At 38.8% G+C, this 72,089-nt stretch overlaps 1 pseudogene; it reads right to left on the reverse strand.

Annotated features, from left to right (window-relative positions):
• Positions 1-4,172: 4,172 nt before the first annotated feature.
• Positions 4,173-55,941, reverse strand: LOC134486693 (ATP synthase-coupling factor 6, mitochondrial-like; annotated as a pseudogene).
• Positions 55,942-72,089: the final 16,148 nt, after the last annotated feature.

Raw genomic sequence — 72,089 nt, forward strand, 5'->3', positions numbered from 1 at the left:
ACAGTTACTAACAAGCGTCTCAAATGGGATGGTGAGAAAACAACAGAATCTTGAGAATAGAGGTCCACTGAAGAGGGCAAATAGCATTTAGTCACACAGCTAAGTCAGGAGGCTTTCTTGGGACAAAAAGGCCTTGTGTCTGTGAAACAGAAAAGTGAGCAGAGAGGCACCCTATCTGTTATCGGCTGTCTCTCTGGACTTAGATTTTCCCTTAAGGAGTACCTTCCTTTAGTGCCAGCTCAGTGGCTTTATCGCTCAAGAGACCCATCCTCTAAATGGCACTAGGCTTCTAGTAAGAACTAATAACAAAAGGATGGAGAGATGGTTAGAACCTGAATGTTAGATACTAAGCAGCTGACAAAAGAATTGTAACCAGTTCACCTGGGGCTTCTTGTCTCTTATATCTAATAAAGAGATTGTTAATACTATAGTACCAACCTTTAATAAAAAAAAAAACTATAGCTCTCTCCATGTCTCAGAATATCAGGACTGCAGTAGTAGTCCTTCACCAAACTGTCTCAGTGGGCTAAGGGCCCATGGAAAAGAAAATATTAATCCTGACCTTGGCCACAGCCAAAGCCTGAATTCTAAATTCTGACTGGCAAAACACAACAAAGTTCTTTACAGTTTGTTGTAGATTTTTTGAAACTATTTTAGGGGCTTCTCTGTCCCCCAACCTGGGACATTTCAACCACAGGGGCAGGAACTGGCTGCTGTGGGGATAGGATCAAAGGCATTCTCCATGCTAATGATGACCAGTGAGAAAAGTAATTTAATGCTGGAGACTGACTCCTCTCTTGGAATAGGGCCAGCAGATAAGGCAGGCTCCCTAAAGAACTTTTGTTAATGAGCACTCTCTTTCTGTGAGCAAGAGTTGAAGGTCTGGCCACTAAAAGCAGAAATTTCTTTCTTGTTCTTGTCTTCTTTAGAGTCCTCCCCCACCTCACTCTCAGCCTTTTTAGATCATTCTTCCTGTAGCATTTCTAACACAGCCTGTCCCTTTTTTATAGCCTGTTGACAGCATTTCTGATCTTTTAGGCAGCTACGCACTAAGTGCCATATCGGCTGAAACTCCGCCTTTAAGATTCCTTGCTCCCAAGCAAAATTTAAATCCTTTTCTAGCTTATCTCAGCTGTCCACCATGAGATTCCCAGAGATCGTGAACCAAGGTGTAGTAATTCACTAAGAAATCTCTCTGTAGTGTTTCTTTTTACCTTAAGCCTTTTCCTTTTAAACAGCTCCTGAAGAGCCAGAAAAATTGGGTGAGACTTGAGAAGTCCCCATGCTCACTGCAGCAGCTCTGCAGCTAATTTCGCTCCCCTCTACTGTGTGTTGGGAGCACAAGCACAGATAAAACACTATGTTTTTTTTAAAAAATTAACGTTGGCTATCAACCAACACACCGCCACTAGAGCGGGGTCTATAAAATTAAGTTTTTTACTCACTATACTTGTTTCATACCTGAGGCCTAATCTGGGGAACTTTTTTATTTACGTGCGGTTTTGTCCTCAAGGTTTTTGTTAATGTCTGTTTACACAACTGTTAACAGCAGCTAGGCTGCTCAAGGGGAGTAAAGGGAGGGGCCTCTCTCCTTGGGGAGGAGGCTCAAGAGAGAAAGACAAAACTCCCTGGCAGAAAATTTCTCTCAAGCAAATTATTTTTAACTTTTAACTTAAGCACCAAGAGGACCAAGTAAAACTCTTTGACGAACAAAGCAAACAGTTTCATGATTTCAAACACAGTCGTCAGTCCAAGATTTTAAACACAGTCGTCAGTCTAAATTCAAAAACAAAACAAAAGCCAAAAAGACACTCGACAATACCACAGAAAACAAACCAGACAAACGAGACCAAGACAAAGCATCCTATAACCAATTTTCACAGATGTCTGGTACCTTCAGTACCTGGCCCAAACTGCAGCTTAACGTTAGCTGCTTTTGGGATGAGATGGACCATCTGATTCCACCTCCCAACAGGATTTCAGAGTGTCCTCTTGTCCTAACATCCGTCCAATGGTCTACCATCAAAGACAAAGGGGTTATCACAGTCTGCCCCATGGCAAAGAAAAAGAACACCAAACACAGAAACAGAACACAGACAGCAGAGACTAAGGAGCACTCTGTCTCCTTTGTTGCAGAAAACCACAGTCAGGTCCTCCTGACTGCCCACAGCCGGGCTCTTTCAACTGTTCTCCGCCCGTGGAACGTCTTCCAGGGGCTGCAGCCTGTGGGCCACGGGGAGTCCCCCACTTCCGCAGCCAGAGGGTCCTCATGAACCACAAAGGCAGCTGCACTGAGTGGGGATACACATCCACTCTCCTAGCACAGGGCAGGAATACACATCCACCCTCTTAGCACAAGGTAGGAACACACATCTGCCCTCTTAGCACAGGGCAGGAATACACATCCACCCTCTTAGCACAGACACAGAGTGAGACTCCACGTCCACTCTCTAAGTACCAGAGTGAGACTTCACCGGTACCAAGACACACACATATACACACACGGCGGAACCAAAACAGAGACAGACACAGACTGACAATTGCGGTGCCGCTCACACAGAAACACTCAGACAAACATCCAACTCACCTCCAAGGCATCTTCAGAGTCTGGGGTGGTCGGCAGATCCCGGACGAGCCCCCATTTATGAAAGATCCCATGCAGAGAGACCCTTACTCAAGTCTTGGGAAATCACAGACCCCAGACACAGAGAGACCATTTTGGATGTAATAAGCAAAGGCAAGGTTTATTACGGAGACCTATTACAGAGATCTCCGGGCTGACACATATCCCACGCAGGAGACAGAGGTGTCAGCCCCGAAACTCAAAAGTCAGAGGGCTATATAGAGAAGGCTAGGGGGTTTTGGCGTGGTTACATACAATTGGCTCATACAAACATAGCAGTGAGAACAAAGCAGAAAGAGTACGTGTTAGAAGTCAGGGGCTTATCAGGGTCTGGAGGATGGCCCTGAGTGAGCTGGGGGGAGATGTCTTCCTGCCAGACGTCCCATGAATCAGTCCCATTAACTCAGGCTGGTTCTTGCATTCCTTTTCTTTATGGCTTGCCAGTCCTGCCTGGACAGTGTTTCCTGTGCTCCTTTATCTTTATGGCCTGCTAGTCCGGGCTGCAGGGCTTAGCCCTGGGTCTGTGGCCTTTTGGGGTTTATTCTTTTAATTTTATATTTCTAAACCTAGAATTCGTATAATTCTCTTTTCAGAATCATTGGGTCAATTAAATATACTATCATATCATCTCCTAATGGTTATATATTGACTTCCTCCTTTCCAATTTGTGTCAGTTTGACCTCAATTTGCTGTCTGATTGCTCTGACTGGACTTTGAGTACTATATTGAATAAGTAGGGAGAAAGTGTTCAGTCTTGTCTATTCCCTGATTATAGTGGGATTGCTTCAAGTTTCTCTCCATTTACCTTGATATTAGCTACTGTTTTGCTGTATATCGCTTTTATTATGTTTTGATTTGGATGTTGAATTCCTAATCTTTCCAGGACTTTTATCATGAAGTGGTGTTGAATTTTGTCAAATGCTTTCTCAGAATCGAATGAAATAATTATCTTTCTTTTTTTCTTTGATTTCATTTACATAGTGGATTATGTTTATGGATTTCTGTATATTAAACCATCCCTGCATCCCTGGGATGAAGCCAGCTTGATCATGATGGATGATTGTTTTGAATTGTTTTTGGGTTTGGTTTGCAAGAATTTTATTGAATATTTTTGCATCGATATTCATAACGGAAACTGGTTTGCAATTCTTGCTCTTTGATGGGTCTTTGGGTGTTTTAGTTATAAGCATAATTGTGGCTTCAGAAAATAAATTGTGTAGTGTTTCTTCTATTTCTTCTATTCTGTGGTATAGTTTGGACGGTATTGGTATAAGGTCTTCGATGGAGTTATGATAGAATGCTGCACTGAACCCATCTTATCCTGAGTATTTTTCAGTTGAGAGACTTTTAGTAACTTCTTTTATTTCTTTAGAAGTTATGGGAATGTTTAGATGGTTTATTTGATCCTGATTTAATTTGATATCAGGTACCTGTCTAGAATATTTTCCACTTGATCCAGATTTTCCAGTTTTGTTGATTATTGGCTTTTTTAGTAGGATCTGATGATTTTGTAAATTTTCTCAGATTCTGCTGTTATGTCTCCCTTTTCATTTCTTAACTGTAAAGTGAATGTTTATTTGAATATTTTAGGTTAGTTTTACTACTAATTTATTAGAAATTGCCACATGGTATATGTTCCTCAAGACTGGGGTTTGTCAATGACTTCAAATTTGGGATACTCAAAGATGAAGGTAGGAAACTTATCTATCTCTCCTTTACCAACATTTGTTTAAGGTTAAAAAGCTCTCTGTCCAGATATTGGTGATACTCTGGGCCAGTATCAACAGGTCCTCCAGATGTCTGTTGCTTTGTTTTGACCTCTTTAATCTTGTCCATGAAGTTTCTGTACAGGATCAAGTTCCTTATTAAACACCACAGCTGTAACACCAATGTTCCTCCTCAATTGCACAGAGACTACTGAACAAAGGACAGAGGAGAGCCTGAAGATCCTCGAAACGATCTTGGTTTAGTCTGTTCTACTTGTACTGAGTCCCAAGTTGTTAGAGTCACCACTGCCACTACTGTTCAACTCCTCCCTTTCATTTTGTTAATCTGAATACATTCTCTGTGCCCTCTGGTTAGTCTGGTTAAGGGTTAATCTGTCATGTTGATTTTCTCAAACAACCAGCTCCTAGTTTTGTTGTTAATTTGTTTAGTTCTTTTTTGTTTTCACTTGGTTGATTTCAGCCCTGAGTTTAATTATTTCCTAAATCAGTGTATTTGATTCTTTTTTTTCTAGAGCTTTTATGGGTGCTGTCAAGTTGTTAATGTATGCTCCCTCTAGTTTCTTTTTGGAAGCACTCAGAGTTATTAGTTTTCCTCTTAGCATTACTTTCATTGTATCCCATAATTTTGGGAATCTTGTACCTACATTTTCATTATATTCTAAAAAGTTCTTAATTTCATTTCTCTTTTTTTATTTCTTCCTTGACAAAGCTATCATTGAGTAGAACATTGTTCAACTTCCATGTGTATATGGGCTTTCTGTGCTTTTGTTGTTATTGAAGAGACAGCCTTTGTCTGTAGTAAGATGATATGATACATGGGATCATTTACATCTTCTTGTGTTTGTTTATGCCTGTTTTGTGACTGATTTTATGGTCAATTATGGAGAAGGTACCATGAGGTGCTGAGAAGAAGCTATATTCTTTTGTTTTAGGACGAAGTGTGCTAAACATATATGTTAAATCCATTTGGCGGAAAATTTGTTAGTTTCTCTATGTCTCTCTTTACTTTTTGCTTCCATGATCTGTCCATTGATGAGAGGAGGGGTATTGAAATCTTCTACTATTATTGTGTGGTGTGCAATGTGTGCTTTGTGCTTTAGTAAGGTTCATTTTATGAATGTAGGTGTCCTTGCATTTGGAACAGAGGGACTCAGATTTGAGAGTACTTCTCAGTAAATTTTTCCTTTGATGAATATGAAATTCTTCCTCTTCTTTTTGAAAACTTTTAATGGAAAGTCGATTTTGTTTGATATTAGAATGGCTACCCCAACTTGTTTCTTAGGACCATTTGCTGAGAAAATTGTTCTCTAGTCTTTTACTCTGGGGTAGTGGCTGTCTTTGTCACTGAGGTGTGTTTTCCTTATGCAGCAAAACGCTGGGTCCTCTTTAAGTATCCAGTCTATTAGTCTATTTCTCTCTATTGGGAAATTGAGTCCTTTGATGTTAAGAGCTAGTAAGGAAAAATAATTGTTGTTTCCTGTTATTTTTGTTGTTTGAGGTGTAACTATGTTTGTGTCTCACTTTCTTTAGGCTTGATGCAAGAAAATAAATTTCTTTCTTGTCCCCGGTTGAAATTTCTCTCCTTCGGTTAGAGCTTTCTCTCTATTATTTTTTGTAGGGCTGAATTTCTGGAAAGTTATTGTGTAACCTTGTTTTTTTTATGGAATATCTTGGTTTCTCCATGAATGTTGATTGAGAGGTTTGCTGGATACTGTAGCCTGGTCTGGCATTTGAGTTCTCTTAGAGTCTATATGACTTCTGCCCAGGATCAGTCTCTGGTGAGAAGTCTGGTTAATTATGATAAGTCTGCCTATATATGTTACTTAACCTTTTTCCTTTACTGCTTTTAATATTCTTTGTTTTGTGCATTTGGTGTTTGGACTATTATGTGACAGGAGGAATTTCTTTTATGGTCCAATCTATTTGGAGTTCTATAGGCTTCTTTTATGTTTGTGGGCTATCTCTTTCTTTAAGTTAGGGAATTTTCCATGTATAATTTTGTTGAAGATATTTAGCAGACTTTTAATTTGGTAGTCTTGACTCTCTTCTATACTTCTTATTCTTGTTTGATCTTCTCATTGTGTCCTTGATTTTCTGGATGATTTTAGTTAGGAGCTTTTTGCAATTTACTGGTTTTTTTTTTTGGCAGTTGTGTCCATGTTTTCTATGGTATCTTCTGCCCTCAGAATCTCTCTTCTATCTCTTATATTATGTGTGATTCTTGCATCTATGACTCCTTATCTCTTTCTTAGGATTTCTATCTCCAGGGTTCTCTTCCTTTGTATTTGTTTATCGTTTATATATCTGTTTTTAAATCTTGGGTTGTTTTGTTAAATTCCTTTACCTGTTTGGTTGTGTTTTCCTGTAATTCTTTAAGGGATGTTTGTGTTTCTTCTTTAAGGGCATCTAAGTGTTTACCTCTGTTTTCCTTTATTTCTTTAAGGGACTTTTTTATGTCCTTCTTAAAGTCCTCTATCATCATTATGAGGTGTGATGTTAAATCTTAACCATGTTTTTCCAGTGTTTTTGGATATTCAGTATTTGCTTTGGAGGGAGAACAGAGCTCTAGTGGTATGAAATAGTCTTGGTTTCTTTTCTTAGCTTCCTACACTTGCCTTTCACCACCAGGTTGTCTCTGGTGTTAGGTTGTGTTGTTCTCTCTGTTAGTGTCTTGATCTTCTTGTAAGCCTGCGTGTCAGCACTCCTGTAGACCTGTTTATTAATAGCCAGATCTGTGTTCTGAGAGCTGTGTGACCACTCAGTTCTGGATGCAGGCAAAAACAAGAAGAGTCCTGTCCCAGACTTCTCCTTGATTTGTGTGTCTTGAGGACTGTAGGGGAGTCACTCAGAGAAGAAGAGTTTGTCTTCCCTCTGCTCTCAGGTCTATCAGCCTCTGGTTTCGTCCCATGAAGAGCATTTTAGTGAAAAATAGCAATTTGAAAAAGGAAAAAAAACATATAATATGTTTGGTTCAAGTGAAATTGACTTGACTTCTATTCAATGAGATAAATGTATTAAGAGAGTGATAATTTTTGGGCCAGACCTCACCAAGCTAAACTTTGTTCCATGCATGATGGAACACACCTTTAATACCAGGAGACTGAGGCAAGCAGATCTCTTGATTCCTAGGCCTGCCTTCTTTACACCATGTTCAAGTAGAGAAACACTGAAATTCTGGCCTGTGGTACATGTTTTCATCCCAGCAATCAGGAGAGAGAGACATGCAGATCTCTGCGATCAAGGTTAATTACAGAGCAAGTTCTAGGATAGCAAATTTTAGGAAGTGAAATAAATGAAAAACATAAAGCTGCTAATAATGCAGTAAGAAAAGAGGGTCATGTTCTAGTTGCAGAAAGCATCATAATTCTATAGATTCAGCCATGTGGATCTGGATTTAGAGTCAACAATATAAGGGATTCCTGTGCAATTGATGTCAGCTTGAACTAAGAAATTAACTGTGATTAGGAAGACATCATCATCCCTGTGAGAAAATCTGGAAAGTATTTTCTGAGATCACAATGAAGCTGTGCTCCAGAGACAGCCAAGCTTTTACCTCATGATGACAGTGGAGTTGGTAATTTATAAGATTCATCCTGGTGGTGGTGGCTTTGAAGGTATAAAGAGAAAATGGAGAGTAGCTGAGACTTGGCACTGTGAGATTCCAGGGAGTATCATTGGTAAAGATACAGTCTCAGTTTCAGTTGATTGCCAAAAACTGAAGGGAACGTGCAAATGAGTTAAAGAGGGTTTCCATGAAGAAAGCCTGTGAGAGGTTATTGATAAATTATAGTTGCTGTGGAAAACTACAGTGAATTGGAGATGCCAGTACCATGAGATGATGAACAGCAACAACAGCAGCAAGGGGAAGTCAATCAGAGAATAGATATGTGCATCACAGACTTACAACTTGAAGCTGTAACATTTAATGTGCCTTGGAGACCCCATAATATTTGAGAAGGGAAGCAATGGTATATCTGTTGAGGAAAGCTGCTAACCAGGAATGGAAGCTCACAAAAATAATTGTTGTGCAGTCAACAAAAAATGTCCAAATTTCTAATTTTGAACATGGTTTTGACATCAGACATGGGGATGCAGAGTTTAGAGTTTATCCAGAGAGGCTTTTTCCCAGTATTTATTCACTATGAGATTATTTGATGTACATAGCATACATCATCTAATTTTTGATTTTTACTTTAAAGGCAACTAAACTTATGTAATTGAATGAATCTCAGAAAAGACTTTGATCTTTTGACTTTTAATATTGATGAGACTGATAAATACTCTGGGGACTCTTGTAGTTAGACTAAATATAATTTACATTATGCTATGTTTAGGTATGACCTCCATATACTCATATAATTAAAGAAGCCTATGTGGACTAGGGCAAAAAATGTGTTTGTTTGGCCCAGAAAGTGGCAGTCTTTGGAGTTGTGACCCTGTTGGAGGAAGTGTGTCATTATTGGCTTGGGTTTGAGAGCTTCATCTTAGCTCCCTGAGGATGACAGTCTTGTTCTTTTTGGCTATAGAACAAGATGTTGCACTTTTTTCTTCTCTTGTGCCATGGCTACCTGGGCATTCCTATTCTCCTGTCTTAATGATAATGGACTGATTCTCTGAATCTGTAAGCTGGCACCCTTAAAAAATGTCCCAACAAAAGTTAGCTTAGTCATGTTGTTTGCTCTCAGAAGTAAAATCCTAAGACAGCCCTCAGGCTTGAATACTTGTTTCTGAGTTGGTTGATCTATTCTGGAAGGTTGTGAAATCTGTAGTAGATCTTGTATTGAGAAAGGGGTTATAATGTATATTAGTTATGGTAATTTAGGGTCACAGAACTTGTAGAATGAACCTTTCTCTCCATGTAAAGCTAATGTATTGGAACGGCTTACAATCTAGAGTCCAACTAATCCCACAATGGCTATAGAAAGTACAAAAATGTAATAGTTTCTTAGTTGCACAAAGTTGGATGTTTCAGGTGGTCTTAAGTAATGGCGCCAAAGTGGCCACAGTACCGAGAATCAGGAGTAGGCCTGGTTAATTTTAAGAAAAGGCAGAGACTCTGATCATTTGTGCTAAGAGAATGCCAATGCTTTACTGACCTTCACAGTACATATAACCCAAATTCACTGGGTGGAAAATCTCAGGAAGCACAGTGGAAAAATGAGTTTACATTCTCAGCAGGAAAACAGAAACTGAAACCAAGAACTGACATCAAAGATGTTAAAGCCCAGGTGTTACAGCCCAGGCCCAAACAGAAAGTTCAGGATGTTCCTTTCTAAAGAGAAAGGGCTTTCAAATGCATCAGAAAGGCTCAGCAGTGGGTAAACACTGAGGGTCCCCAAGAGGGTCCAACACTTCAGTATATGATGGAATCCAGAAAAATTGGGATCCAGTGTCAGTGAAGAAATCAAAGAACTTACAAGGTGGAGGAAACAGGCAAATAACAAAACCTTCATTGTTTGATCTCATTATATAGCCTTCCATTAATAGTTATGTCCTAGATTGAAAGATAATCTTTCTACTTCAAGATTTGAATCAAAATCCTGTAGTCTTTCCACCTAAAATGTCTAGACTAGAAGCAGATTCAACCACTTGAAACCAAGCAGAAAATTTCTCACAGATGTACCTTCCATTACCGGATTATAGTTTAGTTCATGTATAGTCAAGTTGACAATCATGAATAGCCATCAAAGAGCAGATGCACACTGTGTTCTGACTTAGTTTCTTGACTGTTGATGCAATATGACAAGTTGATCTCTTTCCAGCTTCTGTGATGGGATTATCCCCTTGGATTTCTAGGAAGGATAAGCACTTCTTCCTCTAAATTGTCTATATCAAGTATTTGTTCACAGCAATAAAATGAACAGCTGGTTCACTTGGATAGTTGACAATACTGCAGGTTTGATGCTAACATTGTATGCATTGGAAAGACAAAAGAGACAATTAGAAGGGAGGGGATAAGTTCAGGATATTTATCAACTCATGCAATAGGCAGACAGTCTTGGGGCACTCTACCTCTGCCTCTTCTACAGAGTTCACCATGAGACAAAAAGGAACAGCTGGGTCCTTCCACATCACAGAATGACAAATTTGGCTTCTCACATCTGCCTTTTACAGTGAAAAGCATCTTATCCTATCCAGTGCTCAAAAGAAGGATATGGTGAACATTATGATATTTATTTAACCATTAATATCAGCACAGTTACACTAATAGTAATTACCAGTAACCTAGTACATAGGTGCTGATTGTTCAACAAAGTGCATTGGGTAGCATGCCATTTTTTTTAAATCTTCTTTTTATAAGGATTCTAGCTCTCCTCTAGCCCCACACCAAACAGAAGTATTGGAAAAGTTGTTAGGATGCAATGAGCCTGTTTTGCAATAGTTCTTTGAGGGCAAGCTCTATCTTCTTTGGCAGCTGTTCAGTCCTGTAGGGAACATCAAACAGAACTCAACAGCTGAAAATCAGTCCTCTAGGCAGGCAGACAGCAGGCATAAATTGGTATCTATAGTCCTCTCCTCAAGCAGGCAGACACCAGACAGCTAGAGTTCAATTCTAAAGAAACTGATGGGCTCACTGACCAAAATAAGGGGAGATTGTGGAAGTAGCAAGCCACCATAGGAACCCCATAAGCAGTTATTTGGAGAGTTTCTCTTAATGGCTGCTTATTACAAGTTGAAATTAGCAATGCTAGGTAAGGTGAACCAATGCACGTGTATTGTTAGCAAAGAATAGTGAGGTGCAGCAAATCAAATAAATGCTCAGTGCTCAATTCCCAGTGTTGTGGGTCCCTATTTATACTCCTTATTTCCAAGGTTCTATCATGTGTTTGCTATATCAAATCATATTTTCACTTGTGTCTGCTTCAGGAAAACATTCTCTAACATATATGTTCCAGATAAATATTCCTTTACCTGTGTGTTCCAGCAGAATATTCTTTGCTATAACTAACTTTTCAAAGAAACTAGAAGTATCCACTTTAGCAGAGGCAGTACGTAATTCCACCTATTACTACTTCAAATGACAAAGTGAAAGAAAGGAACAGGTCTTGTAGTCATTGTGCAGTTGAATTGTGCTCTCTGGGCTGTTGTAGAGAAGCCAAAATATTTATTTTTCTTACTCATTTATTATTTATTAAATGTATATGCATTGAGGTGATTCCTGCAGGTGCCATGGCAGGAAGAGAATAGATCTATAAAGAGCTCAGACTGAAAACTAACTTTAGCCTGACTTGCAGGATCAAATTTTGGGAGTCTGATATCATGCACTTTATTCTCATATATTTAAATACCATATAATTTGGGGGAAAAGTTTCCTGGTGTTACACAATCTCCAGTGCACATGAAGGCACAATTGCAATGACATTTAACTCAAATATTTATTTCTTCAAAGAAGATGGATTCTTTCCATCGACTGCCTCTATTAGCTTAGTGACATAAGAAAGGACGTGGCATGGCTTCATTCATGGAGATAGCTTAAAAGTTGTTTGGGTTATTATCTACATCTAATCCTTGTTGAGGGAGTATGAGAGGGTTCCTGTTAATCCAAACACCGTAAGAGTTATTTTGAATATTACTAATTTCTGTGCATCTGTTAATCCAAATAAGGTAAGAGTTATTTGAATATTATTCATCTCTGAGTCTGGTTGTCGAAGCTTGATATGGCCTGGTGTATCAGATATTGCAAATCACCAGATTATTAATCACATCAATCCCCAGCTTTCCAGGTTCTTTGTCCTTACCATGGAGTCAATTACCCTGCATGCTCCTGGATTCCATGAAGACATGTAGGTAAAAGGGCTTTTGTGCTACCAATCATGTATGTAGGTACAAATATGTATTAAGTGCATGTGTATATGTGAACATATGTGTAGAAGCCAGAGAGCAACTTTAAATTTGTCTTTCCTCAAGAGAAAACCACTTATTGGTTTTTTTTAGTTTTTTTTTTTTCAGACAGAGTTAAGAACTGGTTTGGTGTTCAACCAGACTATCTGGCAAGTGACCCACAGGAATATGCCTGGCTCTTACTCCTCAGTACTTGAGTCACAGGTGTGTACTTGAACACCCATTTTGTTTTGTTATAACAGAGGTTCTGTGTTTGAACTGGGGTCCTAATGCTTGCTCAGCAAGTATTTTACAGAACAAATATAATTCTCTCCCCAGCCCTGCTTTTATTTATTTATGTAACATTGCTGATGGCCTGCAAAAGGAGATAAATTTATGTAGGGAAATATAACAAGGTGGTAATTAAAATATATTTCCATGTTTGTTCATGTTTTCAGAAGCTGGGTCAGTTGATTGATGTTGGATTGGAGGTTGGAGTAGTGTGTTCAGCAAGCAAATCTGAGGTCTGCAGAACCTATAAACTCAGGTGGGAGTACTTATTGTAGTCTTAAGATTGAGAACTGTAGAGTGTGCCAGTGACCTGGAAATATATAAATCATGGGGCTTCTGTTGAGTAGTCCTGAGGATGGGTTCTTTCTTCTGAAAGTCCACATTCCCATCTGAGACTTGCTGAAATTAGATGAGTCCATACATATTGAAGTAGGATACCCTGGTTTATTCTGAGCCTCTGACTTCAGTGGTAAAGACATCTAAAATGCAAAACATGTGCTCCTGTGCACAAAACATCTGGGCACTAACTTTCTAGGGGATTTTCATATATATTCATTCTTGTCTCCTTAAAGATCATATGATTTGATTCTTAGTAGTGGAGAGGTTATTAGTGGTGCCACTTTCTGCCTCACTACTATGTACAAGTGTTTCAATCTTAGCTTCTATAGGCACCTCCCATTGCATACATCCAAGGATCCCCCTTGCAAGGTGGGCTGAGTGGTTGCCACTTGATAGTGGATTCCTGCATACCACTGACATGCTGAATTGTGTATTTTCCTTCAGAATCTAGGTAAAGTGTACAGATACTTGGCTGACTGCTTGCCATTGACTTGTAGTTGTCCGAGAACTTGTCTGTTACTAGCTCCCAGTTTACTCTGCTCTTACTAGGATATTTGAATCTTTTAATATTGATTGTGGCTTTTCAGCATGTGTGGGAATGAATTTCTGTGAAAGGTATTTAATTTTTCTTATGTATATAGATTTGTGTTGTTTTGTGGTGTGTGTGTGTGTGTGTGTGTGTGTGTGTGTGTGTGTGTGTTTTGCATGAGTGTGAAGGTATGTCTTCCATGTGCGATGGTAAACATATTCATGTTCATTCATTCATTAGGGTAGACATTGTGTGAGTTCCTGGATTCCTTTGTAACTTATTCATTGAGGCAATGTTTTAAAATGAACCTCAGAGCTGCTGGAAAACCAGTTCGTCAAGAAAGTCAGTTTGTTCCTGGGGTACAATGCTGTCTGAATAACAGGTAGGTTGCCATGCCCATTCAGTCTTTCTCCTGATACAGGAATTTTGATCTCCAATCTACAAACTTGTGCCACATGTACCATATTCATTAATCCATAAATCAGCTCATGAAAGAGGTTTTTCGGGCGAGTGGGAAGCCCTAGAGGGGATGCTACCTTGTGAGGGTAGACAAGGTGAGAGATAGCTGGGGTGACTAAGGCTTTATTTTTTGTGTCCATGGTAACTGTGGCATCTAAATGGAAACATACCCTTCATAGGGGATGCTCATTTGGAGCTTGGTGTTGAGAGCACAGAGTGAACAAATATTCTGAAGACAGAGTGAAAATGTGCCTGTGACCTTAAAATTTACTCAATGATCCAGAAACTTCAACAGTAAAGCCATTAATCACAATGCTGTCAGGTAAAACATAAAGAACGTCTTAGGATACTCTTGGAACAAACTGCACACAATGCCTGTTTCAAATCCAAACGTCCTGGACTTCAATGGGTGATGCAATTTTTGTTTGCTCTCAGTGATACAACAAAGTGTCAGGGAGGGATCTGACCTGCTGAGATGAAATTGAGTAATTTCTTCTGAGTTTGTAGCCTGGTCTTCCTTGCATGCTCGTAACACTTGTCTCACAGTTGAACCTTTTTCAGAGATTCAAAGGTAAGACAGTAAAATAATGTTAGAATAGGACAGCAGAGTCGGGAACTTAGCCTTACAATGAATGGCAGCCTTGGTAGTGTAGTAATGGCTCTTTAATCATTCCTTCCTTTAATTTCTTCCGTCTTTGCTTCTGTCCTTTTTTACTACTTTCCTTTCTGTATTCTGAGTATGTTCTGTGTTTCATGTACATTCTTGTTTGTATGTCATACTTGCATATGAATATTTATGTACAGAAGCATATGGAATTTCAAAACTCATAAAAGATACTTTAATTGATTACTCTGTACATAATTTTCTGAAGTGTGCTTGCTGAACCCATAGTTCACCAATTTTATGTACCTAAGCTAAAACTCTTTCCTTGAGACCCATGGTATAAGGACCATCATACTGCCACTATAAAGGCGAGCTGCTATACCCACTCAGCTTATTTATTTGTTTTGTGGAATCTGCAATATAGACTTCCATCCTCACTATTTGAGGTAAACACATGATTCTTTGAAGCCGACTCCTCTGCAACACCTCCTGGATTTATAAATAATATATTGAATACTAAATTGATTTCTAAATGGCACCTTCCATGTGGCCCAAAATACCTACAAATGGGTCCCAAAACAAAATTATGGGCTTACTTAAAGGATTATGAAAGAAAACATAAAGAGAAAAGAAAACAAAATGAAACAACAATAAATCGTCTATTTAATGTTTCACAAAGTGATGCCAATAATTTGTTAAGATAACCAAAGGCAGATGTTTTATTTTTTGACCCTCTCCCTCAATTAAATCCCCACAGATTGCAGGATTTCGTTTTGAATTTACAGTATGATAATTTGTTAAAAGATTTCTTAAATAGTATTTTTGTAAATTGTTATAGTCAATTTTGGCATATATATATATTTGTACTGTTATAGTAGAAGTATGCCCCAAAGACCTCACCATTATTTAAAATACCAGAAGATCCGTCTCATACACCTAACCTTTCAGCAGTAATAGTATTGGAGACAAGGGTTATTTTGAGATTTGCTTAATGCGACCAAGTTTCTTCTATATTCATTTCATACATGCACATAATGGATAATGACTGCTTTCCCACCCTCTGAACCCCCATCTGGCTAATGTTGAGCACCCTCCCTATAAGTCCTTTTCCTTCATCCATGTGTTATGGTATTTCTTGTTTTGTGACCCAAAGAGACTAGGAGGTACTCTATGTTACCAGGGTTTGGAACTATTTACTGGGGCCTGGTGATGTCACCAGGGCATACCTAAGAATAATGAAAACTGTCTTTCTTCTAGAATTTATACAGTAGCCCCAGTGCAAAAGGGATAGGTGGAGATGCATGTCGCCTTGTTCTTTGTAGCTTAGAAAATGAAAAGGACAATAAAAAGACATAGATCAACAAACTGGATACACAATGAGGACCCTGCATTCTGCTGCCTACAGGAAACACACCTCAGAGACAAAGACAGACACTACCTCAGAGTGAAAGCCTGGAAAACAGCTTTCCAAGCAAATAGTCGGAAGAAGCAAGCTGGAGCAGCCATTCTAATATTAAATAACATCAATTTTCAAGTAAAAGTCATCAAAAAAGGTAAGGAAGGACACTTCATATTCATCAAAGGAAAAAATCCACCAAGATGAATTCTCAATCCTAAATATCTATGCCCCAAATACAAGGACACCTACATATGTAAAAGAAACCTTACTAAAATTCAAAACAAACATTACACTTCACACAATAATAGGAGGAGATTTCAACACCCCACTCTCATCAATGGACAGGTCATGGAAACAGAAATTAAACACAGATGTAGACAGACTAAGAGAAGTCATGAACCAAATGGACTTAACAGATATTTATAGAACACTCTATCCTAAAGCAAAAGGATAAACATTCTTCTCAGCTCCTCATGGTACTTTCTCCAAAATTGACCACATAATTGGTCAAAAAACAGGCCTCAACAGGTACAGAAAGATAGAAATAATCCCATGCGTGCTATCAGACCACCACGGACTAAAGCTGGTCTTCAATAACAAACAATAAGTGAAGAACGCCCACATATACGTGGAAGTTGAACAATGCTCTACTCAACGATAACCTGGTCGAGGAAGAAATAAAGAAAGAAAATAAGATTTCTTAGAACTTAATGAAAATGAAGGTACAATATACCCAAACTTATGGGACACAATGAAAGCTGTGCTAAGAGGAAAATTCATAGCTCTGAGTGCCTGCAGAAAGAAAGAGGAGAGAGTATATGTCACCAGCTTGACAGCACACATAAAAGCTCTAGAAGAAAAAGAAGCAAAGACTCTTAGGAGGAGTAGAAGGCAGGAAACAATCAAACTCAGAGCTGAAATCAACCAAGTAGAAACAAAAAGGACCATAGAAAGAATCAACAGAACCAAAAGTTGGTTCTTTGAGAAAATCAACAAGATAGATAAACCCTTAGACAGACTAACAAGAGGGCACAGAGAGTGTGTCCAAATTAACAAAATCAGAAATGAAAAGGGAGACATGAAGTTAAAGTAGTTAGACATGTCTAACTACAGAATCAGAGGAAATTCAAAAAATCATCAGATCTTACTACAAAAGCCTACATTCAACAAAACTTGAAAATCTGCAGGTAATAGACAATTTCCTAGACAGATACCAGTTATCGAACTTAAATCAGGAACAGATAAACCATTTAAACAACCCCATAACTACTAACAAAATAGCAGTCCTTAAAGGTCTCCCAACCAAAAGGAACCCAGGTCCAGACTGGTTTAGTGCAGAATTCTATCAGACATTCATAGAAGACCTCACACCAATACTATTCTAACTAATACAGAAAATTGAAACAGATGGAGCACTACCGAATTCCATCTATGAAGCCACAATTACTCTTATACCTAAACCACATAAAGACCCAACAAAGAAAAAGAACTTCAGACCAATTTCCCTTATGAATATCGATGCAAAAATACTCAATAAAACTCTGGCAAACTGAATCAAAGAGCATATCAAAACAATCATCCACCATGATCAAATAGGCTTCATCCCAGGCATGCAGGGATGGTTTAATATATGGAAAACCATCAACGTGATCCATTATATAAACAAACTGAAAGAAGAAAACCACATGATCATTTCAGTAGATTCTGAGAAACCATTTGACAAAATTCAACACCACTTCATGATAAAAGTCCTGGAAAGAATATGAATTCAAGGCCCATACCTAAACATAGTAAAAGCCACATAGAGCAAACTAGTTGCTAACATTAAACTAAATGGAGATAAACTTGAAGCAAAATCACTAAAATCAGGGACTAAACAAGGCTGCCCACTCTCTCCCTACTTATTCAATATTATTCTTTAAATTCTAGCCAGAGCAATCAGACAACAAAAGGAGATCAAGGGGATGCAGATTTGTATAGAAGGAGTCAAAATATCACTGTTTGCAGAAGATATGATAGTATATTTAAGTGATCCATAAAGTTCCACCAGAGAAACTACTAAAGCTGATAAACACTTCAGCAAAGTGGCTGGGGATAAAATTAACTCAAACAAATTAATAGACTTCCTTTACACAAAAGAGAAACAAGCTGAGAAAGAAATTAGGGAAATGACACCCTTCGTAATATTCCCAAATAATATAAAGTACTTCGGAGTGACTTTATACAAGCAAGTAAAAGATCTGTACAATAAGAACTTCAAGACACTGAAGAAAGAAATTGAAAGAGACCTCAGAAGATGGAAAGATCTCCCATGCTCATGGATTGGCAGGATTAATATAGTAAGAATGGCCATTTTACCAAAACTGATCTACAGATTCAATGCAATCCCCAACAAAATACCAATCCAATTTTTCAAAGAGTTAGACAGAAAAATTTGCAAAATTCATCTGGAATAACAAAAAACCCAGGATAGCTAAAACAATCCTCAGCAATAAAATGACTTCAGGGGGAATCACTACCCCTGAACTCAAGCAGTATTACAGAACAATAGTGATAAAAACTGCATGGTATTGGTACAGAGACAGAGAGATAGACCAGTGGAATGGAATTGAAGACCCAGAAATTAACCCACACACCTATTGTCACTTGATATTTGATAAAGGAGCCAAAACCACCCAATGGAAAAAAGATAGCATTTTCAGGAAATGGTGCTGGTTCCACTGGAGGTCAACATGAAGAAGAATGCAGATCGATCAAAGCTTATCACACTGTGCAAAGCTTATGTCCAAGTGGACCTCCACATCAAACCTGATACACTCTAACTAATAGAAGAAAAACTGGGGAAGCATCTCGAATACATGGGCACTGGAAAAATTTCCTGAACAAAACAGCCACAGCTTATGCTGAAGATCAAGAATCAACAAATGGGACCTCATAAAACTGCAAAGCTTATGTAAGGAAAAGTACACTGTGGTTAGGACAAAATGGCAACCAATAGATTCAGAAAAAAATCTTCCAAGCCTACAACAGACAGAGGGCTTCTATCCAAAATATACAAAGAACTCAAAAAGTTATACCGCAGGGAGACAAATAACCCTATTAAAAAATGGGGTTCACAGGTAAACAAAGAATTCACAGCTGAGGAATCCCGAATGGCTGAGAAACACCTAAAGAAATGTTCAACATCTTTAGTCATAAGTAAAATGCAAATCAAAACAACCCTGAGATTTCACCTCACACCAGTGAGAATGGCTAAGATCAAAAACTCAGGTGACAGCAAATGCTGGCGAGGATATGGAGAAAGAGGATCACTCCTCTGTTGTTGGTGGGATTGTAGACATGTGCAACCATTCTGGAAATCAGCCTGGAGGTTTCTCAGAATATTGGACATTGAACTACCTGAGGACCCACATATACCTCTCTTGGGCATATACCCAAAAGATGCCCCAACATATAAAAAAGACACGTGCCTCACTATGTTCATAACAGCCTTATTTATAATAGCCCGAAGCTGGAAAGAACCCAGATGCCCTTCAACAGAGGAATGGATAAAGAAAATATGGTATATCTACACAATGGAATATTACTCAGCTATCAATGCCTTTATGAAATTCATAGGCAAATGGTTGGAACTTGAATATATCACCCTGAGTGAGGTAAGCCAATGACAGAAAAACACACATGGTATGCACTCATTGATAAGTGGCTGTTAGCCCAAATGCTTGAATTACCCTAGATACCTAGAACAAATGAAACTCAAGACGGATGATCAAAATGTGAATGCTTCACTCCTTCTTTAAAAGGGGAACAAGAATACCCTTGGCAGGGAATAGAGAGGCAAAGATTAAACCAGAGACAGAAGGAACACCCATTCAGATCCTGCCCCACATGTGGCCCATACATATACAGCCACCCAATTAGACAAGATGGATGAAGCAAAGAAGTGCAGACCGACAGGAACCGGATGTAGATTGCTCCTGAGAGACACAGCCAGAATACAGCAAATACAGAGGTGAATGCCAGCAGCAAACCACTGAACCGAGAACAGGACCCCCGTTGAAGGAATCAGAGAAAGTACTGGTAGAGCTTGAAAGAGCTCGAGACCCCATATAAACAACAATGCCAACCAACCAGAGACTAAGCCACTACCTAAAGACTATACATGGACTGACCCTGGACTCTGATCTGATAGGTAGCAATGAATATCCTAGTAAAATTACCAGTTGGAGGGGAAGCCCTTGGTCCTGCTAAGACTGAACCCCCAGTGAATGTGATTTTTGGGGGTAGGGCGGTAATGGGTGGAGGATGGGGAGGGGAACACCCATAAAGAAAGGGAGGGGGAGGGTTAGGGGGATGTTGGCCTGGAAACCGGGAAAGGCAATATTATTGGAAATGTAAATAAGAAATATTCAACTTAATAAAAAAAAAAGAAAAACAGAAAAAGAAAAAGAGGAGAGGCTAAATGAAAAGTTCCTTGAAGTTGAAAGAGCACAACTGATTCCCTAAACAACTTGGACTTCATTTTTCTGGTTGATTCTCATCTTTATGTTTGTCCCCAACCATTATGACAAAGGTTTCTGTCTTACTTTTTCATTACTACTCTTTGTGAAACTCAGATTTAATATTTGAAGACTCCATTTCACCTACATATTAAACTTACAGAGCAATGGAGATATATTTGAGTCAGAAAGGGAAAGTGGATGTGGTAACCTATTAAGTTGCTGAAGGAAACACGAATGATACGGCTAAGAATTGAGCGACTTTGATAATTTTGTGGGGTTCCCAAAATAATAGCAGCTGCTCTTCTATCTCTTATTGAAGCACATTATTAAAGTTATGGGCTTTTACTGTCTTAATTTTAATGTCTTTTTTAAGCCTGCAGAGAGAAATAAAAATTAATTTTTGAAGAACGCATAGTGTTGGACACTCATATCCCAGGACTCTGGGAATAGAGACAGGAGGACAATAAATGAAACGTCAATCTGCGTGACACAGTGAAATACTCCTAAGAAATCAGGAAACAAAACAAAGAACCAAAATTAACTTTGTAGAGAGCATGACTTGAAATTATTGATTTGCAATGCACCATAAAGCATTGACTCACAATTACTGGTTGTTTTTTTCTTTCTTCTTTTGTGCTTCTGATACATCCATAATTCCCTGTGAGTGTGTGGAGATTGTTCACATAACTTTTGCGAAAGGGTCTCTCCCTGAAAGCAACCTTAAGGGATGACCATGTCTCTATCTCAAATTGGCTGGGATTGCATGTAAGTACATGACTCTGAACCTTCCATTTGCTGAGGGGTTATGGTCTGCACTTGGAGTTACATATACTTGCTGACCAAGCCATGTACAAGTCCCTCACAACCATTTAAAAAATATTTTTATATTATGTATATCACTGAGTGGTGTTGTCCTAAGAGGCCAGATGATGGCATCAGCTGGGGTTAAATGGGGTTGTGAACTGGCGTACATGTTTGCCTGAAACCAAAGTAATTTTCTCTTGAAGAGCAACAATTGTTCTTTATTACTTAGCCATTCCTCTAGCCCCAATATCTTAGTTTTGAGTGTTAGAGGATCACAGGAATGTACTGTTATTATTAGACATCAGAGAGATAGAAAAAGCGGTGTGTGGGAGAACTGAGTCCTTTTTGGCCATGTATAAGTGATGGCAGAAAAGTGTTCCTGTTACTATAACAGAACCAGCATGGCTTGGGCTTGCATGAGGATTGATTTGTAAGTTTAGTATGTAGAACAGTGTAGATGTACCCTTTTCGAACTTCCTCCTTGGAGGAATTTCCTTTCTATCAAGGGTACTGACTCCATGATAATCAGAGACAGCCTGAGTAAAGCAAGCAAGATGTGGCTAATGTCTCAACAAACTGTAGACTTTTATAGACATGTAACTCCCAGAAGCACAAACCTTGTTGAGAAATCCTTAGAATGATTAGGAGAGCTAATATAGTATATTTAGGATGTTTTCTAGCAGCTATGCAAAGAAAGTTTTATGAAGAGTGAACACACACACTTTTAGAATATTTTCTAGCTTTCTAATTTTGATCAGAAAATCCAACAATTATTTTTAGAATTTTTATAATAGGATTTCTAACTTGGGAAGGAAAATCCAATAATTTTTATAGAAACTTTTCTAACTTTGGTCAGAAAATACTTGATCTATCCAGATAGCTTTTACAAACAGACAGTAGAGTCTCAACCAGAGAGTTCTGTCTCAAGAGAGAGCTGTCTTTACTGCAAAGTTATGTGCAACAGACTATAGAGTCAAGACTATCTATAGAAAGCAGAGTAGGGAGCCATCTTGACCAGAACATAGGCCCCCAGCTTCATGATTTGATTTAAAGTCATTTGTTTTGGAACTCACAAATAACCCTTCTCTTAGAAACCTGGATCTAACCAAGGTGAGTCCTTGACACCATGGCATGGTTAAGGATACAGAGGGATGATGGATGTGGGCTTCAGGCAGGTGGCAGGAAACCTTTGTCTTTGTATTTATGTTTCAGATTTTAGAGACTCTCATCTACTCCAAATTTGGAGTAGGGACAAGGGAATAAGGACTATGGTGTAATGTGTAGGGAAGAGTCCAATCCACATGTAAGAATCAAACAAAGCTAGTTGTAGGGACTGTTCAGAAAAGGTATAAACACATTGCCATAAGGTCAGACATGAATCCATCTGAAATGTAAGATGAAGGGGAAGAAGCAATTTGGAAGATAGATGAAGAATGTTAGAAGAAACAAAAGAAAACACATATCTGTAATGTTGAGCTTGGCAGAGGATGACATGTGATGTGTCTCTTTGACTGTCCAATACAACAATCTGCAATTCTGATGCCTAGGTAATTCTCAAAGAATTTATTCTGTTTCCCTTTGTCTTGCACATTTATGTGCCTGGAAGATTTTGACCTACATTGTTATAGTCTTTGTCACTCCCAGAAAGACAAAATGTGACTAAATTTACCCAACATTACCCTGAGTGTTTCTGTGCCTGGTGCTTGGGTGAGGTGGCAAGAGAGAAGTTCTGCACTTACCTGTCTTTAAGTTACCCATATTCAGTTTAATATTTTTATTGTCAGATGTCTGCAAACTCCTAGTTTATTTTCCTGTATAGGAATCCCTAAACATTTTAAAGCAATACTTCCTTAATATATCTGTTTATGGAACATTTTTGAGGGGGCAGTCACAAAGCATGACGATCAGGGTACACCGTATATGTTTGGTTCAGAAAAATTGTCCTCTTCATTTATGGCAGGCCCACTTACTGACCCGGAACTCACAATCTTGGCTATCGGTTATCCAGAGAGCCCCCAGGGATCTTCCTATCTCTGTTGCCCAATGATGGGATTGGAAGTGTGTACCATCATGATTGATATTTTTCTGTGGTTTATGGAGCTCATGCTTGCATAGCAAGTACTTTAGTGAATGAATTGAATCCTAAGCACAGTAACAGCTTTCTAACTGTACTATGTTAAGTAAATATAGTTGATAACAAGAAAACCTTTCATGATGATTATGAACAATAATTTTCTATTTTTTTAACCAAATTACTCTAAGAGAACAGATTTTAAGTGCTCTATGGAAACAAGCATTTACATATTTGGTAAGTATGAGAGAGTTATGGTAATTTGACAATCAACATATATCTAAATCAGGTACATTACATGCCTTGAATACTAGTTTTACCTACTCTACATGATAGGAGCCCTGGACGTCTGAGTGCTAGTTTATTGCTCTATCACTAACGGCTCATGCTCTAAGATCAAGAATCAAGAGATGAGGATCTTAAAAAGCTAAAGCGCTTCTGCAAGGCATTGGACACTGTTGTTAGGACAAAATGGCAACCAGTAGTTTTGGAAAAGATCTTTACCAATCCTATATCTGATAGAAGGCTTATATTAAAAATATACAAAGAACACACTCACAAAACCAGGAGACAAATAACCCTATTAAAAATGGGGTTCAGAGCTTAACAAAGAATTCTCAGCTGAGGAATATTGAATTAAAGAGATGTTCAACACCTTTAGTCATAAGGGAAATGCAAATCAAAACAACACTGAGATTCCTCCTCACACCAGTCCAAATGACTTAGATCAAAAATTCCGGTGACAGCAGATGCTTGTGAGGGTGTGGATAAAGAACACTGCTCCAATGTTGATGGTATTGCAGACTGGTACAACCATTCTGGAAATCAGTCTGTAGGTTCCCCAGAAAATTGGACATTGCACTACCTGAGGACCCAGCTATACCTCTCTTGGGCTTATACCCAAAGGATGCTCCAACATACAACAAAGACACATGCTCCACTATGTTCAGAGCAGCCTTATTTATAATATCAAAAAGCTGGAAAGATCCCTGATGCCCTTCAACAGAGGAATGGATACAGAAAATGTGGTATGTCTACACAATGGAATACTACTCAGCTGTCAAAAACAATGACTTCAAGAACTTCATAGGTAAATGGATGGAACTAGAAAATAACCTGAGTGAGGTAATCCAATCACAGAAAGTCACAAATGGTATTCACTATTTGATATGTGGATATTAGCCGAAATGCTAGGATTACCCAAGATGCACAGATCACATAAAACTCAAGAAGGATGACCAAATTGCAGATGCTTCACTCCTTCTTTAAAAGGGGAACAAGAATAAACTTAGGAGGGGGTAGGGAGACAAAGTATAGAAAAGAGATTGAATGAACGCCCATTCAGAGCCTGCCCCACATGTGCCCCATAGATGTACAGTCACCAAATTAGATAAGACTGATGAAGCAAAGAAGGGCAGGTTGACAGGAAGCGGATGTAGATCTCTCCTGAGAGACACAGCCAGAATATAACAAATACAGTAGCGAATGCCAGCAGCAAACCACTAAACTGAGAATGGCACCCCAGGAGAAGTAATCAAAGAAAGGATGGAAAGAGCTGAAGGGACTTGAGACCCCATTTGAACAACAATCCAACCAACTAGAGCTTCCAGGGACTAAGCCATTCCCCCAAGACTATACATGTTCTGAGCCTAGGCTCCAAATTCATACGTAGCAATGAATAGCCTAGTAGGGGCACCAGTGGAAGGGGAAGTCCTTGGTACTGCCAAGGCTGGAACCCCAGTGAATGGTATTGTTGGGGGGAGGGCAGTAATGGGGGTAGAGTTGGGAGGGGAACACCCATATCGAAGGGGAGGCGGAAGGGTTAGGGGGATATTGGCCTGGATACTGCAAAAGGGAATAAAATTTGAAATGTAAATAAGAAATGCCCAATTTAATAAAGATGGAAAACAATTCAAGGGTTTTTGTGTGTGTTTGTAATTTCCACAAGGGAGAAATGAAATCCAGTTGATCCTTGAGATTGATGTCCACCCATCTGCTTGTCAAGTCTTATGCCAATAAGACACCATGTCTCTATTGCTTTGAAAAGGAAGAAAGAAAGAAAGAAAGGAAGGAAGGAAGGAAGGAAGGAAGGAAGGAAAGAAAGAAAGAAAGGTGGATGGTGTCTGAGGAAAAACAATCCTTTGCTTTCCATACACATGCACGAACACACACACACACACACACACACACACACACACAGGTGTGCAAATACATACATGCTATATGGTACCGAGTGAGGGCTTTTTAATAATCTTAGAAGACCTATAAGAGCCCTGTGGGTGGAGCTCCTCATTCTATTATTTTTAAAAACATTTTCCGAGTATATGCTATCTGCATATATGACTGTATACTGTCTGCATGCCTGGTGCCCATAGAAAAGAAGACACAGGTTCATGTGCAACTTTAGTTACAAATGTTTTAATCTTTCTTTTGTATGGGAGTTGAGAATTGAACTCGTGTCTTTTGGAAGATCAACCAATGTTCTTAACCAGTGAGCCATCTCTTGACCCTTCTTTATTTTTTTATTCTAATCTCCTTATGGTAACTTCTTGGTATAATCTCCATGGTGACTTGCTTTGCTTTCTGAAAGGGGTACCAGAGAGAGGGAAAGCCTTTCAGATGCACCCATTATTAGTTTCATCATGGGTACCTCCAAGGTAAAAGAGGTGATGATGATAGAAGATTTAGGAAGTTAGACAAAAGTGTCTGATCATCTGACATAAAAACAAATCTGGGGTTGGGGATTTTGCTCAGTGGTAGAGCGCTTGCCTAGGAAGCACAAGGCCCTGGGTTCGGTCCCCAGCTCTGAAAAAAAAAAAAGAACTATAAAAAAAAATCAAAACAAAACCAACAAATAGAAACCCACCTCCCAATCGTACTATATTTCTGAACCCAAAACAACTTTAAGAGTCATAAATTCTGAGGCTGAGAGATAGAGGGAGACAACTACACAAGAAAAAACAAAAAAAAACCAAAAACAAAACAACAACAAAAAAACAAGCTCCACAAGATGATGGCTTTATTGCTCCTGGTAGAAACTAACCAAGCCAATGTCCATTCAGTGAACTCCCATCCTTAGGCTGCCACTTTCCAGTTTTTTCTGCAGCTTGGTCTTCTGTCTTTCCTGGATCTTCATTTCTTTGTACATGTAAACAAGTGAGCTTAGAAATCTGTAGGCTTTCTGCTCTAGCTGCAGTGCCACAGAGGATTGACACAGGATCTGCTTTGAGAAATTAAGGAGCAATGTGAACTGTTACAAACTAAATTTACCTAAGAACACTGACATGTTAAAAGTTTTGTTTCATTCAATTTTATTTACATTATGTGGTGTGTTTGTGTGTGCGTGTGCGTGTGCGTGTGCGTGTGTGTGTGTGTGTGTGTGTGTGTGTGTGTTAGTTTGTGTGTGTTTTCAGGTAAGAGTGACCGTTGAGTTTAGAAAAGAGCATCACATTCCCTTGATCAGGAGTTGTAGTGTTTGCAGGCAATCAGTCATGAGTTCTGCAATCTGTACAGGGCTCTGTATAAAACTTTTTACCTAAGAAACATCTCTATAGGCCCACACTCATATTTATTCCTGAAGAAATTCTAGTTATGCAAACCAAACATTATGCATAGTTCTCTTATCTTTTTTTCCTCCATCTTTATTAACTTGGGTATTTTAGTTCTCCTATCTTATACTCAATCATCTTTGATGCTCACAGCATCTGTGAAATTCCAGGCATGGAAGGGATAAACATGTTTAATTACGTTTTGATATTTGTTCATTATAACTTTAATGATAAAGCAAAATCCATCAAGCTATTTGTATCAATTTTAATGTTCTCATCTTTTTTCAAAAGAACTCTAAAATTAAAAATTATATTTTATAAATTCTTTGAGAATTTCACACCCTTTAATTTGGTCATATTTGGGATAAAGATATTTTAAAGAGATGTTTGTGCCTCTCATTGTGGCTATCAGACCACTGATACAATAGGCCTTGAGAAATTGGAATTTTCCCAGGAATTTCATGCTGAGATGGGAGAAAGCTTGGGACAGCCACGTGAAAATTCTACTCTAGGAATGATTCCACTCTTTCATATGTTTCCAAAGAGACAATGATAGGTCAGTGATAGGTAAGGATATCCTGGACTGAGTCTGTATAGAGATGCATTTCTGTGACCTTCTGTTTAACACTTAAGTCCACTTTAGAATCCTGAATATAGGCCTGGGTAGGTTGTGGGTATTTAATGGGTCTCTTTGTAGCTCTTTCCAGTATGGTTCTCATTTAATCTCCATATTAATCTATTTTTCATATTAACTTGGCTACACAGACTTAACTTTCCTTCAAATGTGGTTAAAGAAGTACCTTGATTGATTTTCTCTTTCTTTGTCTAAATTGACCAACCAAATTTAGGAGAGTTGTATAAGTCTATGTTAATTAAACCACTTGGGAGACAGACCTAGCTCTCTAAGGAAAAATATATATTTCAGCTTTGCAGTTTTGAGCCATCTTTCTGTTCTTCAGGGAAACTTTATGTGTTTTGCTCTCTCTCTGTCTCTCTGTCTCTCCTCTCTCTCTCTCTCCGTGTGTGTGTGTGTGTGTGTGTGTGTGTGTGTGTGTGACTCACTCTCTTACACAATTTAAAACAACATAAATATTTTTTTAAAACCAACAAGCATCAAAAGAGGGACCGGATCTTCACCCTTTCTCCCACATGGAATACATGGATTATTATTTTCGAGTACTTAAATTTTGATTACTATTTATTTATTTTCTAAAACGCAGGTAATGGGTTTTAGTTTACTTTTTAAGAAACATTTAAACAATGACTTGACAGAAAAATTGAATATATCCTGAGATCATTATAGCTTACTTTCCAGTGGTTAAAGTTTTTGAGAAATTTGCAAGAAAAGTTAAGTAGTTATTAAATCTTAGTCTGTTCTTATGACTTTTATAAAAATCAAATGGATGTTAGAAGAAAGACTTGTGGTTTTAAGTAGTGGACTTTTTCAATCAACATATTTAATTGCTACCTCAGGAAATTTGGTAACTTATAGTCAAGCAAAGGCTATCTTTAAGTTTTTTGTTTTGTTTTGTTTTGTTTTGTTTTCAAATATCTCTGATATACCTTGGCCTTCTGTAAAATAAAGGGAGTTCCTGGTTTTATCTTCATCTTTCCTTTTCCATTTTGGAAAATCAATTTATTTTATCTAATGTAAATATTATTCTTTCCATAAAATTCATATTGAGGTTTGTTCTATTGTTCAGTATTTTAATGCTGGCCCCTAAGCTCTGGATTACATCAAGGACTAGACAATCATCACATGCTCAGAAAATTAAGTAATGCTATGTGACCTTTATCATAATTTAAAACTATTGGTTGAATAAAAATGCCAACACTCTGTAGCTGATCAGAAGATATGTAGATTGGGTGGGATAGGGGAAAGGAGATCGGGTATAGAGAGGAGAATACATCATGGAGTAGGAATCCTGAAAATATGGCTTTGAGAGCTGTCCACTTGAAATACGAGTGGCCTAGAGAGAAGATTGTAAGTCATATCATGGATTTATTGGCCGGGAAGTAAATATAAGTAGCATAGAGTAAATATCTTCCTAGCCCTAATGCTGTCTGAATCTTATAAATCTTTTTTAGCTTTTATCAGGGTAGAAACATGTGCTTACAATTATTGCAAAATTGTCATGCTTTAGTTAAAAGACACTTCTTTCTTTTAAACTTTTTAATACAATATGTATTTATATTTATACCCTTCCATCCCCCTACTCTTTACTGGGTTCACATTTTGTGATTTATTTTACATTAGATATGTCTCTGTGTGCATATGTAATGTGTTTGTGGGTTCCAGTGGAAGTCAGAGTGAGGTTTTGAGTCCTTTAAAACGTGAGCTGTAGGCAGTTGTAATTCATGCATGAGTGTTATAAACAAAACTGCGGTCCTCTGGAGGAATCGTATGGACTCTTCATTGCTATTTTCTCCATTAGTAAAATAAAATATTTTATACTAATAAACAACAAAACAGCATAAGATATTTGCTGGTTTCCAAAAAGAAGATTGAATTCAAATTACAATTATGAAATAAAGTAACAAACTACGGTTATCTGTTTTAGACTTTGTAAAAATATGAAATTCTTGTATATTGGTTATATAAGGCAAGTTTTTTTTGCCACTTGATTTTTATATATTCATTTGATTACCGTATGTAGTCTGAATATTGCCTTGGCCCAAGAGTTTGGCCTTGAGTAAATAAATAGCGTTGTTGACTATATTCAAAAATGGCTCAGGACAACTATGAATCTTAACCTGGCATCCACCTTTTCAAGTACATAACCTTTGTGCCTGACTTCCATTACATTGGGTAATGCATTTGACATTCAGGGATGATGGTGCCTGACTCAAAGATTTCACAATCCTGTAAAATATTTACAGAATTTTGAAATTTCTGTATCTCTGTCTTGATCTCCCTTTTTTTTATTTCTGTGCGGGTACTGGTAATGATTGTGTGTGTGTGTGTGTGTGTGTGTGTGTGTGTGTGTGTTTGTGTGTATGTTTATATTTCTAAGGTGTCATATCTCTTCTTCCATCTTAAGAATCACTATCTCATATCCTCACCATGGTGAACTGTGTCTCTCTGAAACCAGAAGTCAAATAAACTAGTTTTCTCTTATATTTTATCTGTTAGGCATTGTGTCATAGAGGCAGGAAAGAAAAAATAAATCCTTAGCTCACAGACTGGAGTGGTCCTTAAGGCATTTAAACTCAATGTGGGGATTCATATTCTACTATTCTCCAGTTTGGACCATCCTTTAGAAACATATGTGAGCTTCTCTGTTTGTTTCTTTGGTTTTTTTTTTTTTTTTCATTATGCCTCTGTATTGAAGCATATTTTAAATCTCTTCATGGAACCATAGATATACCAAAGTACAGGGCACTTCTGCCACTTTTGCAGCCTTGTTATGAACTGTGATCATGCTCTCTTGTTCTAGTAGGCATGGAGAAATGAGTGTGTTCTTCATATTGTGATTTAGAAGGTGGTCCCTTCATTCTTATGTATATGTATGTGTATGTGTGCATGTGTGTGCATTTGTGTGTGTGTGTGTGTGTTTGTGATGAAATCTTGGGGGTATGTGGGATGAATTTGCGGGAGAGAGAGTCAGTGAGAGTTGTATTCCTCTCAAATTCTGTACTATATTATTTAAAGTATTTTATTACTATATTTATTTGTATGATATTTTGTCTTAAATGTATGCCTATGTACGATACTTGTTCCTGGTGCCAATGGAGAACAGAATATGGCCTTTGATCCCCTTTAAATTGGCATGATTGACAATTGTAGACTATCCCTCGTATGGTAAAAACGGAACTGAGATCCCCTGGAAGAGTAATCAGTGTTCTATTTAGCCGTTTCTTCAGTGTCATTCTTTACATTTCTTGAGATTCTCATTTAAGCTTGAATTTCTCATTTAATTAGGTAAGACTAGATGGCCACTGTGTACGAAGAAGCTTATCTCTGCTTCCTTATGACTGAGATTAGGTGTGTTTTGTTTTTGTTTTTGATTTTTTGGGGGGGGGGGAAGCAGAGGTTGTTAATTTGTTTTGAATTAGAAATCTAAGTATTTATCTTCATGATTGAATGCAAATTTGTACCTTCTTAACTAATCCATCTTTCCCACCATGGGATTCTTAATTGTAGCATCTTAACACAAGTACATCCTACCTCAACTGCAGCCATAACCCTGTTTTTTTGGGACAGATGTCCTTGACTTTCTGGCTGATGTTTTTGGCTCCAGAAGCTCCTTTACCTAGCCTTCTCTGGAATTAGGCTCTCTTTTTCTCTCCCTGGATGCACGAATATCTCTGTTGTTAGTATTTTCCTGATCTATATTTCCAAGGTGGAAATCAAGATGTATTGTCTACTTGTGCCCATCTCCTCCAGCTGAAGGATAATATTCATTCCTCCATGAAAGTCAGTAGGTAAGAGACACAGTAAATCTTTTTCAAATTGTAAAAATCCATTTTGTGTTCATGGATATGAAGAAGAAACCTCTTGTGCTGAGAATGAGGTATTTATTATAAGAAAGTCATTCATATTTCCCAAAAACTTTTTGTGTTGAGAGTTTGAGGTTTCAGTGTGTAGCTGGCATGAAACCTTGAGAGCCTGATGTGTTAATTCTATGACACGAATGTTTCCTACTCTTCATGAAAGGCAAAAATTGTTATCATCAATGAGGATTTTCAAAAACTAGTTTTAAAAAAAATCTCCTTTCTATACATTTGGATATGGATGTATTTGCAAGACTGTCTATTAAAGGAGAACCCCAGTGTGAAAGTCTGTGTAACTTCTCTGACCAGCCATCTCTCTTCCATTATATTGGCACTCAAGAAAACACGAGTCTTGAAGTTTGACTTTGAGTGGTTCTTTCTACCTCGGTTAAGGGAAATATCACTTATAATATGATAGGGATGTTAATTTTTAATGATACACAATAAATCCTTCACATTCATGCACTATTGCTGAACCATACATTGTAATCTTTAGCTCAGTGAAGTGTTCATAAGGTGAGGAAACCTAAGGCTGTGTTTATTAGTGGCAATTAGTATAGACCTCAGTTTAACCTGCTTTCACCTTCAGTGTCCCAGCACTTTCCATTGATGTCAGTTCAATATAAAGTTTTATGGAAAAGTGAACAAGGATTTAATAATAGTCCACGGACATGGAGAAAATACTCATCTATGTTCCAATATGTCCAACATAATGCCATATATTCAACATGCCTCATTGTGCTGTGTGCCTGTTTTCAAAATTGCATGTTCCCTTACCTGGCTTCACGGAGCTTTGTTAACATTAAGGTAGAGGCAAAGACAGGGATGATACTTCACAGTTAGTCTCACAAGGACAAATATCTGCATATTCACATTGAGTGAGAACTATTTCCAATCTGTCCTCCAGAATTCTACTGCTGAATTCTTATTTTAAATTACTCCACACTGTCTTTCTGTTTTGTGGTCCTAACTCCCCTCCTTTGAGCCTTATCCTTCTCTTTTCTTATTCATGGAGATCCCTGAAAGGATGGTACAAATGGTATTCTACATCATTACAGGTGGAACTTTGGTTTCACACAATAATGGCCATTGTGACTAATCCTTCTTTCAGAGATCCTACTCCTATCTGGATCGGAACTGGAAGCTCCTGTGTTGTTTAATGGAACATCCTCAGAATCTGGACACTTTTCTCCATAGAGCAATATCCACTATGATGCATCAAACTAAATAGGTTTATTTCAGAATACACCTCTTGCTTGTTATGATTCAATTTATCCTCTGGCTTCTGGCTTGAGATTCTGCAGCTCAGAGACATTTGATCTTCTCAAAGATCACTAAAATGGTACATACTACAGTACCTCGGGCCAAATTAGAGGACATCATAGATTCCTGCACTCTCTAACATCTTTTCTTACCTGTAGAATCTGCTTTCGGAGCTTATAGATCTATGTGACTCCTCAAACTGAGAGACCAAGTCTTTTGGGAACAGACTCCATCTTAGAGAACCTGACCTAAGTTTGACCCAAAGCCAGTATCTAGCATTACTTTCCAAGTTACCACCCCCAAGACAAACAAACAAACAAACAAACAAACAAACACAAAACAGTGCCTAACTCCATTTCCTAGGCTAACCCAAGGAAGACCTGCATTTTCATGTTAATATCTTTAACAAACCTGTATCCAGCGCCAGTTTTCATGTTATTTTCCCCAACAAATTTGCACCATCAGGTACAAGTCTACCCCTGGATAACAACCATCAATAAGAAATAAAGTTTAAGTTTTGGCTCCCAACATCAGCTAGTTATGCTTAAGGCCACAAAGCATTGGACATAGATGGTAGACAGGCAAGAAACACCCCTTGCTAGCTGTTATTTATAAAAGTGTGCAATCTTCCTTGCTGCTCTCTATAAAACCTTGTCCCAATGAGTGTATAGGGATCTTCTTCACTAAAAACCATCCTGCAGCTCAGCAGTGTATTGAGCCTGAGCTATCCCCAATAAACAAATTGGATTGCATCAGATTTGTTCCTGACAGGTCTTTTAGGGTTCACAAGCTGTTTCTTGGTACTATAAAATGTCCTTGGTGTTTTCCAACCCTTTTCTGGTGTTCCTCCTTCAGTAATCTCACTCTACATTGTAGAGCTGGTGCCCAACTGTTTTCACAAACCCAGCTCCTGGTCTTTTCCAGACTATCACAGATCTGATTCTGTTTTCGTTACTCTCACACTGCTTTGTAGTGGATAGATTATTAGTGGTGCCACTTTCTGCCTCACTACTATGTACAAGAGTTTCAATCTTAGCTTCTATAGGCACCTCCTATTGCATATATCCAAGGATCCCCCTTGCAAGGTGGGCTGAGTGGTTGCCACTTGATAGTGGATACCTGCCTACCACTGACATGCTGAATTGTGTATTTTCCTTCAGAATCTAGGTAAAGTGTACAGATGCTTGGCTGACTGCTTGCCATTGACTTGTAGTTGTCCAAGAACTTGTCTGTTACTAGCTCCCAGTTTACTCTGCTCTTACTAGGATATTTGAATCTTTTAATATTGATTGTGGATTTTCAGCATGTGTGGGAATGAATTTCTGTGAAAGGTATTTAATTTTTCTTATGTATATAGATTTGTGTTGTTTTGTGGTGTGTGTGTGTGTGTGTGTGTGTGTGTGTGTATTGCATGAATGTGAAGGTATGTCTTCCATGTGCGATGGCAAATATATTCATGCTCATTCATTCATTGTAACTTATTCATGGAGGCAAGGTCTTAAAATGAAACTCAGAGCTGCTGGAAAACCAATACATCAAGAAAGCCAGTTTGTTCCTGGGGTACAATGCTGTCTGAATAACAGGTAAGTTGCCATGCCCATTCAGTCTTTCTCTTGGTACAGGAATTTTGATATCCAATCTACAAACTTGTGCCGCATGTACCATATTCACTAGTCCATAAATCAGCTCATGAAAGAGGATTTTCTGGCGAGGGGAAGCCCTAGAGGGGATGCTACCTTGTGAGGGTAGACAAGGTGAAGGATAGCTAGGGTGATTAAGGCTTTATATTTTGGGTCCATGGTAACTGTGGCATCTAAATGGAAACATACCCTTCATAGGGGATGCTCATTTGGACCTTGGTGTTGAGAGCACAGAGTGAGCAAATGTTCTGAAGACAGAGTGATAATGTGCCTGTGACCTTAAAATTTACTCAATGATCCAGAAACTTCAACAGTAAAGCCATTAATCACAATGCTGTCAGGTAAAACAGAAAGAACGTCTTAGGATTCTCTTGGAACAAACTGCACACAATGCCTGTTTCAAATCCAAACGTCCTGGACTTCAATGGGTAATGCAATTTTTGTTCGCTCTCAGTGATACAACAAGGTGTCAGGGAGAGATCTGACCTGCTGAGATGAAATTGAGTAATTTCTTCTGGGTTTGTAGCCTGGTCTTCCTTGCATGCTCGCAACACTTGTCTCACAGTTGAACCTTTGTCAGAGATTCAAAGGTAAGACAGTAAAATAATGTTAGAATAGGACAGCAGAGTCGGGAACTTAGCCTTACATTGAATGGCAGCCTTGGTAGTGTAATAATGACTCCTTACTCATTCCTTCCTTTAATTTCTCCCTTCTTTGCTTCTGTCCTTTTTTCCTACTTTCCTTTCTTTATTCTGAGTATGTTCTGTGTTTCATGTACATTCTTTTTTGTATGTCATACTTGCATATGAATATTTATGTACATAAGCATGTGGAATTTCAAAACTGATACCAGTCACTTTAATTGATTACTCTGTACATAATTTTCTGAAGTGGGCTCGCTGAACCCATAGTTCATTAATTTTTTCCTATCTTTATTAACTTGAGTATTTTTTTTCCTGTTAGCTTTTATTTTCACATGCCTATACTGTTGCTTTTTTTTTTTTTTTTTTTTACTAACTTGAGTATTTCTTGTTTACATTTCGAATGTTATTCCCTTTCCCGGTTTCCAGGCAAACATTCCCCTAATCCCTCCCCCTCCCATTCTTTATGGGTGTTCTCCTCCCCATCCTCCCCCTATTGCTGGCCTCCCCCCAACAATCACACTCACTGGAGTTTCAGTCTTAGCAGGACCAAGGGTTTCCCCTTCCACTGGTGATCTTACTAGGATATTCATTGCTACCTATGAGGTCAGAGTCCAGAGTCAGTCCATGTATAGACTTTAGGTAATGGCTTAGTCCCTGGAAGCTCTGGTTGCTTGGCATTGTTGTTCATATGGGGTCTCGAGCTCCTTCAAGCTCTTCTAGTTCTTTCTCGGATTCCTTCAAAGGGGGTCCCGTTTCAGTTCAGTGGTTTGCTGCAGGCATTCGCCTCTGGATTTGCTGTATTCTGGCTGTGTCTCTCAGGAGAGATCTACATCCGTCTCCTGTCAGCCTGCACTTCTTTGCTTCATCCATCTTGTCTAATTGGATGGCTGTATATGTATGGGTCACACATGTGGGGCAGGCTCTGAATGGGTTTTCCTTCTGTGTCTGTTTTAATCTTTGCCTCTCTATTCCCTGCCAAGTGTATTCTTGTTCCCCTTTTAAAGAAGGAGTGAAGCATTCACATTTTGATCATCCTTCTTGAGTTTCATGTGTTCTATGCATCTAGGGTAATTAAATCATTTGGGCTAATAGCCACTTATCAATGAGTGCATACCATGTGTGTTTTTCTGTGATTGGGTTACCTCACTCAGGATGATATTTTCCAGTGCCAACCAATTGCCTATGAATTTCATAAAGTCATTGTTTTTGATTGAGTAATATTCCATTGTGTAAATGTACCACATTTTCTGTATCCATTCCTCTGTTGAAGGGCATCTGGGTTCTTTCCAACTTCTGGGTATTATAAATATGGCTGCTATGAACATAGTGGAGCACTTGTCTTTTTTTTATATGTTGCGGAATCTTTTGGGTATATGCCCAAGAGAGGTATAGCTGAATCCTCAGGCAGTTCAATGTCCAATTCTCTGAGGAACCTCCAGACTGATTTCCAGAATGGTTTTACCAGTCTGCAATCCCACCAACAATGGAGGAGTGTTCCTCTTTCTCCACATCCTCGCCAGCATCTGCTGTCACCTGAATTTTTGATCTTAGCCATTCTCACTGGTGTGAGGTAAAATCTCAGGGTTGTTTTTATTTCCATTTCCCTTATGACTAAAGATGTTGAACATTTCTTTAGGTGTTTCTCAGCCATTCGGGATTCCTCAGCTGTGAATTCTTTGTTTACCTCTGAACCCCATTTTTAATAGGGTTATTTTTCTGCCTGCAGTCTAACTTCTTGAGTTCTTTGTATATTTTTGATATAAGGCCTCTATCTGTTGTAGGATTGGAAAGATCTTTTCGCAATCTGTTGGTTGCCATTTTGTCCTAACCACAGTGTCCTTTGCCTTACAGAAGCTTTGCAGTTTTATGAGATCCCACTTGTCGATTCTTGATCTTAGAGCATAAGCCATTGGTGTTTTGTTCAGGAAATTTTTTCCAGTGCCCATATGTTCCAGATGCTTCCCTAGTTTTTCTTCTATTAGTTTGAGTGTGTCTGGTTTGATGTGGACGTCCTGATCCACTTGGACTTAAGTTTTGTACAGGGTGATAAGCATGGATCGATCTGCATTCTTCTACATGTTGACCTCCAGTTGAACCAGCACCATTTGCTGAAAATGCTATCTTTTTTCCAATGGATGGTTTTGGCTCCTTTGTCAAAAATCAAGTGACCATAGGTGTGTGGGTTCATTTCTGGGTCTTCAATTCTGTTCCATGGGTCTATCTGTCTGTCTCTGTACCAATACCAGGCAGTTTTTATCACTATTGCTCTGTAATACTGCTTGAGTTCAGGGATAGTGATACCCGATGAAGTCCTTTTATTGTTGAGGATATTTTTAGCTATCCTGGGTTTTTTGTTATTCCAGATGAATTTTGCAAATTGTTCTGTCTAACTCTTTGAAGAATTGGATTGGTGTTTTGATGGGGATTGCATTGAATCTGTAGATCGCTTTTGGTAAAATGGCCATGTTTACTAAATTAATCCTGCCAATCCATGAGCATGGGAGATCTTTCCATCTTCTGAGGTCTTCTAAAATTTCTGTCTTCAGTGTCTTGAAATTCTTATTGTACAAATCTTTTACTTGCTTGGTTATAGTCACACCGAGGTACTTTATATTATTTGGGTCTATTATGAAGGGTGTCTTTTCCTTAATTTCTTTCTCGGCTTCTTTCTCTTTTGTGTAGAGGAAGGCTACTGATTTATTTGAGTTAATTTTATCACCAGCCACTTTGCTGAAGTTGTTTATCAGCTTTAGTAGTTCTCTGGTGGATCTTTTGGCATCTCTTAAATATACTATCATATCATCTGCAAATAGTGATATTTTGACTTCTTCTTTTCCGATCTGTATCCCCTTGACCTCCTTTTGTTGTCTGATTGCTCTGTCTAGAACTTCAAGAACTATATTGAATAAGTAGGGAGAGAGTGGGCAGCCTTGTCTAGTCCCTGATTTTAGTGGGATTGCTTCAAGTTTCTCTCCATTTAGTTTAATGTTAGCAACTGGTTTGCTGTATATGGCTTTTACTATGTTTAGGTATGGGCCTTGAATTCCTATTCTTTCCAGGACTTTTATCATGAAAGGGTGTTGAATTTTGTCCAATGCTTTCTCAGCATCTAATGAGATGATCGTGTGGTTTTGTTCTTTCAGTTTCTTTATGTAATGGATCAGGTTGATGGTTTTCCGTATATTAAACCATTCCTGCATGCCTGGGATGAAGCCTACTTGATCATGGTGGATGATTGTTTTGATGTGCTCTTGGATTCGGTTTGCCATAATTTTATTGCATCTATATTTTTGCATCTATAATCATAAGGGAAATTGGTCTGAAGTTCTCTTTCTTTGTTGGGTCTTTGTGTGGTTTACGTATAAGAGTAATTGTGGCTTCATAGAAGGAATTTGGTAGTGCTCCATCTGTTTCAATTTTGTGGAATAGTTTGGATAATATTGGTATGAGGTCTTCAATGAAGGTCTGATAGAATTCTGCACTAATCCCGTCTGGACCTGGGCTCTTTTTGGTTGGGAGACCTTTAATGACTGCTTCTATTTCCTTAGGAGATATGGGGTTGTTTACCTGGTTTATCTGTTCTTGATTTAACTTCGGTACCTGGTATCTGTCTAGGAAATTGTCCATTTCCTACAGATTTTCAAGTTTTGTTGAATATAGGCTTTTATATTAAGATCTGATGATTTTTTGAATTTCCTCTGAATCTGTAGTTATGTCTCCCTTTTCATTTCTGATTTTGTTAATTTGGACACACTCTCTGTGTCCACTCATTACTCTGGCTAAGGGTTTATCTATCTTGTTGACTTTCTCAAAAACCATTAATGTACCTAAGCTAAACCTCTTTCCTTGAGACCCATGGTACAAGGACCTTTAGACTGCCACTATAAAGGCGACCTGCTATACCCACTCGGCTTATTTATTTATTTTGTGTAATCTGCTCTATAGACTTCCATCCTAAATCTTTGAGGTAAGCACATGACTCTTTGAAGCCATCTCCTGTGCAACACCTCCTGGATTTGTAAATAATATACTGAATTGATTTCTAAATGGCACCTTCCATGTGGCCCAAATGGGTCCCAAAACAAAATTATGGGCTTACTTAAAGGATTATGAAAGAAAACATAAAAAAAGAAAACAAAAATGAACAACAATAAATAGTCTATTTAATGTTTCACAAAGTGATGCCAATAATTTGTTAAGATAACCAAAGGCAGATGTCTTATTTTTTCACCCTCTCCCTCAATTAAATCCCCACAGATTGCAGGATTTCGTTTTGAATTTACAGTATGATAATTTGTTAAAAGATTTCTTAAATAGTATTTTTGTAAATTGTCATACTCAATTTTGGCAAATATATATATTTGTGCTGTTATAGTAGAAGTATGCCCCAAAGACCTCACCATATATTTAAAATACCAGAAGATCCGTCTCATACACCCCACCTTCCAGCAGTCATAGTATTGGAGACAAGGGTCATTTTGAGATTTGTTTAATGCGACCACGCTTCTTCTATATTCATTTCATACATGCACATAATGGATATTGACTGCTTTCCCACCCTCTGAATCCCCATCTGGCTAATGTTGAGCACCCTCCCTATAAGTCCTTTTCCTTCATCCATGTGTTATGGTATTTCTTGTTTTGTGACCCAAAGAGACTAGGAGGTACTCTATGTTACCTGGGTTTGGAACTATTTACTGGGGCCTGTTGATGTCACCAGGGTATACCTAAGAAAAATGAAAACTGTCTTTCTTCTAGAATTCATGCAGTAGCCCCAGTGCAAAAGGGATAAGTAGAGATTCATGTCACCTTGTTTTTGTAGCTTAGAAAATGAAAGAGATTTTCTTGGCATATTTATTTATTAATTTATTTATGTATTTATTTATTTATTCTGTGTCTGTGTCTGTCTGTGTGTGTGTTTAAGTGTGTGTGTGTGTGTGATACATGTGGAGGTGGCAAGAGAATAATGGGGAGTTAGTTTGTTTTTCCCACACTTTAGGTCCTAGGGATTGAAAACTGGTTCCCAGATTTGGAGTTAGGCATCTTTACCAAATAAGCATTTCAGCAGCTCTTAAAAAGAACAATTTTATACTATTGTGTGTAGACTCATTGAAGAAATGTCCACAACTTCCATGGTTTCAGGTGATTTTAGAGACACATTGACTAGGAAAGACTTCGGAAAACCTTCGTACCCATCCACATAACCATGCATACCTGTATACAACAATGTATATTCATAGAAAATTATGTAAATAAATAAATATATAAAATTTTGAAACAAAACAAAACCAAGAAAATCTCTATCCTCATATAAGAGAGGGTCACTATTCCTTAATATCTCTCAAAATCAATGGTCTCAACTCCCCAATAAAAAGACATCGATCAACAAACTGGATACACAATGAGGACCCTGCATTCTTCTGCCTTCAGGAAACACACCTCAGAGACAAAGACAGATAGTACCTCAGAGTGAAAGCCTAGAAAACAACTTTCCAAGCCTATAGTCGGAAGAAGCAAGCTGGAGCAGCCATTCTAATATCAAATAACATCAAGTAAAAGTCATCAAAAAAGATGTCATATTCATCAATGGAAAAATCCACCAAGATGAACTCAGAATCCTAAATATCTATGCCCCCAATAGAAGGGCACTTACATATGTAAAAGAAAACTTACTAAAGCTCAAAACAAACATTGATCCTCACACAATCACAGGAGGAGATTTCAACACCCCACTCTCATCAATGGACAGGTCATGGAAACAGAAATTAAACAGAGATGTAGACAGACTAAGAGAAGTCATGAACCAAATGGACTTAACAGATATTAATAGAACATTCTATCCTAAAGCAAAAGGATAAACATTCTTCTCAGCTCCTCATGGTACTTTCTTCAAAATTGACCATATAATTGGTCAAAAAACGGGCCTCAACAGGTACAGAAAGATAGAAATAATCCCATGCGTGTTATCAGACTACCACGACCTAAAGCTGTTCTACAATAACAATAATGGAAGAACGCCCACATATATGTGGAAGTTGAACAATGCTCTACTCAACGATAAACCTGGTCAAGGAAGAAGTAAAGAAAGAAATTAAACACTTCTTAGAATTTAATGAAAATGAAGGTACAACATACCTAAACTTATGGGACAAAATGAAAGCTGTGCTAAGAGAAAAAGTCATAGCTCTGAGAGGCTGCAGAAAGAAGGAGGAGAGAGTATATGTCACCAGCTTGACAGCACACATAAAAGCTCTAGAACAAAAAGAAGCAAAGACTCTCAGGAGGAGTAGAAGGCAGGAAACAATCAAACTCAGAGCTGAAATCAACCAAGTAGAAACAAAAAGGACCATAGAAAGAATCAACAGAACCAAAAGTTGGTTCTTTGAGAAAATCAACAAGATAGATAAACCCTTAGCCAGACTAACGAGAAAGCACGGAGAGTGTGTCCAAATAAACAAAATCAGAAATGAAAAGGGAGACATGAACTTCAAGCAGTTAGATATGTCTAACTACAGAACCAGAGGAAATTCAAAAAATCATCATATCTTACTACAAAAGCCTGCATTCAACAAAACTTGAAAATCTGCAGGTAATAGACAATTTCCTAGACAGATTCCAGTTACCGAACTTAAATCAGGAACAGATAAACCATTTAAACAACCCCATAACTACTAAGTAAATAGAAGCAGTCCTTAACGGTCTCCCAACCAAAAGGAGCCCAGGTCCACACGGGTTTAGTGCACAGTTCTATCAGACATTCATAGAAGTCCTCACACCAATACTATCATAATTAATACAGAAAATTGAAACAGATGGAGCATTACCGAATTCCTTCTATGAAGCCACAATTACTCTTATACCTAAACCACACAAAGACCCAACAAAGAAAGAGAACTTCAGACCAATTTCCCTTATGAATGTCGATGCAAAAATACTCAATACTCAAAAATACTCAGTAAAACTCTGGATTCGGTTGAATCCAAGAGCACATCAAAATAATCATCCAGCATGATCAAGTAGGCTTCATCCCAGGCATGCCGGTATGGTTTAATATACGGAAAACCATCAATGTGATCCATTATATAAACAAACTGAAAGAAGAAAACCACATGATCATTTCACTAGATGCTGAGAAAGCATTTGACAAAATTCAACACCCCTTCATGATAAAAGTCCTGGAGAGAATATGAATTGAAAGCCCATACCTAAACATACCAAAAGCCATATAGAGCAAACCAGTTGTTAAAATTAAAGTAAATGGAGATAAACTTGAAGCAATCCCACTAAAATTAGGGACTAGACAAGGCTGCCCACTCTCTCCCTACTTATTCAATATTGTTCTTGAAATTCTAGCCAGAGCAATCAGACAACAAAAGGAGATCAAGGGGATACAGATTGGTAAAGAAGAAGTCAAAATATCACTATTTGCAGATGATATGATAGTATATTTAAATGATCCCTAAAGTTCCACCAGAGAACTACTAAAGCTGATAAACAACTTCAGCAAAGTGGCTGGAGATAAAATTAACTCAAACAAACTAATAGACTTCCTCTACACAAAAAAGAAACAAGCCGAGAAAGAAATTAGGGAAACGACGTCCTTCATAATATCCCCAAATAATATAAACTACCTCGGAGTGATTTTAAACAAGCAAGTAAAAGATCCGTACAATAAGAACTTCAAGATTCTGAAGAAAGAAACTGAAGAAGACCTCAGAAGATGGAAAGATCTCCCATGCTCATGGATGGGCAGGATTAATATAGTAAAAATGTCAATTTTACCAAAATTTATCTACAGATTCAATGCAATCCCCAACAAAATACCAATCCAATTCTTCAAAGAGTTAGACAGAAAAATTTGCAAAATTCATCTGGAACAACAAAAAACCCAGGATAGCTAAAACTATCCTCAACAATAAAAGGGGAGACCTCACCGCCTGGTCAGGTGGGCACTCCTGAGGCTGCAGAGCAGAAGAGACCACCAACACTGCCCACCCCTGCCCACATCCCTGGCCCAAGAGGAAACTGTATAAGGCCTCTGGGTTCCCGTGAGGGAGGGACCAGGAGCGGCAGGACCCCTGCGCCTGAGATACCGCCAGAACCTGAAGGAACAGACCGGATAAACAGTTCTCTGAACCCAAATCCCGTGGGAGGGAGAGCTAAACCTTCAGAGAGGCAGACACGCCTGGGAAACCAGAAGAGACTTCACTCTGCACATATTACTGATTCCAGAGGAAAACACCAAACGCCATCTTGAAACCTGGTGCACTGAAGCTCCTGGAAACGGCGGCGAAGATCTTCCTGGTTGCTGCTGCTGCAGAGAGCTCGAGGGAAGCACCCCGATAGCGAACTTGACCTCAGGACCACAGGTGAGACAAACTTTTCTGCTGCAAGTGACCTGCCTGGTGAACTAAAGACACAGGCCCACAGGAACAGCTGAAGACCTGAAGAGAGGAAAAACTACATGCCCGAAAGCAGAATACTCTGTCCCCATAACTGGCTGAAAGAAAAAAGGAAAACAGGTCTACAGCACTCCTGACACACAGGCTTATAGGACAGTCTAGCCACAGTCAGAAATAGCAGAACACAGTAACACTAGAGATAATCTGATGGCGAGAGGAAAGCACAGGAACCCAAGCAACAGAAACCAAGACTACATGGCATCATCGGAGCCCAATTCTCCCATCAAAACAAACATGGAATATCCAAACAGACCAGAAAAGCAAGATCTAGTTTCATTTGATCATGATGCTGGAGGACTTCAAGAAAGACGTGAAGAACTCCCTTAGAGAACAAGTAGAACCCTACAGAGAGGAATCGCAAAAACGCCTGAAAGAATTCCAGGAAATCATAAATAAACAAGTAGAAGCCCATAGAGAGGAGACCCAAAAATCCCTGAAAGAATTCCAGGAAAACACAATCAAACAGTTGAAGGAATTAAAAATGGAAATAGAAGCAATCAAGAAAGAACACATGGAAAAAACCCTGGATATAGAAAACTAAAAGAAGAGACAAGGAGCTGTAGATACAAGCTTCACCAACAGAATACAAGAGATGGAAGAGAGAATCTCAGGAGCAGAAGATTCCATAGAAATTATTGACTCAACTGTCAAAGAAAATGTAAAGCAGAAAAAGCTACTGGTCCAAAACATACAGGAAATCCAGGAATCAATGAGAAGATCAAACCTAAGGATAATAGGTATAGAAGAGAGTGAAGACTCCCAGCTCAAAGGACCAGTAAATATCTTCAACAAAATCATAGAAGAAAACTTCCCTAACCTAAGAAAAGAGATACCAATAGGCATACAAGAAGCCTACAGAACTCCAAATAGATTGGACCAGAAAAGAAACACCTCCCGTCATATAATAGTCAAAACACCAAACACACAAAGTAAAGAAAGAATATTAAATGCAGTAAGGGAAAAAGTCAAGTAACATATAAAGGCAGACCTATCAGAATCACACCAGAACTTTTCGCCAGAAGCTATGGAGGCCAGAAGATCCTGGACTGATGTCATACAGACCCTAAGAGAACACAAATGCCAGCCAAGGTTACTGTATCCTGCAAAACTCTCAATTAACATATATGGAGAAACCAAGATATTCCATGACAAAACCAAATTTACACATTATCTTTCTACAAATCCAGCACTACAAAGGATAATAAATGGTAAAGCCCAACATAAGGAGACAAGCTACACCCTAGAAGAAGCAAGAAACTAATCGTCTTGGCAACATAACCTCACATCCAAATATGAATATAACAGGAAGCAATATTCACTACTCCTTAATATCTCTCAACATCAATGGCCTCAACTCCCCAATAAAAAGACATAGATTAACAAACTGGATACGCAGCGAGGACCCTGCATTCTGCTGCCTACAGGAAACACACCTCAGAGACAAAGACAGATGCTACCTCAGAGTGAAAGGCTGGAAAACAACTTTCCAAGCAAATGGTTGGAAGAAGCAAGCTGGAGTAGCCATTCTAATATCAAATAAAATCAATTTTCAACTAAAAGTCATCAAAAAAGGAAGGAAGGACACTTCATATTCATCAAAGATAAAATCCACAAAGATGAACTCTCAATCCTAAATATCTATGCCCCAAATACAAGGGCACCTACATACGTAAAAGAAACCTTACTAAAGCTCAAAACACACATTGCACCTCAAACAATAATAGTAGGAGATTTCAACACCCCACTCTCATCAATGGACAGGTCATGGAAACAGAAATTAAACAGAGACATAAACAGACTAAGAGAAGTCATGAGCTAAATGCACTTAACTGATATTTAAAGAACATTCCATCCTAAAGCAAAAGGATATACCTTCTTCTCAGCTCCTCATGGTACTTTCTCCAAAATTGACCATATAATTGGTCAAAAAACGGGCCTCAACAGGTACAGAAATAGAAATAATCCCATGCGTGCTGTCGGAAGACCACGGCCTAAAACTGGTCTTCAATAACAATAAGGGAAGAATGCCCACATATACGTGGAAATTGAACAATGCTCTACTCAATGATAACCTGGTCAATGAAGAAATAAAGAAAGAAATTAAAAACTTTTTAGAATTTAATGAAAATGAAGATACAACATACCCAAACTTATGGGACACAATGAAAGCTGTGCTAAGAGGAAAACTCATAGTGCTCAGTGCCTGCAGAGGGAAACAGGAAAGAGCATATTTTAGCAGATTGACACCACACCTAAAAGCTCTAGAACAAAAAGAAGCAAATACACCCAGGAGGAGTAGAAGTCAGGAAATAATCAAACTCAGAGCTGAAATCAACCAAGTAGAAACAAAAAGGACCATAGAAAGAATCAATAGAACCAAAGTTGGTTCTTTGAGAAAATCAACAAGATAGATAAACCCTTAGGCAGACTAACGAGAGGACACAGAGAGTGTGTCACAATTAACAAAAGCAGAAATGAAACGGGAGACATAACTACAGATTCAGAGGAAATTCAAAAAAATCATCAGATCTTAATATAAAAGCCTATATTCAACAAAACTTGAAAATCTGTAGGAAATGGACAATTTCCTAGACAGATACCAGGTACCGAAGTTAAATCAGGAACAGATAAACCAGTTAAACAACCCCATATCTCCTAAGGAAATAGAAGCAGACATTAAAGGTCTCCCAACCAAAAAGAGCCCATGTTCAAATGGGTTTAGTGCAGAATTCTATCAGACCTTCACAGAAGACATCGAGGTAACCCGATCACAGAAAAACACACATAGTATGCACTCATTGATAAGTGGGTATTAGCCCAAGTGCTTGAATTACCCTAGATGCACAGAACACATGAAACTCAAGACGGATGACCAAAATGTGAATGCTTCACTCATTCTTTAAAAGGGGAACAAGAATACCCTTGGCAGGGAAGAGAGAGGCAAAGATTAAAACAGAGGCAGAAGGAACACCCATTCAGATCCTGCCCCTCATGTGGCCCATACATATACAGCCACCCAATTAGACAAGATGGATGAAGCAAAGAAGTGCAGACTGACAGGAGCCAGATGTAGATCTCTCCTGAGAGACACAGCCAGAATACCGCAAATACAGAGGTGAATGCCAGCAGCAAACCACTGAACCGAGAACAGGACCCCTCTTGAAGGAATCAGAGAAAGGACTGGAAGATCTTGAAAGGGCTCGAACCCCATATGAACAACAATGCCAGCCTACCAGAGCTTCCAGGGACTAAGCCACTACCCAAAGACTATACATGGACTGACCCTGGACTCTGACTTCATAGGTAGCAATGAATATCCTAGTAAAAATCACCAGTGGAAGGGGAAGCCCTTGTTCCTGCTAAGACTGAATCCCCAGTGAATATGATTTTTGGGGGGAGGGCGGTAATGGGGGAAGGATGGGGAGGGGAACACCCATAAAGAAGGGGAGAGGGAAGGGTTAGGGGGATGTTGGTCCAGAAACCGGGAAAGGCAATATTATTGGATTTTAAGTGCTCTATGGACACAAGCATTTACATATTTGGTAAGTAGGAGAGAGTTATGGCAATTTGATAATCAACATATATCTAAATCAGGTACATTACATGCCTTGAATACTAGTTTTACCTACTTTGGATGATAGGAGTCCTGGACATCTGAGTGCTAGTTCATTGCTCTATCACTAATGGCTCATGGTCTAAGATCAAAAATTGAGAAATGAGGATCTTAAAAAGCTTCAAAGCTTCTGCAAGGCATAGGACACTGTTGTTAGGACAAAATGGCAACCAGTAGTTTGGGAAAAGATCTTTACCAATCCTATATCTGATAGAGGGCTTATATCGAAAATATGCAAAGAACATACTCAAACTGCCAGGAGACAAATAAGCCTATTAAAAATGGGGTTCAGAGCTTAACAAAGAATTCTCATTTGAGGAATATTGAATTAAAGAGATGTTCAACACCTTGGTCATAAGGGAAATGCTAATCAAAACAACCTTGAGATTTCACCTCACACCAGTGAGAATGGCTAAGATCAAAAACTCAGATAACAGCCGATGCTGGCGAGGATGCGGAGAAAGTGGAACACTCCTCCATTGTTGGTGGGATTGCAGACTGGTACAACCATTCTGGAAATCAGTCTGGAGGTTCCTCACAAAATTGGACATTGCACAACCTGAGGACCCAGCTATACCTCTCTTGGGCTTATACCCAAATGATGCTCCAACATACAAGAAAGATCCATGCTCCACTATGCTCAGAGCAGCCTTATTTATAATATCAAAAAGCTGGAAAGATCCCAGATGCCCTTCAACAGAGGAATGGATACAGAAAATGTGGTATGTCTACACAATGGAATATGACTCAGCTGTCAAAAACAATGACTTCAAGAAATTCGTAGGTAAATGGATGGAACTAGAAAATAACAACCTGAGGGAGGTAATTCAATCACAGAAAGTCACACATGGTATTCACTAATTGATATGTGGATATTAGCCGAAATGCTAGGATTGCCCAAGATGCACAGATCACCTAAAACTCAAGAAGGATGACCAAATGGGAGATGCTTCACTCCTTCTTTAAAAGGGGAACAAGAAAAAACTTAGCAGGGGATACGGAGACAAAGTATAGAACAGAAATTGAATGAATGCCCATTCAGAGCCTGCCCCACATGTGGCCCATAGATATACAGTCACCAAATTAGATAAGACGGATGAAGCAAAGAAGGGCAGGTTAACAAGAAGCGGATGTAGATCTCTCCTGAGAGACACAGCCAGAATATAACAAATACGGAAGCAAATGCCAGCAGCAAACCACTAACCTGAGAATGGCACCCCTGTTGAAGTAATCAAAGAAAGGACGGAAAGAGCTGAAGGGACTTTAGACCCCATTCGAACAACAATGTCAACCAACTAGAGCTTCCAGGGACTAAGCCACTCCCCCAAGACTATACATTGTCTGAGCCTGGGCTCCAAATTCATACGTAGCAATGAATAGCCTAGTAGGGGCACCAGTGGAAGGGGAAGTCCTTGGTACTGCCAAGGCTGGAACCCCAGTGAATGGTATTGTTGGGGAGAGGGCAGTAATGGGGGTAGAGTTGGGAGGGGAACACCCATATCAAAGGGGAGTGGGAAGGGTTAGGGGGATGTTGGCCTGGATACTGAGAAAGGGAATAAAATTTGAAATATAAATAAGAAATGCCCAATTTAATAAAATGGAATACAGTTCAAGTGTTGTTGTGTGTGATTGTAATTTCCACAATGGAGAAATGAAGTCCAGTTGATCCTTGAGGTTGATGTCAACCCATCTTAGCCTGCTTGTCAATTCTTATGCCAATAAGACATCATGTCTCTATTGTCTTGAAAAGGAAGAAAGAAAGAAAGAAAGAAAGAAAGAAAGAAAGAAAGAAAAAAAGGAAGGAAGGAAGGAAGGAAGGAAGGAAGGAAGGAAGTTAGGAAGGAAGGAAGACAAGAAGGAAGGAAAGAAAGAAAGGTAGATGGTGTCTGAGGAAAAACAATCCTTTGCTTTCCATACACATGCACAAACACACACACACACACACACACACACACACACACACACACACACACACACACACAGGAGTGCAAATACATACATGCTATATGGTACCGGGTAAGGGTTTTTAAGAGTCTTAGAAGACTTATAAGAGCCCTGTAGGTGGAGCTACTCATTCTATTATTTTTAAAAACATTTTCCGAGTATATGCTATCTTCATATATGACTGTATACTCTCTGCATGCCTGGTGCCCATAGAAAAGAAGACACAGGTTCATGTGCAACTTTAGTTACAAATGTTTTAATCTTTCTTTTGTAGGGGAGTTGAGAATTGAACTCGTGTCTTTTGGAAGATCAACCAATGTTCTTAACCAGTGAGCCATCTCTTGACCCTTCTTTATTTTTTTTATTCTAATCTCCTTATGGTAACTTTTTGGTATAATCTCCATGGTGACTTGCTTTGCTTTCTGAAAGAGGTACCAGAGAGAGGGAAAGCCTTTCAGATGCACCCATGATTAGTTTCGTCATGGGTAACTCCAAGGAAAAAGAGGTGATGATGATAGAAGATTTAGGAAGTTAGACAAAAGTGTCTGATCATCTGACATAAAAACAAATCAAAACAAAACAAACAAAAAGAAACCCACCTCCCAATCATACTATTTTTCTGAACCCAAAACAACTTTAAGAGTCATAAATTCTGAGGCTGAGAATTAGAGGGAGACAACTACACAAGAAAAAAACAAAAAAAACCAAAAACAAAACAACAAAAAAACAATCTCCACAAGATGATGGCTTTATTGCTCCTGGTAGAAACTAACCAAGCCAATGTCCACTCAGTGAACTCCCATCCTTAGGCTGTCACTTACCATTTTTTTTTCTGCGGCTTGGTCTTCTGTCTTTCCTGGATCTTCATTTCTTTGTACATGTAAACAAGTGAGCTTAGAAATCTGTAGGCTTTCTGCTCTAGCTGCAGTGCCACAGAGGATTGACACAGGATCTGCTTTGAGAAATTAAGGAGCAATGTGAACTGTTACAAACTAAATTTACCTAAGAACACTGACATGTTAAAAGTTTTCTTTCATTCAATTTTATTTACATTATGTGGTGTGTGTTTTTGTTTGTGTGTGTGTGTGTGTGTGTGCGTGCGTGTGTGTGTGTGTGTGTGTGTGTGTGTGTGTGTGTGTTTGAGTTTGTGTGTGTTGTCAGGTAAGGGTGACTGTTGAGTTTAGAAAAGAGCATCACATTCCCTGGATCAGGAGTTGTAGTGTTTGCAGGCAATCAGTCATGAGTTCTGCAATCAGTACATGGCTCTGTATAAAATTTTTACCTCAGAAACATCTCTATAGGCCCACACTCATATTTATTCCTGAAGAAATTCTAGTTATGCAAACCAAACATTATGCATAGTTCTCTTATCTTTTTTTCCTCCATCTTTATTAACTTGGGTATTTTAGTTCTCCTATCTTATAGTCAACCATATTTGATGCTCACAGCATCTGTGAGCATACCAGGCATGGAAGGGATAAACATGTTTAATTAAGTTTTGATATTTGTTCATTATAACTTTAATGATAAAGCAAAATCCATCAAACTATTTGTATTAATTTTAATGTTCTCATCTTTATTTTCTTAAGAATTCTAAAATTAAAAATTATATTTTATAAATTCTTTGAGGATTTCACACCCTTTAATTTGGTCATATTTGGGATAAAGATATTTTAAAGAGATGTTTGTGCCTCTCATTGTGGCTATCAGACCACTGAGACAATAGGCCTTGAGAAATTGGAATTTTCCCAGGAATTTCATGCTGAGATGGGAGAAAGCTTGGGACAGCCATGTGAAAATTCTACTCTAGGAAAGATTCCACTCTTTCATATGTTTCCAAAGAGACAATGATAGCTCAGTGATAGGCAAGGAGACTGTATAGAGATGCATTTCTGTGACCTTCTGTTTAACACTTAAGACCACTTTAGAACCCTGAATATAGACCTGGGTAGGTTGTGGGTATTTAATTGGTCTCTTTGTAGCTCTTTCCAGTATGGTTCCCATTTAATCTCCATTTTCTACTTTTAATATTTACTTGGCTGCACAGACTAAACTTTCCTTCAAGTGTGGTTAAAGAAGTACCTTGATTGATTTTCTCTTTCTTTGTCTAAATTGACCAACCAAATTTAGGAGAGTTGTATAAGTCTATGTTAATTAAACCACTTGGGAGACAGACCTAGCTCTCTAAGGAAAAATATATATTTCAGCTTTGCAGTTTTGAGCCATCTTTCTGTTCTTCAGGGAAACTTTATGTGTTTCTCTCTCTTTCTCTCTCTCTCTCTCTCTCTCTCTCTCTCTCTCTCTCTCTCTGTCTCTATCTCCATGTGTGTGTGTGTGTGTGTGTGTGTGTGTGTGTGTGTGTGTGTGTGTCTCACTCTCTTACACAATTTAAAACAACATAAATATTTTTTTAAAACCAACAAGCATCAAAAGAGGTAAGGGATCTTCACCCTTTCTCCCACATGGAATACATGGATTATTATTTTAGGGTACATAAATTTTGATTACTATTTATTTATTTTCTAAAATGCAGGTAATGGGTTTTAGTTTACTTTTTAAGAAACATTTAAACACTGACTAGACAGAAAAATTGAATATATCCTGAGATCATTATACCTTACTTTCTAAGTGGTTAAAGTTTTTGACAAATTTGCAAGAAAAGTTAAGTAGTTATTAAATCTGAGTCTGTTCTTATGTGTTTTAGAAAAATCAAATGAATGTTAGAAGAAAGACTTATGGTTTTAAGTAGTGGACTTTTTTTTAATCAACGTATTTAATTGCTACCTCAGGAAATTTGGTAACTTATAGTCAAGCAAAGGCTATCTTTAAGTTATTTTTCAAATATCTCTGTTTTACTTGGGCCTTCTGTAAAATAAAAGAAGTTCCTGGTTTTATCTTCATCTTTCCTTTTTCATTTTGGAAAATCAATTTTTTTATCTAATGTAAATATTATCATTTCCATAAAATTCATATTGAGATTTGTTCTATTGTTCAGTATTTTAATGCTGGCCCCCAAGCTCTGGATTACATCAAGGACTAGACAATCATCACATGCTCACAAAACTAAGTAATGCTATGTGACCTTTTCTCATAATTTAAAACTATTGGTTGAATAAAAATGCCAACACTCTGTAGCTGATCAGAAGATATGTAGATTGGGTGGGATAGGAGAAAGGAGATCGGGCAGAGAGAGGAGAATACATCATGGAGTAGGAATCCTGAAAATATGGCTTTGAGAGCTGTCCACTTGAAATACGAGTGGCCTAGAGAGAAGATTGTAAGTCATATCATGGGGTTATTGGCCAGGAAGTAAACATAAGTGGCATAGAGTAAATATCTTCCTAGCCCTAATGCTGTCTGAATCTTATAAACATAAAGATTTTTTATCTTTTATCTGAATGATCAAAGTCAGGGTAGAAACCTGTGATTACAATTATTCCAAAATTACTCTGGAAGAGTAATCAGTGTTCTATTTAGCCATTTCTTCAGTGTCATTGTTTACATTTCTTGAGTTTGTCATTTGAGCTTGAATTTCTCATTTAATTAAGTAAGACTAGCTGGCCACTGTGTACCAAGAAGCTTATCTCTGCCTCCTTATGACTGAGATTAGGTGTGTTTTGTTTTTGTTTTTGATTTTGTTTTTTTTTTGGGGGGGGTGCAGAGGTTGTTTATTTGTTTTGAATTAGAAATCTAAGTACTTATCTTCATGATTGAATGCAAACATATACCTTCTTAACTAATCCATCTTTCACCCCGTGGGAGTCTTAATTGTAACATCTTAACACAAGTACATCCTACCTCAACTGCAGCCATAACCCTGTTTTTTTGGGACAGATGTCCTTGACTTTCTGGCTGATGTTTTTGGCTCCAGAAGCTCCTTTACCTAGCCTTCTCTGGATTTAGGATCTCATTTTTTCTCCCTGGATGCACCAATATCTCCGTTGTTAGTATTTTCCTGATCTATATTTCCAAGGTGGAAATCAAGGTGTATTGTCCACTTGTGCCAATCACCTCCAGCTGAAGGATAATATTCATTCATCCATGAAAGTCAGTAAGTAAGAGACACAGTAAATCTTTATCAAATTGTAAAAATCCATTTTGTGTTCATAGATATGAAGAAGAAACCTCTTGTGCTGAGAATGAGGTTCTGAAGTATTTATTATATGAAAGCCATTCATATTTCCCAAAAACTTTTTGTGTTGAGAGTTTGAGATTTCAATGTGTAGCTGGCATGAAACCTTGAGAGCCTGACGTGTTATTCTATGACACGAATGTTTCCTGCTGTTCATGAAGGGCAAAAATTGTTATCATCAATGAGAATTTTCAAAAACAAGTTTTTAAAAAAAATCTCCTTTCTATACATTTGGACATGGATGTATTTGCAAGACTGTCTATTAAAGGAGAACCCCAGAGTGAAAATCTGTGTAACTTCCCTGACCAGCTATCTCTCTTCCATTATATTGGCACTCAAGAAAACACGAGTCTTGAAGTTTGACTTTGAGTGGTTCTTTCTACCTTGCTTAAGGGAAATATCACTTATAATATGATAGAGATATTATTTTTTAATGATACACAATAAATCCTTCAAATTCGTTCACTATTGCTGAACCATACATTGTAATCTTTAGCTCAGTGAAGTGTTCATAAGGTGAGGAAACCTAAGGATGTGTTTATTAGAGGCAATTAGTATAGACCTCAGTTTAACCTGCTTTCACCTTCAGTGTCCCAGCACTTTCCATTGACGTCAGTTCAATATAAAGTTTTATGGAAAATGAACAAGGATTTAATAATAGTCCACTGACATGGAGAAAATACTCATCTATATTCCAATATGTCCAACATAAAGCCATATATTCAACATGCCTCGTTGTGCTGTGGGCCTGTTTTCAAAATTGCATGTTCCGTTACCTGGCTTCATGGAGCTTTGTTAACATTAAGGTAGAGGCAAAGACAGGGTTGATACTTTACAGTTAGTCTCACAAGGACAAATATCTGCATATTCACATTGAGTGAGAACTATTTCCAATCTGTCCTCCAGAATTCTACTGCTGAATTCTTATTTTAAATTACTCCACACTGTCTTTCTGTTTCGGGGTCCTAACTCCCCTCCTTTGAGCCTTATCCTTCTCTTTTCTTATTCATGGAGATCCCTGAAAGGATGGTACAAATGGTATTCTACATCATTACAGGTGGAACTTTGGTTTCACACAATAATGGCCATTGTGACTAATCATTCTTTCAGAGATCCTACTCCTGTCTGGATCCAAGCTCCTGTGTTGTTTAATGGAACATCCTCAGAATCTGGACACTTTCCTCCATAGAGCAATATCCACTATGATGCATCAAACTAAATAGGTTTATTTCAGAAGACACCTCTTGCTTGTTATGATTCAATTTGTCCTCTGGCTTCTGACTTGAGATGCTGCAGCTCAGAGACATTTGATCTTCTCAAAGATCACTAAAATGGTACATACTACAGTGCCTCGTGCCAAATTAGAGGACGTCATAGATTCTTGCACTCTCTAACATCTTTTCTTACCTGTAGAATCTGCTTTCAGAACTTATAGATCTATGTGACTCCTCAAATTGAGAGACCAAGTCTTTTGGGAACAGACTCCATCTTAGAGAACCTGACCTAAGTTTGACCCAAAGCCAGTATCTAGCATTACTTTCCAAGTTACCACCCCCAAGACAAACAAACAAACAAACAAACAACCAAACACAAAACAGTGCCTAACTCTATTTCCTAGGCTAACCCCAAGAAGTCCTGCATTTTCATGTTAATATCTTTAACAAACCTGTACCCAGCGCCAGTTTTCAGGTTATTTTCCCCAACAAATTTGCACCATCAGGTACAAATCTACCCCTGCATAACAACCATCAATAAGAAATAAAGTTTAAGTTTTGGCTCCCAACATCAGCTAGTTATGCTTAAGGCCACAAATCATAGGACATAAATGGTAGACAGCCAAGAAACACTCACCCCTTGCTACCTGTTATTTATAAAATCTTGCAATCTTACTTGCTGCTTTCTATAAAACCTTGTCCCAATGAGTGTATAGGGATCTTCTTCCTGCAGCTCAGCAGTGTACTGAGCCTGAGCTATCTCCAATAAACAAATTGGATTGCATCAGATTTGTTCCTGACAGGTCTTTTAGGGTTCAAAAACACTTTCTTGGTACTATAAGACGTCCTTGGTGTTTTCCAACCCTTTTCTGGTGTTCTCTCCTTTAGTAATCTCACTCTACATTGTAGAGCTGGTGCCCAACTGTTTTCACAAACCCAGCTCCTGGTCCTTTCCAGACTATCACAGATCTGATTCTGTTTTCGTTACCCTCACACTGCTTTGCATTTGCACTCATTCATACAGAGAGGACAGATCTCAGATGGGGCAGGGGCCTTAAATATTTCTTTTGTTATTGTTATGGAATCGTTAATTGTATTTATATGAATAAGGCAGGATTGTGATTCTTCGAGACATCTACACATTATGTAACAACTGAAAAACAGTGTAATTAGCCTATATATGTCTTTCATTATTCCCAATTTATTTGGAGCAAAATAGCCTCCAGGCACATAGAGTGGGAGACTAGAAGTGGGTGGCTATTTACAACATATAAAAGGTGATCTTTCAATTATGTGAAAATGACAGTAAAAGCCTTGCCTGCAGCCTATGTAAACTCTGGCCTGGTTCCTATATCTGATTTTGTCCTGAGGTTTTTTTGTTTCAGTTACCCCTAAAGCCAAATGGTAGGGTAATAACTTGCTCTCCCTATGTAGATTGTGCATTTCTTAGAAACACGGATTATCTTTTGGTACCATATCAGGTACCGCATCTTTTTTTTTCTTATTATTGAAATCACTGTGATCAAGAGATGTAAACTGTGTGGAATGCTTGTCTTCTGGGATTTCCAACAAAATTGCTGGCTGTGTGGGTTAATCTTAATAGTCAACTAGACAGGATCTAGAATCTCCATGGAAGCAAATTATGTGGCTTGTTTTGGCTTCTCTGAGAGGAGAAGACCAGCCAGAGTTGTACGTAGCACCATTGAGTGGGTTGGGGTCCTGGACAGCATAAAAAGAACGGGATCATCACCAATGCTCATATTTCATACCTGAGTGCAGGTGAAGTATGACCACCTCTGCCTCCGACCCCTGTCCCATGTTTTTCTTGCTCTGAAGGGCTCTACCCTCAAAGTGTGAGTAAAAGTAATCCCCTCCTTCATTAAGTTACCTTTTTCAGGCATTTTATCATAGTAACAATAAAAATACCATCGATTACATATTAATTTATAGGTCTCTCTTATACTATCGTTGAAACCGAGATATAGACATGGATATAGATATCGTTGAAACCAAGAAACGTTTTGAAATCACGTGTTAAGTCATGTGATGAGAAGAGATGGGGATGCAATTATTACCATGCATAGGTTCACAGAAATACTTACCAATACATACATAAATATATGGATACATAGATACAAATTTCTTTAGTTTGGCTATATGGAAAGGACCCTGCCAGAGAGCACCTTATATATAACTAGGAATAGACACGTATTCTAAAATGTTACCTGCGGACATTAGATATGCAGAGATTCTTCTTGTAATGGGCCATAAACTAATATTTTTAAACTGGTCTAGATCCCAAAAAAGAAGCATCCAAGAATGACTTTCTTTCACACGTTACTAAACTATTCTTCATAGCATTTGGCTCGATACTTAAGTCCCTCTTATGAAAGTGGGCTAATTATTACACAGTCAGGAGGCTTGTCCTTTTCATATTCTGAGGCATTCATTTTCTTGGTTGTCATATCACTTCTGAGTACTTTCTTGGTGAGTCCTTAATTTCTGATTCCTCTGACATGTAAGACTTCATTATCTTTTGTCTCAGATTTTAGTTTCCCATCCTTGGGTAGTATGCCACTGTTTCCCTATGCTCTAACACCTGTCCCTGTTGGGTGACTGCATGGGTTAAGCAAAGTCAATGTCCCACATCCTGGCTCACCAAGCAAGCTCCCTAAGGTATAGTAGATGTGGGACACACAACCCTACAACAAATGCTACAACATGGGGACAAACCCAATTGTTGTCCCACACATAGACCCACATTGTAACTCCACATGTCTCAAATACCTGATTAACCCCTGACCTAGTTCAAAAGACCTAGGCTTTAATTCTCAGCTATACTCTCCAAATCTACCTGCAAATAGCACTCACTCTCTGCCCCTCCCACAAAACCACAACAAGTGCTCCTACACAGTAACAGCTGCTTTTCAGAAAGTAGCACCAGCTCTGAGCTTTCTGCTTCGTCAGCCTGTCACCTTGAGCTCAACCAGTGGACTCCTTCAGTCCTCATGGGCCCAAAACACTAGATCTGCCCTTGCCCTGTCACACTGACCAGTGGACTGCTGCAGCTTCAGCTAGAAGCACAGAGAGAACATAGCTATGTGTGCTGCCTCTCACTCTCTCTGGCCCTCGTGATAACTGTGCTATCCAGCCTCTGTGGTTCTACATTTGAGGTTTTCATCAAAGTTGGTCTTTCATCTTCTGCTTCTGTTCTACATTTAGTATATGCCAGCCAATAAATAAATAAATAACTGGGCAAAACAAGGGGTCCAGTCTGCAAGAGGACACAGTAGCAGCATAGTAGAGCAGGCCTTCCTTCATGCACCTAGAAGCTGCTAAAATATATATATATATATATATATATATATATATATATATATATATATATATATAAGATCTTGCTGCTAAGGAGTCAAAGGAAAAACACACCTGAATAACTCAAAAGTTTTCCGGCTTTGTTTAAATGCCTGTTCTCCCTAACAGGAGCACTTATGACAGTGTTTGGCATTTCAACTCCAAATTTTTCAGGCTTTTTTATTTAAATGTTGTTTTCCCTAGCATTTACGACTTATGTCCAAGATTTTTCAATTTGTTTAAGATTTCTTTTAAGGTTCAAAATCATACTTAATCTACTCCCATAGTTCAAACCAACTATACTAATAACCAGTATTTGATATTTAATTAACAACCATTTTTCTTTTACAGACAAACTATTACTGCTTATCCCACATACATAATTAACATAATATATATTCCTCAGACATACAAAGCAGAGTTAAAGGTTTCATTCCATGTCTAAAATCCTCAAACACACTTGATTTTTTGGATCATAAAAATGGACCATGATTTCCTCTCAAGCAAACCATTACAGGCTTAACACACACTAACCACCTTATGCAATGTAAACATCACCTTTGGGGCTCTTCTTCTATGTTGTGATTACCCTACAGGCTTATCTCTACAAAAGAAAAGGATAATGTTGCTGTCACACATCCAGACTGAGCACCATCTCCTTGCTGACAGAAGACTCCTGAGACAAATGTGATGAGATCTATATATGACAGCTCAGACCCACAGAGGACAGACTTGGGAACTCCCAGCTACAGATAAACTCTCTTGTCAAAGTCAAATGGCTAATAAACTTGGGGACAGTTACATAATCGTAAACAAAACACGATGCCCACTTAGATTAATCAAATGTTTAAAACTGATGTTAATACTCTTATAAACTGTACAACCCACAGAACAATTAATTGGTGCAACACTCCTTTGTATTCCCAACCCCCAACTCCACCTCTCATTACTCTTCTGGCTTATTTGTGCTATCCCTCCAACCCAGGTTTTATAGTTATACCCTACTCAAATATGCACTATAATTGAAACAGTCACTCAGTGATGCCTCTCATTAAAAAAAAAAAGTAGAAGGGGGAGATGTGATCATAAAAGGTATCATGGTTCTCCACTAAGCTAAGGCTAGAAGCTTCAGAGAACTTGAAGGTTTGGTAGGATATTTGCCTGGTCCCAGGTACCAAGCCACTGTCACTAACTGGAGACCCCCACAGATTTGTGGCCATGTGTCATGTTAGCGTAATGTCCCAAGCCCTTCCACATGTAACCTTAACATCTCAGACAATAAGAAAAGAGGCATGACCACAGGTCACATTAGCACAAGACAGAGATCTCCATTTTAATGAGGTACCTAAAAGTCTGGAGGGGTTAGACAATAAACTTTCTTTCACAGATATTCCTCCCAGCAAAAGGTATTTAATCTTGGGCCCACCCTGAGAAGTGGAGTATGGTTTTACCTATCTACTTTCTACCATGACAATAAAGGTCTTAAAACCGTGGACTGTCTCTTTTCAACTGAATACACCATGATTAGCTACAGAGATGGCCTTTACACACAGAGCTGCTGTCTAATCTCCCATAGAGGCCTCTCTGCAGTCCCAGACACAACCACCACCAAGCCAAAACCTGGAGTAAAGCCAAGCACTTTCCCACATGGGAGCAGCTGGAGCTCCAATTTGCTCTCCGGTTCAGGGCAAGATCCAGCCCTCAGGCCCAGATCACAAATTCAGCTCTTCAATGACTTACAGCAGTGCCTGGTTGTATAAAAGCCTATGAGGGGGGAGGGGGATGTTTGCCCGGAACCTGGGAAAGGGAATAACACTCGAAATGTATATAGAAATACTCAAGTTAATAAAAAAAATCCCAAAAGGAGGGAATCTGTATCAAAAAGTGGAGCATCCTGACCTGGGAATGACTTTTTTCTTAGCCCACTCTCTTATTCTTAACTAGCTGCAGCTACTTTGTCTCTTTTGCAGCTACCAGGGACATTTCCTGATTTTCTCAGACATCAAAGGTAGAGGCCATGTGTTTATGTTTATGAAAATAATGATGGGTCAGTTATTGACCAGACTATCCCTGGATCAGAAACACACACACATACTCTCTCTCTCTCTCTCTCTCTCTCTCTCTCTCTCTCTCTCTCTCTCTCTCTTCCTTCCTTCCTTCTCTTCTTCCTCTTCTTTCTTTCTTTTTTCCTCTTCTCTTCTCCCCCTCCTCCTCTTTCTCCTTCTCCTCCTCCTCCTCCTCCTCCTCCTCCTCCTCCTCCTCCTCCTCCTCCTCCTCTTTCTTCATTCTGAGGCTGCATTGAATAGTCCTGATTTTCTTGCTTTCACTATTATCTATTTGCCAACAGAGATTGTATAGCTAACCTATCTTTTTAGGGATGCTCAGACTCTAATGCATACCTTTAACACACATTTTGTGAGGTGGAGTAGTTCAGAGACATGTTGCCCAGGATCATTATAATGTGAATGTGGGTTATTGGAGGCCATATTTCCAATCTGTAATGCTTTTAAATGTTCTGGAACGGAGCCTATGAGATGAAAGATTCCTAGTGAGATATGACTGAACACAGAGTTTACCCATTCTCAAAAACCGTGTATCTACAGACTCTTATCCTGAGTACACACAGTATAAGTCAGGGGTTATTTACAACTTGGAATGTAATTTTGACATTTTCAAGTGCCCATGGAGGGAGTAAAATTGAAAAAGATATTGCCTTGGGGAATATTCTTCCACATGACATTGAACCTCAAAGGCTGACTGCCTCGCCATATTTTCTTATTTAATTTCTCTACTTTCAGGTTTTCACTTGATCTGATTATTTATCATAAATTATTTTCAGTTTCTAGAACTAATATCTTGAGATTGCAGCTCAGGTTCTGGCAGTACATGTAAACACATCCCTGCAGTTGGAGGCTGGGAAACTTTAGAGCATGCAAATCAAGGGCTGCCCATGTCTGTGAAATTCCTGATGGCTCTGTTATTTAGTTTTCAACAGTGTAACTATGGATGAATCAAGGCCCTTAAGAAATTCATTTCAAAGAGTATCCTCAGAGATTGTTATTCTGTGAAAATGATTAGTCACTAAAACGGGAAACTGTTTATTAGACAGCCATTGAGTGCTTATTACAGCACGTTATATGGGGATTAGGGTGTAATATTCTATATACTTTAGAACAGTTCTGTTTACCTTATCCTGTACCTCCATGAAGATAGATCAGTTAGAGCATCTCCAGTTGGTGATGGCACAAAATGCATCACTTGCATTCATCTATAAAGAAATTTGGTGACTTATTTAGGTGGTCAAAGATAAGGTGTGAACTTGATAGTATTTACAATTGTCATGAATATCCAGCTCTGGATGTGTAACTTGAAGGTGAGTTTAACTTTATCCAGCTACATGGTTAATATCAGGGAGAGAAGAGAAAGCAAGTATAGGGAAGGAGTGGAATTTGCATGTAGATTCCTGTGGATGGCACAAGACTGGCCAATAAGGACCAGCCTATATTCTTTTTCAGGTTCACATGATAAGGGGAAGGTACTCATTGGGAATTTCTTCCTTTCTACCACTGTATGGTCAGTTCATTTAGAACCTATCTTACACATTCTGTTTGTATCAGTGGCTCTGAGACTTAGCATAATGTAACATACTGGGGAAGAAAATAATTAACACGTATGAAATAAACCACATTGGTACAAGTATTGGTTAAAATGGTAGCCTAGTATAGGAGGTACCACCTACATTCTGATTAGATTTGAGATTTGCTCCACAGATGGTAAGTAGTTCATGCCTTGAGAAATTCCAAATCCTAAGAGAATTTCATCTCCACAGCCAGATAGCTAAAGCAAGATTCACCTTGTCTCTTTAGAATATCTTTATTCCTGCCAAGGACATTATATAGAGATTGAAGCATTGATAGTTTTACTTGACATGAGTGTGTACTGTGACAGCAATGAGGTAGTCATACAGCCATTAAATGCATGGAGTCAGATACTTTGTTCAGTAGTATGACCCATTAGGAAGTGATGTAGACAGATGGTACTTCTCAAGCTTCTCTGTGCCTGGGTCTAGATAAAGCCTTTGCTGCCGTTCTTCAAGCTCAAGGTGTGTGTGATGGCTGATCTTGCTGGTCAACTTGGCTCCAAGTAGAATCAACTTAAACCCAAGTGTCTGGACTATGTTTTGGTGTGACAGCTAACACAAAGGACATAGAAGAGAATGACTTGATTTTTCCTGATGGCTCTTACTTTTGCTGGCAAGTTCAAGTATTTTATTGCTGAGACATGCATTCTTTGTAGTTCAAATCTATCTCTTATTACACAATCATAGACTGCAAACCAGATTATGGTTGTTTGGATGAGAATGGGCTCTATGGGCTCCTATTTTGAATATATGGTCTCAATTTGAAGGAACCATTTGAGAAGTATTAGTAGAGGAGGTCTTTTGTTAGAGGTATGTCATTTAGCACAATCTTTGAGGTCCAAAATAATTTCAACATTCTCAGTTAGCATTCTCTGTCTCCAACTTACAGAACAAGATATGACTTGTACCTTTTACCAGCTCTTTACTCTGTAACCATAGATTCTGACCCTCAGAAATAATAAGTTAAATATTAAGTGCTTTTTTCTATTTGATCTAGGTTTTTTATTTCATCAATAGAAAGAATTGGGATAAAAATATATAAGGTCCCAGGTCTCCAAATTGTAAACAAGACTTCATTCCCCATCACAGTTCAATTGAGATCTGTTCTTCCTTCCTTTACATTTTCAAAGGTCTAAGCTGTGGGACTCAAGGGGAACACTGGGCTGGATTGTTGGTGGTAAGATGTTTGTTAGAAGGTTTATTATCAGTGTGGACAGAGAGACAGACAGGCACATAGATAAATTATCCTAATAGGGGTCTGGGAGATTTCTAGTCACAGTGCCAGAGATAAACAACATATGGTAGGGACTCCAAAAAAGAGTCTGGGCTACATGGCAGAATTGTGCATCTCTTCTCAGAGATCTCTGAAGAAGGTTTCAGAATGTCCTTCTGCGTGTTCTCACTGATTCCCTAGAAGGTAGTATGGAAAATATGGAAACAGGAATTGTGACCACCATCACCCTTTTGATTTTTCTAAGCCAGGTAACATACAAATTCTCTTCCTCAGTTGAGAAACTCAGTCACCAGGAAACCTGTTACCTAGAGATTCATGGACAATGGTACTAGTAACGGTGAGACAAGGACTCTCATTATTTATGACCTGGACTTCAGGTATTGTGGACAGGACAACAGTTTGCTAAGATGTCTACCCGATTTCCATGACAAGAAATTATATCTGAAACCCTCGTTTCTCAGGGTGAGATGAGGGAATGTAAGGAGCTGAGTTGTTGGGAGCAGAGTCCTCTGCTTTTGTGGCTTGTGCGTACATCAAAAGAAGTTGACCTAGGCCTCCCAGTGCCTACTACTTTACCATCCTCTTGCTGAGGATGATATTAGCGACATGTAGAGGATGGAACAAATGTCTCCAGCTGCCTTTATTCCAGTGAACTCTTTCCTCATCAGGGTCTTCCTGGAGCTCAACTCCTGAGTTGTAGGAAGGTCAGCGATAGTTAGGACTTGCTGCAAAGCCAATTGTCCTGATTCCACTTCAAGGAATTAGAGAAAATTGAGATTGCTCGGTAGCCTCTAGATGTCAGTGACAGTCCTATATTTTTTTTCTTTATGGATTCCAAATAATTTTCAGGTCACATTCTATAACCCTCATTGTAGGACCAAAGGAATTCTAAAGGGAGAGTTTTGTGCTCCTCACTTTAGCTATCATGCATTTGAGAAAGAAAGTCACAAGAACCTGCCATTTCTCTAGGTAACTAGCTTAGGAAATTGAAAAGCTGAGGCACTAATGCCTCCCAGAGGGGCTGCTTGTTTCCCAGGAGGAGATTTTGAGTAGTTCTAACAGCTTGTCAGTCCCCTTTCAAGAGAGGCTAAGATAATGATGGCTGTTGATAGGCAGGCCTACACCTATAACAGGACTGCTTTATTATGCATAGATCTCACTGTGGTGTAATGTGGATCATTAGACCTCTAAATTTCTTCCCTTCCTGGTTTGGCAACATTGAGTAAACCTTTCTCTGCATTCTCTGCATTCTCTGCATTTCACTATTCCTTAACTATTTAATAGACCTTTTAGGACTTCCAGGAACTTATAGGGATGTTAGGCCCAGCCACCTAGTTGAACAACTCTGAACACTGTGAGCATAAAGACCTAGTTCAGATTAATATCACATGTCAACAAGATAGGTTTCTCTATTATACTGTTTTTTTTTTTAACTTGAGTATTTCTTATATACATTTCGAGTGTTATTGCCTTTCATGGTTTCCGGGCAAACATCCCCCTCCCCCCACCCCTTCCTTATGGGTGTTCCCCTCCCAACCCTCCCCCCATTGCTGCCCTCCCCCCAACAGTCTAGTTCATTGGGGGTTCAGTCTGAGCAGGACCCAGGGCTTCCCCTTCCACTGGTGCTCTTACTAGGATATTCATTGCTACCTATGATGTCAGAGTCCAGGGTCAGTCCATGTATAGTCTTTAGGTAGTGACTTAGTCCCTGGAAGCTCTGGTTGCTTGGCATTGTTGTACATATGGGGTCTCGAGCCCCTTCAAGCTCTTCCAGTTCTTTCTCTGATTCCTTCAACGGGGGTCCTATTCTCAGTTCAGTGGTTTGTTGCTGGCATTCGCCTCTGTATTTGCTGTATTCTGGCTGTGTCTCTCAGGATCGATCTACATCTGGCTCCTGTCTGTCTGCACTTCTTTGCTTCATCCATCTTGTCTAATTGGGTGGCTGTATATGTATGGGCCACATGTGGGGCAGGCTCTGAATGGGTGTTCCTTCTGTCTCATAAAGTCGTTGTATTTGATAGCTGAGTAATATTCCATTGTGTAGATGTACCACATTTTCTGTATCCATTCCTCTGTTGAAGGGCATCTGGGTTCTTTCCAGCTTTGGGCTATTATAAATAAGGCTGCTATGAACATAGTGGAGCACGTGCCTTTTTTATATGTTGGGGCATCTATTGGGTATATGCCCAAGAGAGGTATAGCTGGATCCTCAGGCAGTTCAATGTCCAATTTTCTGAGGAACCTCCAGACGGATTTCCAGAATGGTTGTACCAGTCTGCAATCCCACCAACAATGGAGGAGTGTTCTTCTTTCTCCGCATCCTCGCCAACATCTGCTGTCACCTGTTTTTGATCTTAGCCATTCTCAATGGTGTGAGGTGAAATCTCAGGGTTGTTTTGATTTCCATTTCCCTTATGACTAAATATGTTAAACATTTCTTTAGGTGTTATACTGTGTTTTTTACTAATACCTAGGTAGGTTAAAAAAATTAATGGAAAGGAGGTTATTTAGCTCACTGCTTTTTGAAATTCAAAAGTAGTATCAATATTAGCTGACTTCAATGAGGAAGTTGTGGTAACAGAGTGGTGTGTGTGTGTGTGTGTGTGTGTGTGTGTGTGTGTGTGTGGTTGGAAAAGTTTCAACATCAAACCATGGGCAGAGAACAATCAGAAGCTGAATTTGTAACAACTCACCCTTAAAATATCTCAGTCCTGCAATGACAGCTACTTTTATCCATTTATGAGAGCAGATTCTGTAGTGTCATTAAGCAGCAATTCTAAAGGATTGTCATTTTACAGCATCAGCATACTAGGGATAAAGTCTAGTACAGGAAACCTTTGCTGACAAACCATTCATGAACATGGAGGTTTATCTCCAACGGTGAAGAAACAGAAACTCGGGGAGCTTATTGTACTTCAGGTATCATAGCTGTTATGTAGATAGAGGAAAGTTCTGAATCCTCTTTGGGTTCCTGATTGCTAAGCCTACATTACTGAAATAAAGAATTGAGCAGAATGTCTGACTGGCATAAAGTAGTGGTCGATATATTCATCTTAAGCAACACAAAGTAACAACATTAATAAATAATACAATAAAATTACTTAAAGTGCACTTTTGAAAGGACACAGGAGGTCATCTACATTTGGAGGATTTTTCCAAACATATCTGATCATTAGACTAATATAGCTTTTATTTATTTGTACATGTAAAGTGTATCTTTTCCCTTAGGGCAAAGGAAACTATATTTGGATAAAAACTTGCTGTTATGAGAATGAACTAATGAAACGAAAAAGCAAAACAAAGCTCCATTGTACAGAACAAATTGTTTCCATTTTCAGCATAAAATGCATTGTTAAGCAAGTGTATACTTCTGAAATAGTCCCTTACAAAAGAGAATGACTCCACATTTTAGTGAGAAGAGGACGATTCAAGTCAGGTGGTGTACATTAGCAAGCAGTGCAGGGGCTGGATGAGGAGGTTCAAATACCTCCCCTGCTTAAGTCAGGGACATTGTTTAAATACAGTCTCCTAGAGGAGTAATCCCTGACAAAGTTGGGCTTTTGTTATGTTTGTTGTTACGTGAAAATGCATTCGAACCCCCTCTGACAGGACACCAAATAAAGATTCTGTTGTGCCAGGAAATGTTTATGAATCCTAAAAGCCCACCAAGGAACCAAGTGCAATCTCCATATGGTCTCTTACTAAACCTGGAGCTTCTGCTCCCCACCAACCCTGACAGAGCAAGAAGGTGGAGCCATGAGCCTAGTTTGGACATGCATTGATAGAGACAAGAAGATGGTATCTAGCTGGATAAACATCTGATGAGGGGGGAGGCATTACGGCCTTTAATAAAATTGCCTAGTACTGGTAGTCAAACCATTAACTTAACTTGTGCTTTCCTCTTGCATGTATATATGTGTATTTTATATTACATAAAATAACATCCATATGCTTGAAATGTTATCCTACTTTCTAGTTCCCCCTCTTCAAAGCCCCTATCGTACCCCGGACCCCCAACTTCTATAAGGGAGCTCCCTGACCCACCTACCCACTCTTTCCTAACTGCCCTAGAATTCCTTTACAATGAGTCATTGAGCCTCCAATTGACCAAGGGTTTCCTCTCCCATTGATGCCAGATTAAGCAATCTTCTGTTACAAATGCATCTGGAGCTCTGGTTCCCTCCATGTGTACTCTTTGCTTGGCGTTTTAGTTCCTATGATCTGTGTGTCTGTATGTATGTGGGATTGGGGAGGGGAGTCTAGTTGGCTGATATTTTTGTTCTTCCTGTGAGGTTACAGACACCTTCAGCTTCTTCAATCATTGTCCTAACTCCTCCATTAGGATACTTGTGCCAGTTCAATGGTTGTCAGCTAGAGTATCTGTGTCTATATTAGTCAGGCTCTGGCAGAGCATCTCAGGGTACTGCTATAACAGCCTCTTGCCTGCAAATGCTTCCTGGCATCAGCAATTGTACATGAATTTGGCATCAGCAGATAGGGTGAATTCCTAGGTGAGGGAATCTCTGGATAGTCTTTCCTTCTGTCTCTGCTCCACTCTCAGTTCCTGCCTTTCCTTTGGACTCGAATTTTTTTTTCTTTTTGAGATGGGTGGGAGGCCCAATCTCTCAACCAGGGGGCTTTGGCTAAACTCTGAATATGGTCTCTAGGTACTTTCTCCCCTTTCATTGGTTATTTTAGTAAATTTCATCTCCATTGAGTCATGAGAAATTATTACTTTCCTGACATCTGGGACTTTCTAGTGGCTACTCCCAGTTTTTCAACCCCCACTGCTTCAGACCTCTGTTGAATTCTGACCCAGAAATATTCCTGTGTAGGAGAACTGCAGGGAAAAATGAAGAAGAGACTAAGGATAGAGGAAAGGCATCCCAGTGAACACAATGACTGCTGGAGGCCAGCCACAGAGTGGGGACCATGACAGGATTGTTAATTAATTAATTAATTAATTAATTAATATGGTATGTGCGTATAGAATTGGAGTATTTGTTCATTTCCACACTAGCAGGAAACATAGAAGCAGCAAAGGACAGATCACATTAGAACACATGCTGAATATATATGCTGATTTGAAAGCAGCAGCAGAAAAAAGAATGTCACATGAAAGTTTAAAACATAAAGCCAGACCCTAGCAGTACAACTCCTTAAAAGACCACAAACCCTAATCTTTCATAAAAGGTCCAGTAACAAAATAAAAAGTTCTGTAAAACTCTAATCCAAGAGAAGCCAGAAAGTTACCAAGATCTTCAGTGTATAGAAAACTACAAAATAACACTGTTTTCTGAACACATAGAAATTGATTTCATAAATTCATAACAAATGAAAAAGTGTATTAGATGCATGCTCGCTTAATCAAGACCAAATTTCAGCATAGATATTGCAGGGATCTTTGAAGACACTCCAACCCCTAGAAAATGAGGTACTAGCAGGAGAATAAGTTCTTTTCAATGTGCAGAATATGGTCAGTTACCTACCTTTTTAAGTGACATGCACCCAAATAAGTATAGATAAGTATCATGAGGTGTATTATTTACTATAATTACATATTTTGGCAATTAGGGAAGGGAAAAGATACCTACAAGGAGTGTGAGTAGGAAATGTGATGAAAATGCATTGTACGAGATTGTGAAACAACTAAAAATAAGAAATATGTTGTTAATAATCCCTTGAAGTTGCAACAGATCTGAGCCTTAAATGATTCTTAAAATCATTGAAGTATATTTTGAAAAACGATCTTTGATACTTTATTAATACACGTTAAATGAAAAAGAGAAATGAAAAATACTAAAGAGTACAGAAGAAAGTATTGTATCTTCCTATACCAATATTGGCACTGGAGTAAAGATATGTCAAGCATGACTTGTAATGGCTGTGGTGAGGTTTTAAAGGGGATTGCAATGAATTATGACATTAAAATTTTTTATAAGAGAACAAAAAGATTTATATCTAAATTCTACTCAGACCTTTTTCATTTTCTAGCATGCTGTGGAATCCTATGGAGAAATAGGAAGTTACCCATAAAATTGTATTTAGCTGTCTCATTAGAAATCTCATTGTCTGCACAAGGTGTGCACTTGTAGCAGCAGATGGGCTTGCCCTCTAGGGTCACTTAACTGAATCCAGGCCCACAACTCTCACTATATACAGACTGAGGGACCTAAGAAGAATGAAAAAAAGTGTCATCTAATGTTCAGTGTTTTATTAAAAAAATCATAAAAACAGAGTTTTGAATATTATGCAGTGAAGGGTGAAGTATTGTTATTAACACCGAGACTTACTTAAAAGTTTGTGTGGAGTAATGCAGGATGAGGAACTGGGGCTAGCCACCAATAAGTCCCAGATGTCAGGAAAGCAAAAGACTCCCAGGACCCAATGGGGATGACATTACTTGAAATACCCTACAAAGCGGAGGGAGAACCTATAAAGATTATATCCAGAGATTACACATGGCCCCTGGTTGAGAGATGGCGCCACCACACATTTTGAAAATATTGACATAGAATTGCTCCTGTGTAAAGGAAATACAGAGACAAAGAATGGAGCAGAGACTAAAGGAAAGGTCATCCAGAAAGTGCCTCACCTAGGAATTCATTCCATGCAGCTACCAGACCTTGACACTATGGCTGATTCCAAGAAGTACTTGTTGACAGGAACCTGATATAGCTGTCCCCCAAGAGACTTTGCCAGACTCTGATACCTATACAGCCAAATATCTGACGGGGAACACAGTGAAGGAGATGGTGGAAGGACTGAAGGAGCTGAAGAGGATTTCAACCCCATAGGAAGAACAACAATATCAATCAACCAAACAACACAGAGTTCTCAGGGACTAAACTACTAACGAAATAATACACATGGAGGGAACTCTGGCTCCAGCCACATATGTAGCACAGGATGGCCTTATTTTGTTTCAATGGGAAAAGAGGCCCTTGGTCCTCTGTAGGCTTGATGCCCCAGTATAGGAGAATGCCATGGCCGGGAGGAGAGAGTGAGTTGGTGGGTAGGTAGGGTAGTACCATCAAAGAAACAGGGGAAGGGAGAATGTTATGGGGGTTTGCTTATCAGAAACTGGAAAGGGGAATAATATTTGAAATGTAAATAAATAAAATAAACAATTAAAAATTAAAAATAAATTAAAGAAATAAAAGATTATACCTTTAGAAGGCAAATGTGTTTACATTTTCGTCTGAGAATTAGCACAGTGTTAAAATAACTTGGAATCTTAATGAGTTAAGGACGAGTTTATGAAACATTGTTGATTAGGAACATAATATACAAGGCCATGTGGTCAATCTAGTATAACACTAACTTTGTATTTTCAGACACCTGTGTTTATCATCTTAACATTCACTATTATGGTGAATCTTGACTGTTAATTTGAGAAGACTTATAATTATGAGTGAAACAAATGAACATTTATTTGTATGAAGACATATACTGATAAATTTAGCTATGGTGAAAAGGGTCAGCTAAATCTTAAATGTCACTATTTACTCTACAAATGTCACAATTGTAGAGGAGAGAGGAGAGACCTGCAGTTTTCATTCCTTCCGCGCTCAGAGGAAATTATTATACCATCAGCACGCTCTGACATTTGAAAATCGCATATTTTCTCTTTTTTTGTAGTTCTTTTTATTTTCTTATAATTTTTATTCTATTTTTTCATCTTATTAACTTGGGTATTTCTTATTTACATTTCGATTGTTTCTCCCTTTCTTGGTTTCCAGGCCAACAACCCCCTAATCCCTCCCCCTCCCCTTCTCTATGGGCGTTCCCCTCCCAATCATCCTCCCATTACCACCCTCCCCCCAAAATCATGTTCACTAGGAGTTAAGTCTTGGCAGGACCAAGGGTTTCCCCTTCCACTGGCGCTCTTACTAGGCTATTCATTGTTACCTATGAGGTTGGAGCCCAGGGTTAGTCCATGTATTGTCTTTGGGTAGTGGCTTAGTCCCTGGAAGCTCTGGTTGGTTGGCATTGTTGTTCATATGGGGTCTCAAGCCCCTTCAAGCTCTTTCAGTCCTTTCTAAGATTCCTTCAACGGGGGTTCCGCTCTCAGTTCAGTTGTTTAATGATGGCATTTGCCTAGGTATTTGCTGTATTCTGGCTGTGTCTGTCAGGAAAGATCTACCTTGGGGTTCCTGTTGGCTTGCACTTCTTTGCTTCATCTATCATATTTAGTTTGGTGGTTGTATATGTATGGGCCACATGTGGGGCAGGCTCTGAATTTTAAAATTAATGCCCCACATTCTTAAATTGTTCAAGTTATTTGAAGTTATTATTAAACATTGGATGACATAGGACATAATAAGACTTGAAAGACAATTTATCCATGCTAATGGAGCTATTTTATTACATATTGAAATAGACTGGAGCATGTGAGTACTTATTTCCTTTTTGGTAACATTTTATGGGAAGTTATTGAAACTTTAAGGGATGCAGACTTCATGATGAAATTATGGCACAGTGGTTGGGAATTGATATATTATGTTTCCTCAATGCCAGGTTTTTTTCTCTCTTTCTTTTTTTCTTTCTTTCTTTCTTTCTTTCTTTCTTTCTTTCTTTCTTCCCTCCTTCCTTCCTTCCTTCCTCTCTCTCTCTCTCTCTCTCTCTCTCTCTCTCTTTTTCTTTCTTTTTTCTACTGTTAATATGAGTGGATATAAAGATTTTATTCCTTTTACTATTCCTGTCTCCACTATAAGCATTTGTTGTCATGCTTCTATCTTTTCCAGGCTCAGATACTTTTGGAATCATAAAGCAAAATATAATCTTTATTCTAAAAGTCATTCTCATCATGGTACTTGACCATACAATAAAAAATAAATTTCAGGCAGTCCCCACTGTGCCTGGATCTGAGCGAACTCAGTCAGAGTGCTCCCTGCATGCAAATCCTGTGAGAGGAGAGCTCGACATTCGGAGGAGCAGACATGACTCGGAAATCAGAGAATACACTCTGCCTGCATTTCTGACCTAGTGCCATCTGGGCCCCTTGTTCACAGGGACCCAGGGGAAGTGGGGGCAGGGCCTTCTGGTTTCTGCCCACACAGAGAGATGAAACCCAGCTCCAAGGAGTGATTTCAGGCCCAAGTCCAGAAGTAAGACCAATGTTTCTGCCCCAAGTGGCCTGCCTTGTGTACTCAGGGCACACAAAGTCAAACTTCCTCTGGGACCAGATCTTTCTGGTTTCTATCTTGTACCCAAAACTCGCTGATCAAGGCCCACAAGTTCCTGCTCCCAAACCCCATGGGAGAGAGACCTGATTGCCTAGAACTGTGTGCAATCCTGATACTGTAGTGCAGGAGAGACCACCACTTCTGCCCACCTTTGCCCACATCCTTGGCCCAAGAGGAAACTGAATATTTGTTCTGGGCATGGGAAGTTGGGAGAAGTCAAGCTGCAGGACCCCTGTGGTCCAGATAGCACCCAGATATGAGTGGAACAGGTCACAGAGCTCTCTCAACACAAATACCGTGGGAGGGAGAGATGGACGTTCAGAGGTTCATACATGCTTGGGAAACCAGAGGAGACTACTCTCTGCCCACATTTCTGACTCTAGAGGAAAACGCTTAGCACAGTCTGGGCCCCCTGCACACAGGGACCCAGAAGAAGTAGGGGCAGACCCTTGTTGTTCCTGCTCACAGGAACAGCTGAAAGCCAATGAACAGGAATGACTACCAGCTTGAGAGCAAAACACTCTGTTCCCATTACTGCCTGAAAGAAAAC

Source organism: Rattus norvegicus, chromosome 4 (genome assembly GCF_036323735.1).
Source record: "Rattus norvegicus strain BN/NHsdMcwi chromosome 4, GRCr8, whole genome shotgun sequence".
In the NCBI taxonomy this organism is placed as follows: domain Eukaryota; kingdom Metazoa; phylum Chordata; class Mammalia; order Rodentia; family Muridae; genus Rattus; species Rattus norvegicus.